Source organism: Mustela erminea, chromosome 17, assembly GCF_009829155.1.
Source record: "Mustela erminea isolate mMusErm1 chromosome 17, mMusErm1.Pri, whole genome shotgun sequence".
Classification (NCBI taxonomy): domain Eukaryota; kingdom Metazoa; phylum Chordata; class Mammalia; order Carnivora; family Mustelidae; genus Mustela; species Mustela erminea.
Genome location: NC_045630.1, coordinates 37,673,241 through 37,743,711, shown reverse-complemented (window position 1 = coordinate 37,743,711; position 70,471 = coordinate 37,673,241). Strand labels below are relative to the sequence as shown.

Here is a 70,471-nt window from a genome sequence, read left to right as displayed (position 1 = left end):
TGAAGGCAATTGCATGACTCAGGAAGAAGTTAATCACCTCCTCTCCACTGGGCTAAGAAGTGAAAACTTCAGAGGGAAGAACTTCCTCCCAGCCTGTGTTCTGCTGTGCACACCCCCAGACTCCTTGAACATGCACGCTACCTAGGAAAGACCTCAGCCTGGGCCCTAAGGAAGGCCCTGGACTCAAGCATTCCAGTCAGTTCCTCGTTTCATACCCCTGCATCTTCTATGAGATGCACAACTCTCACGGAGCCTCAGCATTCTACAGAGCATTCCCACTTCCTGCCCCAACTGAAACACGCTTCTCCACCTCCCCACTTATGTCAAGGGGCCTGGATTCTGCTTGGTGTTAGGGTTCACTAGATTCCAACCCTCCTCTCTCTCAAGAACCTCATTCTATAAGGATCACCTTTCCTACATAGTTAATTTGTCCCTCTGTTCACTTTTTCCTTCTAGCATATGATCTCGCTCAATTTATTCTATCTCAAAGCCAAAGCAAAACAAAACAAAAACAATCCTCCTTGACCCTAATGACCTATCAATTTCCTTAGCTTCCTTCCACCTTTATAGCTAAGCTTAAATCTATGCTCCCTGTCTCATTTGCATTTACTCAACTCTCAGGTTGGCTTTCCATACTCAACTCTCCACCAGAATTGCTTTTGCTGAGATTTTTGGTGACCTCCAGATTTCCAAATCCAATGGGAACATTTTAGTTATTGTCATATTTTATGTATCTCGGGCATCTGATACTGTTAACCATATCTCCTCCTAAAAACTTTTATTTTTTAGCTTCCAGAATCTCTCTCTCCCTCTCTTTCTCCTGTCCTTCAGAGAACACCTTCCATGTGTTAATTAAACAGACATTTGCCAAATGCTTATTATGGGCTAAGAATTCTTCTACAAGATAGGAAAAGCCCAAGTTTTTCATAGAGTTTAATTTTGGTTGAGGATGAGGGAATGAGAAAGCAAATAAGAAAATAGGAGATAGTGTTGAGTACTAGCAGAGCACTGAAGTGTGGTATGATGAAGGAAAAGATTGAGGGTCATTATTTTTTTTTAAGATTTTATTTATTTATTTATTTGACAGAGAGAGAGATCACATGTAGGCAGAGCAGCAGGCAGAGAGAGAGAGGGTGAAGCAGGCTCCCCGCTGAGCAGAGAGCCTGATCCGGGCTCCATCCCAGGACTCTCAGATCATGATCCCAGCCCGAGGCAGAGGCTTAACCCATTGAGCCCCCCTAGGTGCCCTAAGGGTCATTTTTAAATGGAACCTCAGCAAAATCCTGTCTGAAGATCTGAAATTTAATCAGAGACATAAAGGGTAAGAAGGAACCAGCCATGTAAGGATGAGGAGAAGAGGATTCTAGAAGAAGGAACAGCCAACCCAGAGTTCAGAGCTGGGTCAAACTTGATGTGTTTGAAGAACATGCAAACATGTTGTGCATAGAGCCCTGGGGCCCAAAAGCATGAGCCAACAGACTTAGAAGCAGGTAGTACCCAGAAAACAAGAGTTGTCAGCTGTGTGAAATACTGCTGAGAGACAGAATAAAATGAGGGCAAGAAAGACCATTAGATCTGCCAACACGGTCATCACTGGTGACGTTGACAAGTGCAGACATGGGGGCATGGAGGAGACAGATGCTTCTTTGAAGAGGGTGCAGGAGAGAAATGAGAATCCAGAACTATTTCATAGAGCATTTCCAGAGGAAAAGGAGAAAAAGATTGTAATCACATTTTATTGTCTTTTCCTCTGACTAGAATATTAACTCCTTTCTAATCTGGATTTGTTCTTCCAACATTGGATAGAGAAACTGTAAAATGAATGAAGGGAAGAATGAATGAGTGCACTGAAACCGGAGACCTTGATTCTATCCCCAGTTCTATTTCTTATAACCCCACGAGGTCTCCAAAACTCATTTTCTCCCTATGTAAAGCGAAAGTAATAATTCTACCTTTACATAGGTCATAGGATTGTCTGGGGTTCCGATGAAATCATTTGTTTGTGGCAGCTCTGTGATGGCAGAGACAGGACTAGTCTTGCCTAGAGGCAGATGCAAGTTCAAATCCATGATTGTACTAATTATTAACGCGAATTTGGGTAAGCAAACTCTCTGAGCCTCAGGCTTCTAACAGGAGGTTGTATCTAAATGTGTGGGGCTGTTGTGAGAATTAAACAGATATTGGAGGGGCTCAAGAAATATTAGTTGAAGTGGAGGGGAAGGAAGGAGGTCGTCAGCCTTTGTGGGACCCCACCAGGGACACCCCGTGCCTGGAGAAGAGCTGCAATCCAAATGCTGCTGGGTAGCCGAAGCCAGAGAACTCTGCTTTCTCTCACTGTGCAGGCTGCGGCTGCCAGGCCAGCAACTCCGTGCGGAAGTACTCTGGGTCTCCGTACCAGAGCAGAGGAGTGAGAGGAGTTGCGAACATATGCCCAGCACTGAAAAGACCTCCTGGTGTTTCCCTAAATATGTATCTCGTGTTACACAGCAACTCCGTGGATCGAGAAGAGAGTAGCCACGTGGCATGACTTGCTCAAGAGCACATTGCAGCCACGTGATGGAAGAATCAGGTCTTACAGCTCCATATGCTGGAGCTTTTCCTTACTTGCCCTCTTCCAAGACTGAAGGAGAAGAAATCAAAGGTTTGAGCTCCTGGGGAATGAGGAAGCCTTGCTCATGGTCAGCCCATGCTACCAGGACCACAAGAAGGGGACTGAAGTGGGGAGAGAGAGCTTGTCATCGGAGGCTCATGAAAAGGATCACTAGCATAGGTGAGCAGGAAGCCAGAACCAGCCCTGAGCCTCCTATAAGGTGACAGTCACTTCTTTGAGATGAACCTGAGGAAAGGTACTGGCTCCAGAGTTGGGGTGGACTGTCCGCCTCCCACGCAATTCAGGTGTCCACCCAGAAGGTTCTTTCTTGACCATGTGCCCAGTCTTCTTGGGCCCAAATTCCTGCCATGTAGTCACTTACCAGTTAAAGGTCAACAGTGGAGATGCTGCCTCCAGATGCTGTTAAAAGAGCATAGTCCTATCCTGATGTGACAGGCAATATAGCAGAGGTCACGGGAGAGGGAGCTCAAGAGACCTTTCCCACTGGAACATCTGAGGTTGGACAATTTTCACATGGTCTCTCTCTATATTTTAATATTTATTTATTTTGGAGAGGGAGAGTGAGCAGGGGTGGAGGGAAAGGGGGAGGGGCAGAGGGAGAGGGAGGAAATGTCTCAAGCAGACTCTGTGCTGAGTGGGAAGACCATCCTGGAGCTCTATCCTTGACCCCAAGAGCACGACCTGAGCCAAAACCAAGAGCTGGATGCTTAACCAACCATGCCACCGAGGCGTTCCTGTCTGTATCTATATTAAAAATTATGAGTTCATATTGATACCTCCAAATCTAATCCAAAATCACAGGGTTTATTCTAGGTTTCCTCAGGGTTTATTCTAGGTTTCCTCATTTTCTTATTTATAACTCTCTTCTTCAAACCTAGTGCTTTCATCCATAATAAAGTCACTTATTTGCCCAATCCTGTAATTCACCCAAAGTAAATTCAGAATGCTATCCCGTCAATGTGAAACATGCCTTCATCAACGAGAATCTGTCGTCAGCCTTGGACATCATGGCATGAACCCAACTCACAGCATCTTGGACAAACGTGTCCTGATGACTGTTTTGTGGCCTGAAGCCTTCTCCAGAAGAGCCCTTGCTTCCACATTCTTTCCTTTTTGTCTAACCACACCCTTAAAGTGCACCCTTGGGGCATAATAGCGTTAATACCTAAGAAGAGACAACATTTCCCTCCTGGTGGTCTCCCCAGCTGGTACTCCCCTGCCTCTAGAGCAATAAAAGCAAATCTTAGGGAGCCGAGGTTACGGAGACCTACGTGCCTTGGGTCTTGCAGCCACCCAAGACATGCTTCTGTCCCTACTAAACCATTTCTCATCACGCTGGACATGTCAGCTGGGCTTTAGACCTCCTTTGGCCTTTGGGGATGGTTTTGCATGTATTTCCCTTCCATGGAACAATCACATAGTCAAAGTTCATTTTTTTTTTCAAAGTTAGATTGGTTCGTTTCTTCCTCATTTCCTTGAATGTGGTGGGACATTCATCTTTAATAATTAGGCTTATTTGATGTTCATATTTCATTTGGGATCCTTCCACCCTCCTCTTCCAAACACACACACACATACACACACACACACACACACACACACACACACACACACACATTCTGCTTATTTATTTATCATTTATATATTTACTTCCCGGATATGTGAAACTTTATCACAGTTCTAAAATCCGGCTATGCAAATAAGTATAACTCAGAGAAGGACTGGTCTCCCCTCTCCCTCCTACCCTGTTCCCATTCCCCGGTTCCACAACTTTCCCACCCCCTCTCCGTAGGCAGCCAATCCCATTCGTTTTTGGTTTGCCCGTGCTGCATTTCTTTTTGCAAGAATGTGCAGATATAGGCGTATTTTCTTAGAACTTTATACTTTACACAAGAAGTAGTGCACGACTGATGAAAAGATAAGCCTGGCTCCTGGGTCGAGAGGGGGCTGGAGGGGGCTTGAGTGGAGGTAAAGGGTACAACCAGAAAGCCACCACCCAAGTCCAGGAGAGAGATGCTGGGGCCCCAGCGCGGCTGTGACGGTAGTGGGAAAAAAGAAAGGAGGCCAGGTTTGAGTGTTTGGAGGTGACATTGCCCTGATCTGGTGACTGATTATGAGGGTCAGGGAGAGGGTCCTGTCAGACGAGGTTTTGGTTTCTGGCTTTACGGATTGGATGGTTGCTAGTGTCCCTTGCTGAGATATAAGATGTTGTAAAAGGATCCTATTTGGGGGTAGGGTCCCCCACCGAGGTCGGTTTGGACCTGCTGAATCTGAAGTGGAAACAGAATAGACACTTGAGGCGTACAGCACAGAGGGAAGGTCTGAAGAGAAAAGTCTCAAGCTGCGCCAACTCTGCCCTGGTTTTCCGGACACTTAGGTCAGGAAATAAGAGTACAGAAGCCCAGCGAGTACAATCTGCACCCTGTTCCGGTAGGGGGGTGCTCCCCCACCACCAAGCAAATCTGTGACATCAGCCGGGTGTCCTGTAATTCAGCTCGGCTCTGACACTACTACCCAGAGACACCATCAGACTCCACAGGGGGTGGGGGACGGGAGGGGGTGGGGTCCAGTCCTACCGGTCGGCCCCCCACTGCAGACACCAGTGTCAAGTCCAGCTCGTCGGTCCTCTGTGTTCCTGACCAGCTGGCTATACAGTAGAGGCTTCCAGCATCCCTCATTGGATCTGACTGAAGTGTTAGAGTGGTTCACGGAACTCAGGAAGCCCTTTTCCTCCCGAGATAAGTGGTTTATTACAAAAGATATGAAAGGATACACATCAACAACCAGAAGAAGAGATACACAGGGCAAGGTCCCAAACAAAGAGGCTTTATCCTCGTGGTGGGTGTGCTCTGGTTCTCCAACCTGGATGCTTTCCAAATCCTGTCCTTTGGGGGTTTAAGGTAGTTTCATTACATAGGTATGGTTGATTAAATCACTGGCCAATGGCAATTCAACTTTGTCCTCCTCCAGCCCCTCTTTCCCTGCCCGGAGGTGGGAGGTAGGGTAGCGCTGGGACTGAAAGTTCCAACCTGTAATTTCTGGATTGGTTCCTCTGGGAACCAGCCCCCACTTTAGGTGATCTAGGGGTTTTCCTTTTTTTTTTTTTTTTTTTTAAGATTTTATTTATTTATTTGAGACAGGACAAGAATGAATGAGAGAGAGCACAGGCAGGGAGAGGGAGAAGGAGTCTCCCCAAGGAGCAGGGAACCTGATGAGGGCTCCATCCCAGGACCCTGGGATCATGACCTGAGCTGAAAGCTGATGCTTAACCCACTGAGCCACCCAGGTGCTCCTCTAGGGGCTTTCCCAAAGTCACCTCATTAATATAAAAAAAAGATACCTTTATCTCTTTCATCACAGGAAATCCTAAGGGGTTTTTGTTGTTGTTGTTGTTGTTAAAGATTTTATTTATTTATTTGACAGAGAGATCACAAGTAGGCAGAGAGGCAGGCGGGGTAGGGGGGTGGAGCAGGCTCCTCACTGAACAAAGAGCCCAATGCGGGGCTCGATCCCAGGACCCTGGGATCATGACCTGAGAGGAAGGCAGAGGGTTTAGCCCACTGAGCCACCCAGGTGCCCCATCCCAAGGGTTTTTAAGAGCTCAATGCCAGAAACAGGGACAGAAATAAAAACCAAATGTGTATTTCTTATTACAAATCAAAATATTGCAGGAAGATATTCCAGTCCCATGCAGAAGAACAAAACCCAAACCAAAACCTTAGTGGTTGCTCCAACCTCTCCTTACGGGAGGCTTGCTACTCAGGGCAGTGTGCCCTGGTGAAGAGCTGGTGAAGATTGTGCCTTCCCAGTGGGTGAGGTCAGAGGCAGAGGGCTATCCTCGCCTCTCTAGGTGCAGGTGGGATGACAGAAGATTGGGGCTGCAATCATGCTTGATTTCAAGTCACCCTAGAAAGCTAACGATGCTGTGTTCGAACTAATTTCAACTAAACCACATCCCCACTGCTCACAAGACCTACACAGGACCTTGGCTATTATAGGGTCCCTGCCAAGGGATTGGGGTTGGAGGAGTCACTGGGAGAGGGGACCAAACCTCTCTCCATATGCAAGCAGAAGGACATAGCGGGTTGCAATCAAAATTAGGCCCTTTGATTTCCTTAGGGAGAGTGTAGTGGGGGTCAATATCCATTGGAGGTGTAGATGCCAAAAGTCATCTTATGTTGTTTCCTCCTCCCTGTTTTCAGGCCTGAAGGTAAGGAGGTAAAGAACATTCCAGAGTTCATTTCAAGGAGATAGCCCTATTAGTGGGGTTACCTATTAGTGTCTATTAATGTTACCTATTAATGTCTTACCTATTAGTGGGTAAGACATTTTTTGAAAAGTCTCTTGGGGCAGATGCTCAGATTATGAGGGGGCTCTGACGGTGGGTGGGTGGCGGGGGGACCTTCCTGGTTGACCAAGAGCACAGCAGGAGGGGAAAAGAAGATGGAAAGGGTGGCATGGAAGGTGGTAACAGGTGTGTGCCTTGTGTTAGTTCCCTTGCTATCTCCAATATTTAGTTAAAAACTCAGAAAACAATAAACACCCTTAAAGTAACTTGATTTTCCATAAGAATCTATGAAAGGCCTAGGCTTTGAGGCTGGCCCAGTGCAGCCTCAAATGCACTGGGAGGAACTTGCTGGGAATGGGGACAGTGAGACTGAAATGGGGCAGCAGTGCATGGAGTGGAGGGGAAAACATTGTGGCAAGGCCCTAGCACAGCACACCAGACCCAGAAAACACAGTATCATGAATAGGTTGGCTGCAGGTTCTGGAAAGTGGAGGAAGGCTTTTGACTGTTTCAGGCTGAGCAATTCAGGGGTAGGATAATATTAATCCAATCTTCAAGGGCACCCATTGGTGTCTGAATTACATATGTGTATGATACTAATATTAATAGATTCCATTTATTTTATTTTTTAAAAATATTTTACTTATTTATTTGAGAGAGAGCAATCACAAGCATGGAAGGGGTAGAGGGAGAAGCAGATTCCCCACTGAGCAGAGAGTTCAATGTAGAACTTGATCCCAGGATCCTGGGATCGTGACCTGAGCAAAAGGTAGACACTGAACTGACTGAGCTACCCAGGCTCCCAATAGATTCTATTTATCGAGTAATGTGCTCTGTTTTTCATATGTATTATCTCATTTGGATTCTATTTTCATAACAACTGTAACAGGTAAGTAGTATTACTACTTCTACAGGGTTCATTCCTATTATAAGTTCTTATAAGTTCTTTATTTTTTTTAACTCCATGTTCAGACTAAATAACTGTGGAATAGCATATAATTCCCTAAACTTCCCAAGGAAGTTAAAGAAATCAAAATAAACTGAAAAGGAAACTGAGGTGCAGAGTACCTGACAGCTTAACTCCTAAGCTTGCACTCTTGGCCACTGTACGTTCTCAATCCTCTCTCCCATCTACGCATCCATCAAACCATCCACCCACCCATCTATCCATTCATCCACCCAACCATCCTTCCATCCACCCACCCACCCAACCATCCACCCACCCATCCATCCATCCACCCAACCATCCACCCATCCATCCACCCACCCAACCATCCAAACATCTACCCACCCACCCAACCATCCACCCATCCATCCATCCACCCATCCATCCTTCCATCCATCCACCCACCCACCCAACCATCCATCCATCCATCCATCCACCCACCCACCCACCCACCCATCCATCCATCCACCCAGCCATCCTTCCATCCATCCATTTGGACATACACCTTTCTGACTATATCCTTATCCACTTACAGATGTAATTCTTTTTTGAGTGTGGGGGGTTAGATTAGATAATCTAAAACTTTTCTTCCAGGTCTTAGGTTCTATGAAGTATATTCTACCTTAGACTAAATTGTGTTTATTTTGGGCAGGGCGTTTGACTTTCTAATTAAGTTGCTCGGATTCATTTTAACATATGTTTCAGAGCTGGCATGGGTCTAGTAGATAGCCCAGTCCAAGTTCGCCATTTTGTAAGACCAAGTGACTCACTAAAGCTCATCCAGTCCAGAGCTTTGCCAGGATACCCTTCTGTTTCAGATTATTTTTGAACCATGGCTACATGGCGAGTGCTGAATAAGGACAATGATCCAGATAGGCCAGGAGCAAGAGGGAATGGCAGCCTGGAATAGAACATCATCTGGTTTTTACCTCACTTATATGCCAAGGGCCAATGATAACAATGATGATGATGGTGGTGGCAATGGTGATGAGGCAATGTCTCCTGTGATTCACTGAGCCCTTATATCAAAAGGGATATGGATTCTTGCTTCCTGCCAACTAATGCCTGATTCATTCCTGAAAGATGTCTACCTCGTTTAAAATATCCCAGGAAGTTTGAAACCTAGTCTCTATCTCTTCCTGATTTGAGCCATCGTTCCCTCCTGTTCTGTGTGTTTATTCTTTTTCTCCTTTTTAAAAATGAATACCTATAGAATAGCACATAGTTCCCTGAACACACAGCAAAAGGAGTTGAGTGAAGCAAAAAAAAAAAAAAAAAAAAAAAAAGTGAAGTACATGTTCATGGGCAACAAGACATTGACGATAAATCGAAAGCTGGGTTTGGAAACAGAGACGCTGACTTCACTGAGACACAAACACCATATTCACACAGATCCCTTTCTTTCCTAATTCCAGGAATTCTGGCGTGGGTGAAATTGAGTCACCTGGAGGGGTGCCAGAGCCTAGTTGGTACTTTGGACTTTTACTTGCAGCAAAATCTCTCCCATTTCCTCTCAGAGCTGAATTGGTTGAGCTCTCAGCTTCCAACCCTGTCTCCCCTTTGAGAAGGAAGAAATAAGATGCAGAGGTTAATACTATCATTTATCGAGTATCTACAGTAAGTCAAGCACTGAGTTTTACATATTTTATGTCACTTATTCACTTTAATGATATTGAAAGAGTGGTATTATTATCCTCATTTTACAGATAAGAACTCCAAGGCCCGGAAAGTTAGAGCGCCAGCCCCAGGGATCCCAAATTGGCAAGTGATAGAGGTCAAATTGAGCCCAGATCTATATGCTTTATAGTCACTCACATGAGGAAAAGAGCATGGCTCCTCAGATTCCGAGTGGGACATGATTTCTCCTGCTCGTCCCACTGGTCTCCACCTTCTCTAGTCTGGGAGTTTCACCTTTGACAGTATGACTCTCCTCCTCCTACACATAATCACAGATCAGGGATGGAGTGGTCCGTCTTCCATGCTCATACAGATTGTAGATCTTAAATCTTCAGCTCAAGCTTTAACTCATAACATCAAGTAGGGTGTGCTCTCCCCTTCTTCACCTGCCCTTTCTTCCATAGAATTAAAACCTCCTTTTGCACACGTGTGCAAAGCCAAGTTTCAAGGCGGCCTCTGGCAGACCATTCTTCCCACGATGGAGAGAGGCAACTGCGCCGAAACCAGGCCCCTCCCCTGACTTCTGTGTAGGCTAGCGCTTGGCCCCGCCACACCAAAACAGGGTACGGCACTCCCAGGGTAATACAAGAGGGGTGATTCAGCTGTCAACACACTTAAGGACACAGATCCCACCAGGCCAGGCTGAGAAGCCAGCTCCTCTCTTGGTAGATAGTGTGTTCCCAGTAGCCTCAAGACTGCAGCAGGCTAGAGCAGAGTTACAAGGCCAAGTGGAAGTAGAGCTGTCACATAGGTTTTTGATATCAAAGGAATGGCCTTTACAAACTTCCATCCAAAATCTTTCAAGAAGGGACCACACGCAACAGTGAGCCCACTCTTGCCTCCACCCCACTGGTCCAAGCTGAAAGAAGAGCAATCCTCCATGGAGAAACGAGGCGGGATAAAACTCCTCCCGTGGGTCTAGCCTCACCTTCAGGACGGCAGACGTCCCTCTTCAAGATGAGGACAGCTGGGTTTGGGTTGATATCCTATTCTTGAATCGCAAAGACCATCCTAAGAGTCAGACACGCCCTCTAGAGGGTAAGGACCTGGGGAAGCAGGAAGGGGATCGCTCAGGGAGCGGGCCTGTCACCAGCTGAGGTATGTTTGTTGGAGACATTGCCTTTACCTGGGAGTAAGGATTTAAGAGGAGAAACTCACCCACCTGTGTTGATGCGAGGGCCCCCCCCCCACTTTCCTACCATGTCTTACTTTATAGGTAGCACCCAGTTTCCCTATTAATCAAGCAATAAAAAAATAATAATAATAAAGTGATCGTTCCTCGGTCCTCCTGAAAAACGCACATGAAGCAGTTGAACCCAACACAGCACGTGTCAAACAGTCCTCCAGAAGGGGACCTTCTCTCTCTGGGGGAGTCTGTAATAGAGAATGGCTTGGCCAGTTCTGCGAGTCCCTATCTGCTCTGACAGACCCGGTCCTGACCCAGGGCCAGGGAAGCCGCAGGATTTTGGGTGTGTGTGTGTGGGTGAGAGTGTATACAGAAACCGTCACACCCACACTCCACATACCATGACCGGGTGGAGCCATGTTGTCTGTATCTTAATCTTTTCATCATTTTCAGAAATACTATGCTTTGACAGTGCTGCGTCCCTAGGGATGCAGCCCAGAAATGCTCAGCTGACCTAATAGACACCTTTCCAATAACAGTTCCCCTTATCTGCCCCTCAGATCTGGGAATCCTGCCTTCTAACCACAGCCACGAATGATATTTATTTCCTTAGGGGAAGCAGGGGTCATGTCTAGCTCTGCCTGATTTCCAAGCGTGTATCCACAAGCCCATACCATCCACTCCTAGTACCTACCAAGTTGCACAATGTGGTCAGGGAATTAGGGTTCTAGTAAGTTATTAAAGTGCTACTTTCCAAAGACATCATAGAAAAAAACAACACTCAGTATGGTCTTGAACAATGTTTAATTTCTGACATTTGAGAAGACACTTCAGGATCTTGAAGGGCCTGAGGGTTGAGCCTTTGACAGCGACCGCAGATCCTGAGGGTGCCACGTTTGAGAGGCGGCACGCAGCGTGGAATGAGAAACCGGGGACCCTGCTCTGTTACTGCATGGCAGAGTGACCACAGATAAGTCCCTTGCCTTCCTCAATAGCGTGGGACAGGAGAGGCTCATCTCTAAGATTCCTCCTAGCTGTGATAGTCTGTGAATAACTCGCAGAGAATGTACTGGGTTGCCTTCCCATAGAAACGGAAAAAAAACTACGTGTGGTAGTCAGTAGCAGGGACAAAGGCCTCAGATAGCTCTTCGGTATTTCTAAAGAGTCAGGGCTTAGACTCCCGTCTCTGCACTGGCCCAGCCCTGGGGTCAGTCCTGCGTGGGCTGAGGTAGGGAGCAGGAGATCAGGAACGGCAAAGTCAGGGACCACTACTGGGTTTATGCTTCCAAATTCGTCAAGCCCACAGACCAGGATCGTCCCTGGTAAGAAGCGTGCTGGGTGGTCACTTGTCCTGCCTTCTCAGGCCAACCAGAGCCCTCCCACTCCCAGTCCTCAGAGAGGTTTAGTAACAGGGATGTGCCCTGTCCTTGGGACTGGGGACAGTAAGAAGGGGGCAGTGAGGGGGACAGTGTCACTGGGGACAGTCAGTGACAAACCTGCTCCTCCAGGCCACTGTCCAGAAGTTCAGAAGCGAGAGAGGGATCCTGCAAGGTGAACCAGTCCCCTTCCATACTGGGATTCCGGCAGACCCACATTTCATAAGACCCTGCATTTGCCTAATGTCGCCGGAACAGCCATTGTCTCATCTGCCTTTTTTTCTCAGGCTTAGCCACCCGGTCCCCTCAGTTCTGGCTTGGCTGAACTCTCCCTGGGGTAAGACGATCTCCAACACAAGCAGTACTCTGAGCAATGACTCCTTGTGTCATATAAATAGCTTCAGTGATATATATATAGTTTACAGCACACACACACACGCGCGTGTGCACACACACACTCTGTCTTGTGGAAATCATCTTCGGGATGATTTGGGCAAGGATTGGCACAAGCATTGCCAAATCACTCTGAATATAAACGTACGTGTGTGTCTGGAATCCCATCTCCCCCTGCCCTTTGCCTCAGAGAGAGGAGCACACTGAAGGGAAGCCTGCTCGTGCCCAAGCTCCGAGCTGTTGTGGGGGAAAGGCTCCGAGCCTCCTCCTGTTTGGCAGGGGTGAGGCGGGGGCTGTGGGGTGGCCGGCGGCTACTCCTTCAACAGACCCAGCTTCTTCAGAGCTTCCCTTCTGTGCTCATTGGGGACGCCTTTTGGGGAGATCTTGACACTGATGTAGGGGGGTCGAGGCAGCTTGTCAGGGCTCTGTCCTCGGTAGGGCAGGTGCCTGCTGCTCTGCTCCTGCTCCTGCTCGGCCAGCTTGCCCACCTGGATGCCTGCAAAGTCCTTCCCCGTGCCCAGGGAGGCAGGGCGGGGCCGTGAGTTACGCAAGACATTAGGAGACATCTTGTCCAAGAAGGAGCCTTTGCCCAGAGAGGTGCTGGTTTGGGGGCTGGGGTCTTTCTCAGCCGAGAGGTAGCTGCTCAGCCCCACGCCTGAGCGCTCCAGAGTGTTGGACTTGAAGTTCATCTGTCTCAGGCCCGGGATGTCGCTCTCCTGGAGAGTCAGCCCTGAGTCTGACTTTGGCTGAGTCAGGGGCTTACTTAACCCCGGGGCCTTAGGGATAGGAATTGGCATGGATTTGGCCGCTGGAACCTTCCCTGGAGTGGGTTCCTGGGCTCGAATCCAGCCTCTGCCTGGAGGAGACCCCTGAGCTGGAGTGGGACTCGGAGCCTTCCCTGGGGTGGCTCCCCGCGGCGGAGCTGGGGCTGGAGCCTTTCCTCCAGCAGGTGCTGCGGCTCTTCCCTGAGCTGGAACCGCAGGCCGAACTGGTGCTGGAGTTGGAAGGGGGGCCTGGAGCCAGGTGGAGCTGGTGCGTTTACTTAAGTGGGGGCTGGGCTCGTCCTGGTCTTGGGGTAGCCCCAGCTTCTCAAGTGCTTCTCGGCGTGCCTTCTTCTGCTCCTGCAGTGAGGACGGGGCCAGGCCAGGGTCTCCAGGGCCGGCCTCGGCGTGGCGGGCCAGCCAGTTCTGGGGCTCGCTGTGGAAACTGCTGCGACTGCTTTTCAGAACGATATTGGGGGGCAGTTTCCGGGTCTTAGAGGCTGTGAGGGGGGCCAGGTGGGCACCGGGGTCCCCCCCTGATGGGACAGGAGCATCTTCAGCTCTCATGTTCTGAGACGAGGTGGAGGTGGCTGAAGGCGGCCTAGACTGTCCTGGGCCACCTGTTGAGCCTTCCTCCTTGGCTTTTTGGGACATGGCCTCTGAGGAAGTCTCCTTGCTCTCCTGGGGGCTGACTGACGTGTGGGTCTGCTGCCGGGGCTCTGTGGGCAGGCGGCCTCGCTCCTGCGGCTCCGGCGGGGTGTCCCGGAAAGCCTCTGGTGGAGGGATGGGCACTGTGTCCAGGGCTGGGGCAGGTGGCTGGGGGCTGGCCAGAGCCTGGCTGGGCTCACTGCTTTGGCTGACCTGCTCTGTCTCAGGCTCCGGGACAAGGCCTTCCACTTCCCCCGGGCTGTGGCTATGAGTCTGAGTGGTGCTTTTCCTGAGGTTCTGGTTGATGCTGATGTGGATATTTCTGGGAAGGCTATAGGACCCAGACCTGAGGCCCAGGTCTTGGAGCTCAGGAAGATGGGTTGAGCTGGGCTGAGTCCCTCTCCTTGGCTCTGGTTCTTGCTGAACGATCTTCTCCCCTGGATACCCTGCAAGGGGGCAGGAGAAGAGGCAAAGAAGCGCAGACAGAGGTGAGAACCCTGTTGCCCCCTGAAACACAAATGCTTCCTGAACTCTGATCTCCACTTAGCAATGGGTTTTGTTTTTTGTTGGTTCTCTGCTCTTAAAGGGGCTGCACTGTTGCCTGGATATCATTTAGACCAACAGATGGACACCAGTGGATTCCCTACAACCACGGATTCGTTTCTCATGATGGTTGAAGAAAGAGCAGCCTCACGTAACTCCATGCCCTTGCCTCGAGCTCTTCCTAACTGTCTACAGAGAGAGCAGGGTTAGAAAGGGCGTCAGGACAGCCCCTCCAACTATCCTGGGGCTCCCGGCTCACTGAGTCCAGGGGAAGCACTTAACACCAATGGCAGTAGCAGCCGATGTGGTTTGTCCAGACCTCTGCCTTCCTCCACCTTCAGTTTCTTTCTTTTTTTTTTCTTCTTTTTTTTCAGATTTTATTTATTTATTTGAGATAGGGGAGGGGCTAGGGGAGAGGACATGTGCCGGGGGAGCGGCAGAGGGAGAGGGAGAAGTAGACTCCCCACTGCGCAGGGAGCCCTACGTAGGGCTCCATCCCAGGACCCTGGGATCACGACCTGAGCCGAAGGCAGATGCTTAACTCACTGAGCCACCCACGTGCCCCCACCTTCAATTTCTATAAGCACCTGAATGATTCTGTGACACCACAGCTGCCCCATACCAGAGAGTGACATGGGCTCTTTCCTTCCAGCAAGCTAGGCAAGTGTATCATGCGCCCTGGGCCAGGGAATCAGTCTCAGGAGGCAGAGAAGTCCTTGCCCCCATTTCCTGTTCTATCTCCCCAGAGGGTCTAACACGTTGTCAATCGGTATTTGCTAAATGAATGAACATGCGGTTGTGGTCCCAATACCAGTGGGGCTGTCCTCAGGAGTAAAGTGCCCCCCTCATTCCGAGACAGTCATGGCCACACTTGCGTGCCATCCTGTCCCCCCTTCTACGGAGCCTCAATACCACTGGCTTTCCACACTCTTGCACAAGAGCCTTGAGGTACCACCCACTGAAGTTAAGGGAGCGCTTCCCTCTTATCTCTTGCAACCTGATCCTCCTGGGTCATCCTGATTAGGTCTCCCGGCTAGCTCAGTGTCCCCAGAGCCACCACCCGCCCCTCCCGGAATCCCTCCCCCACCTCTGTGGTCCTGTCTCTTTAGAATTTCTCTGTGAGAGAATGGGAGCTGGCCAAACCCTTTTCCCTCCCAGGCCTCTGACACTTCATAGAAAGACAGGCAGCTGGCTTGTCCTCAGTCCCTCCTCCTCTCCAGGGCAAGACCTTAATTCCAGCCAGGAGAGTGGAAAGGAGCTGCTGTTGTCCTTCTGCCCGTGACCCTTAGAGCAGAGGGCAAATAAGGTGCAAAGCAGCCGTAAAGATGTACTGGTTTTCTGGATTTGTGAAAGGTGCCACCCCAGAAGGTCTCTCTTACCCTGGGGAGCAGGCTGGGTTATGGGCAGAGCTCGGGGGCCTTGGGGAGCTGTGTCTTGCTCAGACTCGTCAGTAGACAGTCCGCTGTCAGCCTCAGTGTCCAGTGAGCCGATGGTCTCCTCCAGGAAGAGCAGACACTCTTTCTCTTCAGCAGACAGGAAGTCGTAGCTGCTGTCACTCTGGAATGAGGCGTGGAGAACAGAGAGGGAGAGGGAACTGTGAGAGGCAGCTCCACAGAAACTGGTGGGGCTGAGAACACCCTGTGTCCTGAAGGAATGCTGAAGAGCTGGAAACCTTTCTGAGAGGCTTCTCCGCAAACCTGTGGGCATTGCTTCCTGAAACTGCAGGCACGGACCAGGCAGAGGCTGCCGAGCTGTTGGCCCGCGAGTTCCCAGTGCTAGGCAGCCAGATGGCAACTGACCTTTTTTGCCCAGTCCTGCGTGGAAGGCTTAGAGGAACAGATCCCAGGTTCTAATTCCAATTCCTCTGTGTGAACTATGTCAAGCATTTCACTTTCTATGTTTCCGATTTAGCTCTAAATTATATGGACAACATAATGATTTGACCTTAAACTTGATGGTATCGTTTTTAACTTTCCAAAGGACTTTTGCATACTCCATCTGGTATGTCAAGGACAGCAGGAGGACAAACAAGAAACTGCAGCCAACCACTGGCTGTCAGGCCAATGGGAACAGTGGTAGGACTAGCCACAGATACATTTACTAAATAATTTACTCTTGACTTTGAAATGCATTCCATACAGGATTTTTTTTTTCCTTTGTGTATTTACTTTCTTGATGGCATTTGGCTCTGGCTAACAGTCAAGTAAGTGTGCATTTCTTAAGCAAATATTAACTTGAAGCGGGGAGGGTAGAGAAACTGGATGGGTATGGGAGGAGGAGAAAGCAACTTAGTGTGAAATATCAAGAAGCTATTAAAGTAAATAATTGTCGTGATGAAAAAGCACATAGGGGTATTTGGAAATAAGTGTTATGGCCATTTTAAATGGTTATTGCTTATGTTCAAGGCTGGCAAGATCCAAAGAAGAGTCGCTCTATGAAGTTGAAGGTTGAAGGGAAAACCAGAAGGGAAATGGAAATGTGAGAAATTTGGCCTGAGTCCCTTCCTGGCATGTATCTCAAATCTCTTCCTAATATTTGAGATACTTCAGAGTTATATATTTCCAGACCCAGTCAGATGGCCAGGGAAGATTTCGAGACAGCCCTAAATACATCCTGGGAGATGGATGTCGGAACACTACCAGTTCCCAGGGCTCCTTAAAGAGCCATTGTCAGTTGGCAAAAGCGAGGCTTACATATCAAAGGAGGCCCCAGGTATAGCCTTTGGAAGCCCTGAAGTCAATTCCAAGGGTTCCCTGAACAAAATCTTCTTCATTGCCCTTTTCTTCCTAAAATAGCCTTGCCAAAGATTAGCCAACTCTGAATTTCTCCTTTGTGGATGACGCACTTTGAAAACCTATAATCCTTGCCACATTCTATGTCCGGTCGTATGGAACTGCCCATACTGGCCTCAGCCTTACAGAAACAGAAAGAGGTCTCTGGGGTCTTATCTTCTCAGGTCAAAAAGAAATGATATACAGACTGTCTGCACTTTGGATTGCGTGTGTGTGTGTGTGTGTGTGTGTGTGTGCTGCTTTCTCTATTCGATTTTTACATACTAAAACTCACAGACTATATTAAACATCCTTGACATTTGGGAGAGATCCTTATAATCCTTAAATTTCCAAGTACCTCTATAGGATATAAAGCAATAGGGCATAAATTCTCAAGGTTACTATGTATGTGATGAACACCAAGAACCAAAGAATGCCTACGTTCGGACATACGGCGGACTTGACTCTTTCACACCAGCCTTAGAGCAACTGAGATTTAAATTCATTCTCAGAAGAATTACAGTGTGATACATGCCGCTCTCTGTTAAACATGATGACTTTGGAAGACTCGGAATCTCTGCTCATGGAGATAGGCTATTTCTTCTCCACACAGAGGCACGTGCTAAGTGCTGTCTGTGCCTGTCCTGTACTCTTCCAGAGGACCCTATGAATTCGCTGTTTACATTATCCCCACCCTAAAACTGAGGAGACTCAGGTTTACAGAAATTAAGTAATTTGCCCAAGGCCATTTGGCTTATAGGTGGAGAATTCAGACCTGCTCGGCTCCAGAACCCAGGCTCCTAATTACTCTGTTCTCTTTGATCTTCACAGAAAGAATACGGCTTGCTTGCTGCAGAAGACTTCGGGAACACCAGTGCTCTGGGACCTACCATCCATCCTTTCCACCAGGACCTCTGATCACGGGCCCTTGCTCTCACCTCAACTTAGCCGCCAATGAATGAAACCTGGGAGCAAGTCTCATCCGCCCTCCTGCTCTCTGGGGGCGGTCCCACTCTATTCTCTAGAAAACCGGACTGACTCAGACGCACAAATGCTCACGGGGGTGATTCACGCCCTGATGATGAGGAAGATGAAAGCTGAGGAGCAGTGAGGCTGGCGGGCGGTGGGCAGGGCAGGGCAGGGCAGGGCAGGGTCAGGGTGGGGCGGGCGGGACAGGCGTGCAGAGAGCCAGCGGGCGGCAGGACTGAGGGTACTGGCAGGACTGAGGTACGTACAGATCCAGAGCGGGTGGACGTGGTGCTCATGATGCTGTCACGGCTGCCGACGCGGGTCACGGGTTCTGAGCCAGGCCCCGCCAGCCACAGCTCGCTCTGGGGCATCGCCTGAAGCAAGGTGCGGGGGGCGGTGAAAGGGGCTCCCAGAGGGGAAGCGAAGGGAAGTGAAGAATGTCCCAAGCTGGCCTGAAAAGACAAGAATCAAAGCCACGTGTGAGCCGAGCTGAGGCTCTCCGGCAAGGCTCTGCCCAGGCCCTGGAGCAGCGTGGCGGCGGGGACGCCCAGCAAGCAGAGCGCTGGAAGAGGCCGTGCACAGGGGTCCCCCAAACCTCCCAGCCTGCGTGGAAGGACACAGAACCCGGCTCGCACGCATGCAGAAGGGCGGCGTTAGCGGAGGTGGGGAGGGGAGGGCGGGGTGGCAGGGAGGAGTAGTCTGGTCGGAGAGGAAATTCCATCACTTCTCCTAGTGGCCTTCTTTCTCTAAATCTGGGGGCTTAGCCTACATTTCCATGACTACAAACAATACAGAGTAAGGGGCCCATAGCATGGGTTCTGGAGGTAGTCAGGTCTGGATTCAAATCCCACTTCCACCATGGCCAGTTATGGGACTTGAGGCCAAGTACTCTTCTACCGCGTTTTTCCCATTAAATCGGGCGAATGTAGGGTTAATGAGAACAGCACAACTTAGTTGGTAGTAAATGCTCATTTAATGAATAAGATAAGATCTGCTACTGTTCTTTTAATAAGAGAAAGACAAGATCCACCTAGGATCAAAATGAATTGAAGTCAGGCAAGAGTTTAGAGAAGAGGGGTTTGTGTTAAGTGGGAGAGAAGGAACAGGGTCCTCATTGTACCAACCACACAGGGTTGTCAGAAACATGTACAATAGGCTCCACATAAAACACATTGTGCAGTAGGAGTTAGCTGTCATCCAAGCCAACACCATCAACATCAGCCCCCACTCCCACCCCAACCACGGCCACCATCAATCACCTCCCTAGTCTGGGGGGCACACACATGATCCCAGAGGCTGATACAAAGCCAATTTCCCTCTTGCGTGCCACCCCTCCGATGCTGTGCTAATTTCCAGTGAGGTTCCCTAACCTTTGTCAAATGAACAAGAGAAATGGCCTACACAGCTTCCTCCTGACTCCAGCTCGCAGGGGCAAATAAGTTTCCAGTTCACTGTACCAATAGTAATAGCAAAGGAAGGCAGTGGCATCTTCCTTCTGAAAATCTCAAGGTCTGGAAAGGTCCCAGGTGACTCTCTTATGTTAAAATGAAATTCTGGAAGAACTAAGTTTAAAAGACGGTTGCGGGCACCTGGGTGGCTCAGTGGGTTGAGCCGCTGCCTTCGGCTCAGGTCATGATCTCAGGGTCCTGGGATCGAGTCCCGCATCGGGTTCTCTGCTCCGCAGGGAGCCTGCTTCCTCCTCTCTCTCTCTCTGCCTGCCTCTCTGCCTACTTGTGATCTCTCTGTGTCAAATGAATAAATAAAATCTTTAAAAAAATAAAATAAAATAAAAGACGGTTGCAAGGTCAAGTCGAGAATATGCGGAGAGCTAGAATTGAAATCCAGTTTGTCTGGTTCTGACTCCATATTTTTCCATGACACCATGCTGTATTTTCAACTACCTTTCCTACCCTCCCAATCGTAGGTAAAATGTCCTAGCAGTAATGTGTTCTGTTTGAGATCTTGGGACCTGGGGTTTGGGTCCTGGGGAGGCTGTCCCTTCAGCTTCTTCCAACAGTTGCTTCCAGTGCCAAGTCAGGTTTGGGCTGTGCTGGGTGAGTCCGCCTGCCAGCCCTGTAGAGCCCATAAGCACGTGGCCTCATGGTGCTCCTCTCCTGCTTTGGAGGAGGCCGGCATGTGGGGCAGGTAGGGAGGAGCAGGACAATGGGGAAAGAAGAGGAAAATATCCCAGTGAGCCAGATGCATGGAGTTCATAAATGTCCAGACCCTCTCAGGAGTTAGAGACAGGACCAGAGAAGACAGAGACACCAAAGAAGCACAGTGACAAATCAACATTGGGTAAGGCAGTCCCTCAGTTTATTCATGAGGTTACTTTCCCAACCTCAGAACTCCAAAGAAACAGAAACGTGAGGAATCATGTGGATGGAGGGCAGTCACCTCAGCTATCCACTCCATTCCTGACTGTCTAGATCCAGAAGGTACCCATTCTTAACATTCTGTAGGGCTGAGGTCCTTATAGCCAAAGAGGTCCATTGCTCATAAGCCTAGGCACACAGAAGGCACTCAAAAAATGCTGGACATGGGGCTCCTGGGTGGCTCAGTGGGTTAAAGCCTCTGTCTTTGGCTCAGGTCATGATCCCAGGGTCCTGGGATAGAGCCCCGCATCAGGCTCTATGCTCAGTGGGGAGCCTGCTTCCTCCTCTCTCTGCCTACTTGTGATCTCTGCCTGTCAAATAAATAAATAAAATCTTTAAAAAATAATACTGGACAAATGGCTATTGAGTTAAGCTGTTGGAAGGCCTCCTTTTTCTTTTTTTCTTTTCTTTTTTTTTTTTTTTTTTTACTTTTACCCTATTACTATAAAGTCTTTCCTATGTATTATATTTCCCTGAGGATATATGGCTCAATGGAACTGGGCCAATGCTTCAGTTAAACTAACATTTATGAGCACCTAAGAGGCATGGAACAAGCCAAAATAATAAGGCAAGGGCATTGTTTCCAAGCTGCCAGTGTAAATCCAAGGGTATAGTTTTTCGCTCTAGTTCTCTTAAAAAGTTTCTGTACAATTGTAACTGCTGATTATTAATACTGTACTTAATACAGTAATTATTGATGCTGTACTAATCACTGTAGTTAATATCATATTCTCTGTGAACGGGTGACCAGATGTTGCCTCTTCCTTTCAGAAACAGTTCCTACCCTTGTTCTTCTAAGTACTCTTCGGACTGTACGGTAGCTTGCTAGCTTCTCCTTCCTCCTGGGGCAACCTGTCACACTCACAATTTCGGGACTAAGTAGCGGGAAGTAACTCAAGCAGCTGGAAGAGAGAGAAACAGCATGAACAGCGCTGCTTCAGAAACACACAGCCCGGTACAGCTTACAAAGTGCTTTCAGACATGCGGCTGAGACCTTCAGAAGAGCCTGATAATCGAGGCAAGATGTGACACTTTCTTCTCTGACAGATGAGAAATCCGGAGCTCTTTCCACTTCCCCTTCCACAGGGAAGCAGGGGATGACCTCTCATGGCCTAGAGAGGATGCCTCTGGGTCCAGCCCTTCCTGGGACTCGAGAGAGCCATGTACCTAAAGAGGGGGGTCATCAGCCACCCCTGACTAAACACTAAAAGCCCGAAGATCACCCTTCTCTTTCTACTTCACACCTTAAACCCTTGAAATCATCTGATTCTGCTTTATGCTTCCAGGCCAGCTGTATGTCCCCACAGTAGATGTTTCCAGAGTAAACAAATGACAACAAATGTCACTGAAGATTGTGTCATTGGGCACTGGGGCCCCTGCAGAGCTGAATCTGAACCTCAACCCAGGCCAAATACGCCCTAAGGTGCTTGCGTCTTATCTCCAGGCCTCATTTTCTGACCCAAAGAGCCAGAACCCTAAGAGTCTCCTCTCTTCACCCCACCCACCCTTGCACTCTCCCTCGCCACTGTGGCCAGACCTGGATGCTGCATTTCCTTCCACCAACTTTACAACCTTGAAACCTGGGGACTGTCTCAGGGCAGCCATCGAAACCTGAGGTATTCCTACCTGATAAGAAGTCTGAGAAACAAGAAAAACACTCAAGGTGAGAGTTTGATATCTTTTAACCCTTGACCTCTTTGGGGGATTGGAGGGGAGGAGAAAATGGGTTATGAAATAGGCACAGCCTATAGCCAGGGCCATCCGTGCCAAAGTACATTAAACATTAACTACACTGCTGAAACCAGCCAAGTCTTGGAGGAGAGTAAATAGAGAGCATGTGGGGTTCTGGCATGGGTGAGGGGTGGCGGTGGGGGGCTCCGCCCCATTCCTCTTTGGCTTTACTGTATCTTCTAAACAGGCCCAAGGCCCCCTTGTCACCCTCCTTCTGTGAGCCCACCCCCCCAAATCTCTCAAGAGCTCAACTTCTCTCCCCACTAGTCAAAGAGTTGTCCTATTTCTCCCAGACCATGTGCTTGCTGATTATCCAGATATATACCTCCGGCTGGGGAACATCCGAAGAAAACTGCCAGGAGGACTAAAAGCTGCACTGCATGTATATGCTTCTCCATGAGCACATGGCCAACTTTCTGAGTGTGTTTAGTCAAAGTTATAATCTTCTATTGCACAGGTGGGTTTGAGGCAAAGGCTCAGTGGACCTATCTTCTGCACAGAAGAGCTTTGCTAACACTCCAGATTATCTTATCGCTGACAAGTTCACCGTCAATGGCAGCCTTCACTCAGTGAGTCTGGTGGGCTGGTTCTGTGGTTTGGGCTCAACTCAAACCAAAAGCTCCAGCTGCTAGGACTAGGAAACCCGGCACACTGGCTCAGGGCTGGCTGGTGCCAGGCCCCAGGGGTCTTCCCACTTCGCTCTTTCCTGCAGCAGGAGGAAAAGAGGCGCAGTTAGGGACCGGAATGTTAAACTCCTCCCTGCCCAAGGTGAATCGTGGGGAGCGGACTTGCTACTCTGAATTGACTTCGACATCCGGTTTCCTTGTGCCGATAACCTGCCACGCACGCTGTCGGTGGGGACCCCCGGAAGAAAACAAAGCCCAGCCACCACGGCAGTGTGGTTCTCCTCTCTGTGGACTCTGCCACCCTACTTTGGCCCGAGCCCCACTGAGAACGCCTACCAGTTTCAAGGACTACCGTGAAATATTAATGTTGGTGGGCTCCTGGCCCAGCCCAGCCAGTGGCTTCTGGTTTGCCAGTCTCTGTGTCTAACAGCAGGCAGAGTCAGAACATTAACTGAGTTGAATCTAAATAAACTCAGCTTTGCACCTAGATTATCCGTGGGTTTTCCAGAGATGAACTGGTAGTCCGAGGTGGGGTTTTCTGAGCCTCACATCGCCTTACAAACAGCCTTACACGCTTGTCCGAAGAGAGCTCCATTGTCACGGTACCATTACTGAACACACACATCCACTGCACCCTTTATTTAAATAAAAATTGACATTGAGTCGATAAAGCCAGGGGAAAATGTCCTGTTAGAAATGGAATGGAGAAACTAAGTCACTTTTCTCCCCGGGGAGAGCCCCCAGTTTGACTCCCTGCACTCTATTCTTTTCCAAGAATCACGACTCAATTTCAATTGCTCAGAGATGGAAATTTCCAAAACAAGCCTATTGTATTTTCGTGTTGACTGCGAAATGTGCTTATCCAACTGAAATAGCCAGATGAAAAAAATATGCATCCCAGCCCTGGTCTCCACAAAATCATTCCAGTCTTAAGAAGCTATCAGCCTGCTCTGATCCCAGACTCGACGTACAGAGTTGAGGAACAGAGAGGAAAGCCCCCTGGCTGGGGTGCACAGGGCTCCCCACAACCCTGTGGCTCTCATTTCCCACGAAGCACCCCTTCCTGCTGAAGCATGAGCAATAGTTGGTTAGTGATTAACTCACCTTCACTGGATGAGGGGCTGAAGAGAGGAAAGAAATACCCTTTTATTTCAAAGGGCAGAGACGGGAGACACAGACTGCTTCCCCTGCCTTCCTCTGTTTTCTTCTTTTGACCTCCTCCAGACTTACCTGGACAGGTAAATGCTTCATCTGGGCTGCCCCACCCCACCCTGCCACTGACTCACAGCCAATCCCGGCCTTCCCTCCCTACTTCTCATTCCAGCTGTTTCTGCGGGGAGGGCGGGGGAGGGGAATGGGCAGGGCGGGGCTGCCCTCGCGGAGCCAATCATCTCTTGCCCTCCCCTTCCTCCGTTAGAGCCAATTAAAAAAAAGAAAAAGAAAAAGAAAAAGGAAAGCTGGAAGGTGAAGAGACACTTTTGGGTTCAGACTGGAAGACGAGAGTTGGCAGGGAAGGAGTAGGAAAAAGATTTTTTTAAATTTTCAATATAAAGAAACACAGACAGGCAGTGTGCTTTTTCTTTGTGTCTGTTTGAAACTCGATTCTCTACCTAGAGCGGCTTTCCTTTACTTGGAGGTTAAGTGGTCTCCTGAATTCTCCGAGTTAAAATCCGCTGTGGCCGGTTTAGCTTTTCTGGCTGTTCAGAAGCACTTTCACCGTCAAGCCTTTTCCTATCAGCTCTTACGACTGGCACCTCCACTCAGGACTGCTAGAAAAGGTGTCTGAGCTCGCTGGAGCTGAGACACCCTTGCGCCACTGCTTGGCAATGGGGGGCATGAAACCATTTTCTCCCCCCAAGAGGCCCCTGTGATGAGAAAGTGACTGGACAGTCTCGGGGGAGGGAACATGGATGCTGTCATTTGGGTCTCTGGTCTCTTTTAGCTGTTCCTAGAAGGTAGCAATGAATATGAAGACATAAAAACAAAATAAGGTTCCAACTGTGTAGCAACCTTTCTCTTTCCATAGGCAGACTCTTTGCATCTGTTGTTAAAACAACCAGAAGAGAATAGGGAGAAGGGAGTAGGTGGAAGAAATCACTGCTTTCAGGAAAAAACCCTCCGTCCAGGTATGGAGGCCACTTTTACCACATAGGACTTTTGCCTGGAAGCTGGTTTTTCCTGGATAGAGGCTATCCTTGATACCAAAAGGGCAGGAAGAAAAGTAAAAATCAAAGCAGATAATAATCACCAACATTTATTGAGCTCTTGCTATGTACCAGGTATTATGCTGTGCTAAGCATTTTCATGCATCATTTCACTTAATCTTTATTTGAACTTCAGAAGGCGGGCACAGTAATACACAAATTTTATGGGAGGTGAAATAACTTGGACAAGAGCACTAGCTGGGAGGTAACAGGGCAGGGATTTCGATTCAGGCAGCATGACGTCAAGCTTGCCATGCATCGGTATGATGTCAGTCTGCCTCTGTTTTGGAGAAATTCCCAAGTAGGATATGTGAAACCCACAGCTAATTTGCAGGCTTAATTCTAACAATTAAATTAATCTTTTCCCATCTCATTTCCATCTTGAAGCGATTCATAACTCTATTAACAAGATGACACATGCCTTCCATCTTTTCTCTTCCTGTGATTGTGGTTGGGTAGGAAATAAGAAGTGCAATGATCCTGGGGCCAAGGCAGAGAAGAAATGCGGCAGGACTAGTGAGGAGGAAGGAGGAAGTCTGGCATAACCAAGTACCTCTCAGCAGCCTATGGGTAACGAGCTGACTGTGCACTAAAGGGTGGTGACCTCTCTTCGTGGTGTATCACTCAAACATGTATGATATGATAGTGGTGACAAAACAGGAAAGACACCTCTATCCACATCAACAGGAGTTCAGTGCAATTGGAGTTACACCCGTGGATGGAATCACCGAGTTGATCCAGCTTCGTAGACGTGCGATTTGAACATTTGCTAGAAAAATGAATTTGACTTAGAAGCATTAACCTCAAAGATGATAGCATTGTTTTATTTATGAACGAACACAGCCTTTCAGTTTATAATAAAATTAGTATGGGGCGCCTGGGTGGCTCAGTGGATTAAAGCCTCTGCTTTCGGCTCAGGTCATGATCTCAGGGTCCTGGGATCGAGCCCCATGTGGGCCTCTCTGCTCAGCGGGGGGCCTTCTTTCCTTCCTTTCTCTGTCTGCCTCTCTGCCTACTTGTGATCTCTGTCTGTCAAATAAATTAAAAAAAAAATTAGTATAATCAGGAAGGGTTCCTATCATTTCACAGGTAGAACTAGGGACATAGATAAAATGATTGTTCTGTTCCTCTCTTTCCTTTTAGACATACATCTCTTACTGAAAATTATGAAATATTTCCAATACCCTTGCATAACAAACACCACTGTACGAACACCCAGTTCAAGAAACAGAACATTGCAGTTGAAGTTACTTCCAAACGTTGCCCACCCCTTCTCTTCTACCTCCTCAAAACACACATATGCCCCTGCTGAAATGAACCACTATCCTGAATTTGATGCTCTTCCTTCTCCATATCTTTAAATGTTTTATCCTGGAATCTTTTCTGCTTTGCTCTTATTTTGTTTTTCCTTGGAAAAATACCAAGTCTCGAAAGGTTTCAAGAGAATTGGAAAGGAGACCTGGACTAAAGGAAAGACAGGCCTTCCAAAATCAGAAACACTTAAAGACTAAGGCTGCACAGTTGATGTAGGTCACCATTTGAGGAGAAAAGTGTCATTGCTTTTTGTATTTGAATTCCTGTCTGATGACCTGACTGTGTGAGGACTAATTAGAATCCAGTTGGCCTGACTCATCTATGTCCTTCCTCCTTCGTATGCTGTTGTGGCATGGTCATCTCCTTGACCACAAGTGGCCAGTGTATGATTTCCTTCCTCCGTACAACCTCCTACAGAGGCATCTCATTTCCCCTACCCAAGGGCATTTCTCCTACACACACACACTACTTCAAAACCAAAATGTACCACAATCATTTGTTAATCTTTCCCCTTTTGTCCCTTATAAAATTGAGCTCTCTGCAAAATAGCTGGAGAACTCTATTCTAACCATTCGTGATACCTAATTCATTTACATTCTAGTCACATCCTGTCAGTGTCTCTTTTCCTTTTCCTCTCCAAAGGAAAAATGAAGGGACTTTGAACATGTGTTACCATCATCCTTAAGAAACAAAGGGTGCCCACCAAGTTCATGGTATTGAGCATGATATTATATGCTGGGCCTGAGTGTTTTTCCAACGTATCAGGGGAAGAGGAGATTTTATTCCTCAAGTAGTAGCAAGAGCTGGCTTTAAAGAGAAGACAGCTAAGGGAAGGGTTCAGATGAGGGTGATTATAATTTGGCGATAAGCCATGGAATTGATAGTCCATATTAAGACATTGAATAGATCATCAAGTGCTCACCAAAGCGGTATTAATGTTAAGTCTAAAATAATTAGAGGGGAAATAAAGGGTCTAATTAAGTGGGCTGGATGAAGAAATTCTGAAGTTAATCATGAAGTAGTTCTTAAGAGTAGATTTTTTTCCTTTCTTTTTTGAGATCAGTGTCTCTTTGGCCCACCTACCATGGAAATTTGCAGGATTCAGCATTCCTTTGCTTTCCAGTGCTAATGAAAGTTTGAGACCTGAGATCATCTGTTAGGATCAGACAGTTTTGCAAGTAATGCCAAATCTTAACATGTTCGAAACTGAGCTCATCTTGTCACCCCACGCTCACCCCAAACATGTTCTCTCTCCCCATGCCAGCTAATCGCATCACCGTATTCTTACGCAGACTCCGTGCTTCGTAGCAGTCCTCTGCTATCTCCTGTGAGAACATTCCAGCTCTTCCTCCTCTCTATTCTGCTTCAGGACTGCATTAGTTGTGGGATCGTGGACCATTGAAGATGTGACAAGATTACAGGAATGTCTTGTTTCACATCCTCCATTTTATAGGAGGATTTATAGATTATCTGAGTTGTTAATCCTCTCAATACTTGGATACATTTTCATAGCATTCAGGATTAAATTCAAAGTCCCCATGTGACAGAGAAAGACCTTCATGAGCAGGCCCTACATGTTTCTCCTCTCACATATTCAGCCATCTTGTTTATTACAGTCATGTCTAATATTTCTGGAACTACCATGCTTTCATATTTCTGGGACTTTGCACATGCTGTACCCTCTGCTTGTACGCATTCCTTTGAATGAATTCCTGGCTTAGTCTTATCCTTCTTTCAAGTTTCAATTCAAGTACCACCTTCTTTTGGAATGGAATGTTAGGTGCTGCTTCACTATAATCTCCTAACACAGCATATACATCTCTGAATTTAACCCACTAGGATATAACTGTCCTCTTTTTCCTCCATGTAACATTTGAATTCATGAAGACCATCAGATATTTCTGGGTGTAACTCCTCAATTGTATTATAGTAGTTATATATTAATGCCCAAACTGATGACGAACATTTTGGAAACTGAGGTGCTTTACTTAAGAAAGTTGCCCTAAAAACTTCATTTTTGGAGATCGTGTTGGTAGACAAGTCATCTACAGCCACAATTTTGCTTATTATTTTTTCTGAATCTTGTCTTTTGACATACTACTACCCTGTACCTTCCCATTCCCATCACATTTACAAGCCCACTCTCCTTTGCACCTGTTTTCTTCTTCTATTTTGGTACAACAAAAAAAATGTTTTTCCAGTAAAATCCATGTGTGCTCTGGATCTCATCTCACAAACTCTATCCTTTTATTTTTCTCTCTTACATCATCTTTCTGACCTTTCTACTAAAGTAATGCCCACCAGGAGCTGCTCAGATGGCTTAGTCGGTTAAGTGTCTCCTTTGGGCTCAGGTCATGATCTCAGGGTTCCGGGACCATGGAGCCCTGTTCTGGCTCCTTGCTCAGTGGGGAGTATGTTTTTCCCTCTCCCTCTGCTCCTCCCTGCTGCTTGTGCTCTTTCTCTCTGTATCAAATAAATAAAATATTTTTAAAAAGAGTTAAAAAATAATAATGCCCATCAGCATTTGAATATACAACACTTAAGTGTAGTGTTTCTGAAGTCAAAGTGTCTGATTTGATTCTGTTTTTTCGCATAAAAAAATGCTACTGACAGATGGGCTTTGAGATATACTATGTTTACTTTTCCTTTTCTATTTATCTTTTTTGTCCTTCCATTCTTGCCCACTGTGTAGGTCTCCTCTCAATATGTTCAAATACAGTATACGATTAGTTTCATCATGAAGAAAGATTTTCCAGAGCATTCCGATTTACTTCCATCTGGATAGGTTTTTCTCTAGACCATTGCATGGCTGTCATTTTCATATCTGCTTTCATCATCCTACTGGGAAAAATCCTTTTACCTCTCTCTTTTGTTGGACTAACTGGATCTCATATCTTCCTCTTTCCTGAGTTAGCGCTCTCAGTTTTGTTAAAACACATTTTCCAGTAGTTTCCCAAGAAAGTGCATAAGATCATACATGTCTTTTTAAAAAAATTTTAAAAAGATTTTATTTATTTAATTTTATTATTTAATTTTATTTTTTATTTTATTTATTTTTTAAAGATTTTATTTATTTATTTGACACAGAGAGAGACAGTGAGAGAGGGAACAGAAGCAGGGGGAATGGGAGAAGGAGAAGCAGTCTCCCCGCTGAGCAGGGACCCGCCCCCCCCCCCCATGAGAGACTATCCCAGGACCCTGGGATCATGACCCAAGCCAAAGGCAGACGCTTAATGACTGAGCCATCCAGGGGTCCCTGAAATATCAATATTCTAGCTACACATTTGATTGATAGCTTGTCGGGGTATATAATTTTAAGTAACATCTGCTAGCTTTCAGTACTGCTATTGCAAAGCCCAAAGCATCTGTAATTCTAAGTTTAAGGCTTTCTGTTTTCAGTATCCTGAGTTTTCATAATGATATGCTTTGGAGTGGAGTCTATATTCTGGGTACTCAGTAAATCCAGTCTGGAAATTCATTGACATTCAGTATTTTCTTGAATTATTTCTTTGATGAATTCCTACTATGCATTTTCTCTCTTTCTCTTTTTCTTGTTCTTCCTTTAGGAACTTCTATTATTTGGATGTTATTGGACAACCTCCTGGACCTCAAACTCTGTTTTGGTACTGAGAGATTTCTCAAAATATCTACAATTTCTACTGTATTTTCAGTTTCTAAGAATTATTGTTTTTTTTCTCTGAATTTTTATTACATTTTCTCCAGTTTTACTGATGCAAAATCTTATTACTTTAAGAATCTATATGTAAACATAATGTTAGTGTTTTCCTGCCTCCGTAATTTCTAATTTCTCTGTCACTTTTTCCTTGTTTGTTTTGGCTTCTGTGTTTCTTAACCAACTGAGCCACCTAGGCATCCCAGATTCTGTGTTTCTTATTAAAGAATATATTCCGATGTCTGATAATTCTTGGCTACTCACCCCAATTTAAGAATTTGTCAACAAAAAGCTAAGTTTTGAGGCACAGCTGGGCCTGGTTGACTGTAGACTTTGTTAAGAGCGATCTCATAGGACCATTTGGTTGGAAAATCTTTGATGCCCACAATGGCCTGTTTGGATTCCTCAGAGAGTTTTCCAAAAGCCTTCCTGTAGGGCATCCTTCTGGCAGTTGGCATTCTTGGATCCTATTGGCAGAGGAATGTTATTTGGTCCCAGCATCTAGTGTATAAAAATGTCACTTCATCCCCTTAGCTTTAACACAGAGACCCTATTTACCCCGAAAGGGGATGTAGCAAGCAAGCTCTTAGCTGCTCTGAGAGGAAGACAAGATCTGAGAGGTCTTACTGCTTCTCAACCGTACTCTTCAATCATCTTCCTGATTTTTTTCCCACCTCTGTTTTCAGGGGTCGTAATGCCACCGATCCTTGAATTTTTGAGGGGGAACTTCATGGAAAAAATAGGGTTGCTGGCTTAGGATCAGCTTTTCCAAATGTGCTAGGTCACTTAATACTCATCCAACTGCCAGCTAGCTTCCAAAATTTTGTTGCTATTTTTCATCCCACCATCTCTTTGTCCTTCAGTTTTATGCCTTCCAATAACTCTTAGAGAGTTACTGTGAAGATTGCATGAGGTAATACATGAAACATGCTTATAACACTGTAAGCACTCAACAAATACTATTATAATTATTGCCATCCCATCACTTAAATAGGTTCCTGCAGCAGCCTCCTCCTAACTGGTGCTCCACTTCCATTCTTGACCCCTTCAATCCATTCTCCTGAGGGCAGTTCAAAGAACTTGGGAGAAACCTAAATCGGATGCTTTACTTAATGTGCTATGATGTCCTCCCAGTTTTCTTAGGATAACTTGATTTTTCATTTTTATTTAATTTTTTATTTTTTAGAGAGAGAGAGAGAGAATGTGTGAGCCTGGGGGTGTGGAAGGACAGAGGGAGAGAATCTTAAGCTGACTACATGTCCAGCATAGAGCCCGACACAGGGCTCGATCTCACAACCCAGAAATCATGACCTTGGATAAATATCCAATCAGGAGTTGGATACTTAAACAACTGAGCCACCCAGGCACCCCAGGATAACTTTATTCTTCAGTTATACATTGATTTAATTCATTCATAGGCTCGTTCATCCAAATATGTAATGAATATTCCCTACGTGTCCAGTAGTTTGTTAGGTCTGAGAATACAGTGGCAAGAAGGGAGAACTGATCCCTGCCCTTGTGGATAGACTATTTGGGGACACACCAATGGCTAGACCAGCCTGGAAAATGTTTCATTTCCTCCTGCAGTGTAGTGTTTGCAAATGCTGTACCACTCTTCAAATGACTAACTCCTATTCATGCTTCAGGTTTCAACTTAGTCACTTTCTCAAAAAGACTTTCCCAGATTCACCACTTTTTTTTTTTTTTAAGATTTTATTCATTTATTTGACAGACAGAGATCACAAGTAGGCAGAGAGGCAGGCAGAGAGAGAGGAAGAAGCAGGCTCCCTGCCAAGCAAAGAGCCCAATACGGGACTTGATCCCAGGACCCTGAGATCATGACCAGAGCTAAAGGCAGAGGCTTAAACCTCTGAGCCACCCAGGCGCCCCCCACATTATTAATCTCCTAATTAGAACCCCCCCACATTATTCTCCTCTTAACACCTGTATTTCTAATTCTTTATGGCATTATTTGTGTTCCCCCAACCCAGGTATACCCAGCACCTAGGGCTGTTCCTGAAACTTAGCATTCAAAAATGCTTAGTGAATGAGTGACTATCCTTGTCAAATCCCAAGGTATTTGACAGCATACAAGAAATAGCTCGATAAGGGCTTGTTAAAATTAAACTGCTTAACAATTTATCACAGATAAATTATGACATTAGCTGCTTCTAGCCAAATCCAAGATGGTTTTCCCATTCTTCATTGTTATGCATTAAGAGTAAAAAAATAAGGCTGGATCCTAAAGGATGGATCTAATGGCAAGTGTCACTTTGGCAGAAGGTCAATATAATTCAGAGTCTGCTCCATGGTTTTGCTGGTTTAAAACCTTGGTTTGATTAGTTTGCTACATATTAGTCAAGCTCCAAGAGAAGTAATTCAAGGCAATAAAATTCCCAAGAGAGGGGCGCTTGGGTGGCTCAGTGGGTTAAAGCCTCTGCCTTCGGCTCGGGTCATGATCCCAGGGTCCTGGGATCGAGTCCCACATCGGGCTCTCTGCTCCGCGGGGAGCCTGCTTCCTCCTCTCTCTCACTCTCTGCCTGCCTCTCTGCCTACTTGTGATCTCTGTCTGTCAAATAAATAAATAAAATCTTTAAAAAAAAAAAAAAAAAAAATTCCCAAGAGAAAGACTTATCAATTCCAATGGGGAAGACTTAAGTTATAGTAGAAGGAAGTTGGGAATTCTAATTTCTAATGTAATTCTAATTCTAATTCTAATTCTTCATTCTAATTCTAATGTAATGTCCCATGGACAATTAGGATGAGTAATTTTGTGAAATATCCTATATAAAGGACTCTAAAAAATTCTTACTCCCGATGAGATCAGGCACAGGTATGGTATGGTTATAGGTATGGTTACAGGTAGAGGTATGGCTATAGACAACTATTCTTATTCCACAAGGGACACACTTTCTACTTAATTCAGTATAAATATCCAACAGAACTGAAATGAATGTGCTAGAAATACTCACGGTTACTTGAAAAGGTGCTTCTTCCTTCTGGACTTTTAAAAATAAACAATGACAAATTCTTGCTACATCCCCCCACCATTGATGATAGAAAAATTTTATTATTACATCATTTGTTTCATACCTGATATTTTCAAAATTATTTCTTCTCCTCTTTCTCCTTTTTTTAAATATAGATTTTATGGCAGCTGTTTCTTGATTATCATGGGAAAGGTGTTGCTGAGGACTTCCAGATCCTGTAACATTGGACAAGGTAATTCAAACAAACTTCCCTTGCTGAAGCAGTGTGGATCTAAAATTATAGTGAATTTGAAGAATTGCCAGGCATGGAATAGGGTGACAAAAGAAGACAAATGTGGGGCCCCCAACATTTGGGACAACTTTTCCCCTGGAGATACTTCTCTCTGCCAGATGTGTGGCCGAGATCCTGAGGGGTGCTTCTGACAGTTTCACATAAGCAGGGGATCAGGGATGGGATTCCGGGATCCACCAACGGATGGGACCTAGTGGACCACCCTTACTGTAGGTTGGGAATTCAAAGAGCTGCCCTGGAGGAGTGAGCATGAACACTTTGAACACTAGCTGCGTCGGACTTAGAGTTGTGCTGATGTCTATATACTCTACTTTATGAGCCAATTAAGGGATTATCAGGAAAAATTTTTTCCATACTTCGTATTTAACTTCAGTGTTGACTTTGAACCGAGTAAGCTTCAAACTTGAAATTCATAGCTTTCAAGCCACTGCAATTATTCAATTTTTAGAACATGGCCGAGTCACTGTGATACCTGCTCTGTCTTAAGATTCACTAATGAAGCCCATCGATGTAATACAGAGAAATGCCATCAAGAAGATCAGAAAACTCTTCTTGGTGTGCAGAAGGAATTTTAGAGGACAGAAAGGCAGAGCAACAGTTAAGAAAGAGGCGGTCACAAAAGCAGAGAAAGGATTTGTTCATGGCTTGTTGCTCACGAATTCTTGACTTTTTTTTAAACTCACACATAGGAAAATCGTAACTTTAGTGAGCTTAGGGAAGTATGTTACTGTATGGCACTTGATTCCATCAGATTCAGTCAAAATTGTCTATAAACACAATAGAGACAAAGGCAATCCGCGTTAGAACAAATTTTTTTTTAAATAGAAAAAGTATTTGGGATGCTTATCTTTCTATTCTTGAACCTCTCACTTTAGGCTTAGCGATATCATAAGATAAGCATAGTATAGACTTCTGCCACACATCTAAGGCCTGCTCTGCAGCCTCTGCTGGGTTACTAAATCAGAACCCAAGTCATTCCATTTTCAATACTAATGGGATAATACAGAGGAAAACACAAAACAGAGAAAATTTGTTTTTCCCCTAGGGAAGAAGTTCCTTGTGTAAGTATCTATTTATTTCACAACTAGCCCTTGAAACAGAATTTTCAAGATGTCAGGGACTAAATGACCTCTAGCTCTGTTTCTCACAAGGCAGGAGGCTCTATCACAGCACTCGAGCTGCGGTGTTAAAGCGTCCCCTTCTGTTTGTATTAGGTTTCCATGGTAAGCTTTATTTTCCAATATTCCCCCCTTATTGGTCTGAGTTCTTTCTTCTAGAGCCTAAGAGCATAAATCTACTTCACTTTCACCCAGTGCTTCCCAGAATGTGAAGTTGTCCAATCAACCTGAGATCTCTATTCTCTTCTCCAGTTCCTTCAGCTCTCACGAGTTCTCAAACTTTAGCTTTTCATGATGTTTTACATGTGAAATCCTCCCCGTCCAAACCCCTAATGCAATGTGACTAAAGCAGTACACATTAACACTACTGCTTCCCTTTCCTCTAGATCTCTTAACTATTAAAAGGCAACTGTTTCTGCAGCCCAAGTCACGTCACCCTGTTGGGATAGACTTCAGGTTAAAATATCATTGCTATTTCTTCACCACATCAACGACAGAGTAGTTTTACCTGTGCTGGACTCATATAATAGACTGTTTTAGAACTTCAGGGCAGGGTTTCACATTTGTGATTATTCAATCCTGGGCTTTTTCAGCCTGTTGAGAGTTTTGAATTGTCATTCATTATACTATCAGTATCAGTCTCTTCTGGAGATAGACAGATATATATACACACACACATTTTATGATTTTACTTATTTATTTATGAGAGAGAGCAAGCGTGTGCGCGAGCACACAAGCACAGGGAGCGACAGGCAGAGGGAGAAGCAGACTTCCTGTTGAGCCGAGAGCCCATGTGTGACTCGATCCCAGGACCCTGAGATCATGACCTGAGCCAAAGGCAGATGGTTAACCGACTGAGCCACCCAGGCACTCCCCTTCTGGATTTACATTATCTGCAAATTTAATAAATGTCTTTAAGTAGTGGATGGAAAGGGATTGCGTGAGGATGTAGGACTGACCTAAGTCATCAAAGGTCTCTGGAAGTTGATATGGACTCATTTAAACAACTGTGGTTATAGTGGTGGTTCTCAAACTTTATCATGCATCAGAATCTGAACAGATTGTTGGCCTCATTTCTGATTTCGGAGGATTTGCTTTTCTAACAAGTTCCCAGGTAATACGATGAGCACACTTTAAGAAGCATTGCTTTATGGCCATCCCACAGTCCCTGAGATTCCTTACAGACCTTTTTAATGAGGTTTGGTTGACTTATTCTTAGGTTGGATTTATGCTGACCACCCCTTACCCCCAAATGGATTTTGTCCTGGTGCACAAAGATTAGACTACATCGTGGTTCCACTTCCAGATTTTTAAAGCTTCAGTTATAAGGAAAGGGTAAGTAGTTCAAGTTAGAGTCTTAAACTCCATTAAGTCAATTCCAGGAACTTGAGTGTTGTTTCCAGTAACTCCAGTGTTGTTTCAAATAAGATTAGAGAAGTTTTTCCACAGAGATGTTGCAGTATCCGAAGAGATCTAAGTTCACATAGATCTTAGTCTATTATAAATGAAAGGCACCATTTGGCCTTCCCACAATTACTCAGCAAGACACTGACTTTATGTCTTTTGGGAGCTGGATGCATACCAGAAAATGTGTGGTCAAGGAAGGAAAATTTCAAATGTCCTCCAGTGTCAAAAAGAAGAAACATTTTAGTTTGTTCTGTCAAAGCCATTAAGATTCCACCTACAGAGTGAGATTTGGCAGATGTTGGTACTCTAGTCAAATCAGTGGCCCATTAGCTTTTGGTAATAAAAATGTAACTTGAGTGTGGCGGCCGTCCACTGGTCCTTTGTCCTCACCCCAAAATATGCTCAGACAACAATATTTTCACTTCATTTATTCCTTCAAAACAAGTCACTTCATACAGCATCAGGTATTTAAAATCATAGACCTCATAAATAAAATCAATTCATCTTAATGACAATGGCAAAATCACATGAGTCGTACAAAATGAAGTAAGACATCTCCCAGGTAGCAGCAGTGCATGAACTTTGAAAAAATGCTGGCAAATAGACAAAAGAACAATTTTTAAACAAGACAACACTGTCTATCTCAATGAAGAAACATATGCCAAGAAACAGAACTTCTGTTTTGCCCTTACCTACTACTTTTTCAAGTCATGTGCTAAGCTCTGAATTTGACAATCCGTGGTTTCCTTTTTGCTTCAGGACTCTCCACCTCCTTCGCCTCCCCTCCATCAATATAGGAAATAGAGGACTACTGTTATTCTCTATCCCTTTTGACAAACTTATATGTATTTATTTTGCATTTTAAGCTGAATTCAATACTTCTTTAAAGGGAAAACATTACTCTTTGCTAAGGAAATTGTTTTTCCTGTAAACAGCTGGAGTCATGAATGGCACCACGATGAACTAGAAACCTGACAAGAATTAGGTGCCCTGGTCCTTTAAGTTACTTATAGGCTACAACTTATTGCATATCCTATACCAGGTCTAAGAGCAGGCTCATGTAATCTTAGTAGAAATTCTATACCTTCCTTAGGTTAACTTGTTACCTACAACTTAACCATATCATATCTTCATATCATATTATATCCCTAAGCAACTAGATGTGGCTATTTCTGAAAGTATAAAAAGATATCATAGCAAAATGCTTCTATTCATGGTTTTTATATATAAATGACAAGCTTCTCAGTTATGGCCCTGCTACATTCTATGCCAAGAAATGGGTGAGAAGGGTTAGGAAGACACAATGCACTGCTTGAAAGTTTTTCAAAGCATGTTCATGACTAAGGAATGTATCCATTTAAGGACCTCTTCTGTTTAAGTGGTACTTCATCCCCCTTTCTCTTTAATCTAAAATAGCAGTCTCCTTTAAATTCACACGGACCAAGACCTAAATCAGCACCCCACAACTCAGTATCAATACAACAATTTCTTCAAAGTCAAATATTCAAAGCATTGTAAACAAAATGCCAGCTAATTTTTGGAAAAGAAACAAATAAAACCCTTCCCCACAATCAGGCAAGGTTTATAGTCTAAATTGAGTTAAATGTGCCAAAATATTATAACTCTTAGTAAGAAAACATCTTTAATGAACTAGCTTATTCAAATCAAGTGTTTCACTTTAGACTTAAAAATGACACTTTTAAGGCTAAAAAATCAGCTCTCTTAAAGTAAGTTTGCTTAGAAACAAATGAAGAGTTTTAAGAATCTAATCTTTTCCAAGTTCGTATAGTCATCTTTTTGCTACAAGGACAAATTTGAATACTGCACTGTAAAATGAGAAAGAATAATCACATTATACAAACAGGTAACTCTTTGAATGCTAGGGCACAGAGCATGCTCCTAAGTTACTGAAACCAAGTTCCACGGTTATCAAAAACCAGAATGTTGTACCACTGGATACAATACACATTGATGGCAATTGTTGACTAAGAAGAGCTGATTGTTAGCAGCTCAAGAATTATATTTTAATGCCTTGAGCAAGATCCCTGGAGAGGGCGAACATGTAAACTTTTACTTTGTATTTTTTTAAAGTGCTGCAAATAATAACAAACGTGTCTCAACACATGACAGAACATAAATCTTAATATGAAAGTTTAAGAAGGCCACCTGATCCATAAAGAAATCAATTACTCTAATTTTACTTATTCCTCATTCTAACTTTCTCAAAAAAGACACAGAAAACCATGTTTAGCTAGGGCAACTTGCAACATCCATGTTTTAAAGCCTACACAGCATAGAAAGCATATGCTAGATAAGCAAGTTAGGTGTGGGCACTTAGGGGAATTTATAGAGAGATAACACAGAAATGCATTCCTGATGATGACTTTGCTGGGCTTCAACTTCATGGATTAATCAACTGACATGATTATATTAGTTTTTGCCAACAGGGTCAAGCTGACCAGCAGCCAAACTTTCAAGGGGTACCCCTTGACTACGCTCATTTTTCAAGGAAATATTATTAATCATATTTCATTGGAAATAATTAAGAAACCAACTAGGAATGATGAACAAAAGATGTACCACACTGATGTCCTTATATGGCTATCACATCACAAAATTCCCAGGGATAGTAATTTTAATCTCTGAAAATATTCTACCTAGAAGTGTGTCTTTACCGCCCTACACCAAATCTCTAAGTCCAGAGAAGAGTAAGGGAAAAAAGAAAAGAGGAGTAGGGGACAGGAAAGCGCAATTCTCATTCATTCAGCCACTAAGGCAAACTATCCTCATTTGAATTAAAAAATTCTTGCATGGCACTCAAAAATGGAATAAATAGAAGAAGGTTTTCATTCTGCTCAAGTGCAAATTTAAAGAAAAAGTTTCTTTTGATCCTGTTGCAAGTACTAAATCCATAGGTTTTCAAAATTCTGAAGATTAGAATTTATATACATTAATAAAATAATCTCAAGACTATACTAAGTGCAGTAAAAAAAAAAAAAAATCCTTAGATTCTGTGAGGTTTACAAGCTTGAGTTTAGAAAGAGCCCAAGTTTAGGTTTTGAATCCTCAATAACTAAACCAAATTGTCTGCAAATAATGCATCATCTTGGATTTTCCATGATCAGAACATTCAAGTCTAGTGCTGAATTTCAGCAACAGATTAATTTATAACTCATTATTGAGAGCCATTTGACTGAGTTTTCGGTGTCCAGTTGGTGAATGGACAACCCAGGTAACAGGTAAAATAGAGTAAGATCCCTGGAATAAATACTTGACACTTGATATGGAAGTATAAGCTTAAATATGGAAACAAAAACACTTAAAATGAAGGGGCTTAATTTGATAAAATATCAGGTTCTATTTCTTTTCTTTTCTTTTTTTTTTTTTTTAAAGATTTTATTTATTTATTTGAGAGAGAGAAAGAATGAGAATGAGAGGGAGAGGTCAGAGGGAGCAGCGGACTTCCCACCTAGCAGGAAGCCTGATGTGGGACTCAATCCTAGGACTCCAGGATCATGACCTGAGCCGAAGGCAGTCACCCAACCAACTGAGCCACCCAGGTGATCTCAGGTTCTATTTCTATTTGTTAAATTAATCCAATGTAGATAAAATATACTCAATTTTAAAGTGACAGAAATTTATGTTGGAAAACATATCAATACATGCTTGGTACATTATAAATTACTCAATAAATATTTGTTGCATGAATAAACTTTTCTAAAATTGCAGTAAGCAAATGTCAAGTTTGGCTCCTTAAGTACCTAAGACAGGAAGGCAAGCTTCATGAATAATGACATGTAAAGCTCAATTTGATGCATGTTACCCAGTGATATATTCTTAACTTCTAGTTTTAAAGGTAATTATTTTCTGGGGGAAATAAGAGATACAAAAATCTTTAGACCAAAATGACAGCCAGGTACAAAGAGATCTTCAAACATATTCATTTGTACATATTATGATTGCCAAATATTAAGTATCGCAAGCTTACAAGTGCTATTTTTTAAGGCTCAGTAAAAATAGAAAATTAAACCTTTAAGTTACACTGATCATAACTTATAATGCCTAAAGCAGCTATTCACAAAATAGGTACTTAAGAAATGTCACCCAATGATTTCAAGCATACTTCATGAATTCTTCCTTAAAAGAATTTTCCACTAAATTGTTTACAGGCTCCTTAATTTTATACGACCACCTCCGCCAAGGGAAAGTGCTAAAAGTAAATCTCAATTTTAAAACATTTGCAAGAAGATATGCTGAAAGAGAAAAGAAGTGCTTTAAAGTATACCATTGGTTTTGAAAGTGAGATACTTCATCAAAAAATGAGACCAAGATAACGAAACTTCACAACAACAAGCCTCTTCACATTTTGTGAGATAATACATAACAAATTATAATTTAGCATCCCTGATCTTCGGAAGAATTAAGAAAAGAGGTAGAAAACTTTTATCTGGAAGATCTCATAGTGAAGCTAATTTTAGAGGGTGTGCCTTGCAGTTTAGCCCACCAAGCAAACGACTACACATCTAATATTAGGAAGAAGCTGAATTCCAAAAAAGCTGAATAAGGCAAGGATTTAAAAACTGTCGTATTTTGGGAGGGAAATAAATTCAATGTTATTATCCAAACTACTTTAAAACTGTTCAAAAGCCAAAGTAAAAGACTGTAGATAAGCAAAGTGCTAATTGTCAGAAATGTGAAATTATTCAAAAGAGCATTAGTGGCCAGATAAGGCTAGCATGGAAAAAAATACTGTTTAGTTGAGCAAAAGATCTCACAAAAACCAAATCAAAGCACAGCATTATCACTCTAGACGAAGGCTGTTTTTTAGGAGTTGAGAAAAAAGCTGAGGAAAGTTAATCCCCCCAGACAAATCTTTATGTAAAAAAACAAAAATCAAGCACTCGATTTTAAGAAACTTGCATTAAAAAATAAATACCCTGCTTAATTTAAATGTTTTATCTAACAAGACAAACATCAATAAATGAGTTGCGTTAAAACATGAGGCCAACGGTCTTTTAAAGCTTTAGTAAGCTGCTCAGGCACCTTTTCCCTCATACATTCTAATTTTATACACTAGAAATCCTAAATTGGGCACTATCAGTTCCTTAGGTAACATTCTCAAGGAACACACTCATCCCTGTAAAAATTGCTTGTAATGTACTTATAAATGGTTAAGTACATACTTATAAAGTCTACCAAATTGTAATATAAAATCGGTTTTGACAATTCTGAGTATCTTCATTCGAGGAATCAATTCATAATTTAGAAACTATTAACTCAATCAGAGTTTTTAAAAGGACTCAATTATGGAGACATCATGGTTTATGTCCAGTGGCCTCTAGTGAGGCCTTCCGCGTTCCTCAAAATATGAAGTTATTTTCTTCTACAGGTTAATGCTGCTGGGTGCTAGTTTACAGTACTAAAATTACGATCTTCAGGTTAGTGTCAGTAGGTAGCAAGAACCACCTATTCTGTGACCCAAGTAGAGAAAGGGCATGTATCACCACTGTAGACACACATCTGTAAACTTGCACACTAATTTTAATCTTAACAAAGAATTTCAGTGTCTTAGTGGTTTTAAGTTAAAGACGGTTCAAGCATTGTGTCCTTTTGTTCTTTACGGTTACGAATAGCTTATTGGAAAACCCAGAGCCTTCTGGATCTGTGAGGTAGTTGGCGGCAATCCTCATCATGCATAGATCACACTTCTCCGAAGTTGGTATGGCCTGTTTCCTTGGCATGGTCCCTTGCTTCTGCTTGTCCAGTTAATCCCTTCTGACATACCATGCATCTCAGGGTGAAGCGGTTTACATCAGTAAATTGTCTCTTTCTTCTAGCTTCATCTGCTAATTCCAGTGCTTGTACAAGAACAATATCATCATTAGAGGAGAAAATGGTCAGAGGTGGGGTGTCTGGGTCAGGGAAGTTACGCTGAAGTGGATCATAGTGGATGCCATCATATATAAGCAGGACCCTTTTGGTATATCCTGCATCTTCCCCAAAACGATCAATTCTTACTGTCTGTGTATCCACTACACATATTTCACACTGATAAAATTTAGACAAAATTGATATCTCAATAGCTCCTCCCCAAGTATCATCTCTTTTGATCCAGTCACAGTACTCTTGATTTGTTTTTCCCAGGATTGCCTCACTATAGAAGTCTGGATCACTTGCTACAATTTGTGCTATGAGGCGTCTCATCTCAGGGGCACAAGCTGGATTCAAGACTCCACCTTCTACAACATAGTATACACTGGTAAAGAGGCAAGAGTTGTCTGCTGGGACCACAGTTCTGCTAAGCACAGGCAAAGTTTCCCTGACGTAACTAGGAGCACCATGTTTTGTAAATGCAGGTGATGTTTTGGGCCTGGTTTGGTCTTCTTCAACGATGAGCATATCGCCTGTTAAAAATAAAACAAATCCAGAACTGCAGAGAAATTACTGATGAAACTGGTTGTTCACTAGCCAAGTCTTTAAGTTACAAACAGAAGGAGCTGAAGTATAAACTGGGTTACTAAGGAGAATATGAACAGGCAAACAGGCAACCAGTAACACTTCTTGTTCACTCCTTCTCCATAAAGATGAAAACAGAACGAAGAAGAAAAACATCTTTGGCTGCATTCCAATTCAGTGAAGGAGCCCACCTTTATGCTTACTTAAAAAGATGCATTTCAAGAATTTCCTTAATGCTTCCTCTCTGCATTCTGAAAGCACAATCTTCCAAAAAGTGTTTACCCTAGACTAGACCACTAGGGGGTTCTCGTTCTTCTGAAACTTAACCATAGCCACCTTGTTTAGTGTTTACAGGATCTTTGACACAACAGCAGAAAGTGTTTAATGATCAATATTGCTATTCAAGTTTTAATACTGCACAGAAATAACTGCTACTGTTCAGAATCTGAAAGGGCCTCCAGTGGATCAGTAAAACCATACTCTAAAATGAGTATACCTGTTTATCGAAGTATACGTGAAGGTGATTGCAAAAAAACAACCGGGGAAGCAAAAAAAGAAAAGTGTCCTGAACACTTCAGCCTGCTATCTTCTTCCAGGCTATGGGGGAAAGAGCCACCAGGACACAGAAGATAGATCTCATTTTTCTTTTTCTTTTTTCTTTTTTTCTTTTTTTTTTCTTTTTTTTTTACTTTTGTGGATGCAGAATGAAAAGCAAAATGAATGGGACGTTTTCAAGATAGACTGAAGAAAGGGGGGCTCCGAGGCTTTGGGCTTCTCATATAGGTTGGGTCCTCGCTCTCTCTTCCCATCATATATAAAGTCGAGGACTTGCTAGCCACTTGCCCGGCCTCCGTCAGAGTTCTCCGTTATTTAACCTATCTTTAGCCCTGTTCTCAAACCCACCAAATGACCCACAGACCAGTTCTCTGTTCTCCCCCACGTTCCTCTTCGTCCTCCCAGGGCTTTCCCTGGCCCCGGGCTCAATTCCCTTACCTGACTGGATGGGCAAATCCCCAAGAATGGTATCCTCGTTGCTGAGGTCCAGGCATTCGGGCGGGTATCCGACGAGGATTCGCTGACAGCCGGGGGCGATCCCGGTGATGGCGGCAATTTGACTCTGGAGTTCCCGCACTCGGGTCCGGCTAGACAACCCCTGCAAAACATGGGTGCCATCCTTGGCCTTGCAGCGGAGCCGCCACATCGTGTCGGTCCAGCTGCCCAAAGGCCCCACAACCGTGGGGCCAGCTTTGGTCCCGGCAGCAGGTCGGCCAACGCCGCCGGGGCACCCTGCCGCCGGATGGACTCCAAAATGGCCACCCTTTGCCGGGCCAAACATCGCGAGAAATCGCTGGTGGCCACAGATCTCGCGATACTTTCCGGTAGCGTAAGCTTTAGGGCTTTAAGGAGCGCGAACTCTCTTAAAGTGACAACTAACTCACTGCGGCCAACCCTAGGGAGCCAAAGGATGAAGATTTATCCGTATTCCTAAAGTACCAGTGGCTTTGCTACCTGTAGAGTAAGTGCGGTGCCTTGTGCGTTGGCAGCATATATGCTCAAGGAAAGAGGGCGGAGGAAGGAGTCCTGAATCTGATACATCGGAATGTAACCTTGCGTTAGGTCGGAAGTTATTAAATTGGGGCTTCCAAATTACACGGCAAAAATAGAGTCATCGTTCAGAACGCAAACGAATCCCAGGAATGGCCAGTGAGTCAAAAGACCTGCCCAAACAACCAGACACTCGTGACCAGGCTCATGGCTGCAGCAAACATTGACTCATTGAGGTTAAGGAAACCGGACTGGCCTTGCCACCTTGACGCCGTAACTTGAAAAGGCCCATTTGCCACATCAGAAAGCGCAGTATGAGGTCAGCATCTGGGCCTAGGGCAATTGCTACATTTGGGTGGTAGCAGTATAAGGAGGAGGAGGGAAGAGGACTAACGTGTGTCATCAGGATTCCAGTTCAGGCCCTGGGTGTACTGATAGGAATACGACTCCATTCTTGACTTTAGTACTGCAAGTACTGTCATCGGGACAGAGGGTTGGGAGTAAAAGGTCCATAACCATTGAATTTCACAGCCACGTGATAATGCTAGACTATGTGACTTTTTCCAACCCTGTGTCCCTAGAACCAAGGACTCTGCCTCCCATATAAGTGCTCAATACAAACCTGCCGAATGGATAAAGGCAGTTGTTCTGGGGCAAATAAGGCAACCATAACGCAACACCTGGGAGTTGTAAAAAGCTCCAGAAGGAGACACCAGTGGAGCTGTTCTGAAGGATGAATTTAATCCCCAGCTGAAGGAGGCATAAAAACATTCCTCAATTTCCCTTTTCCAAGAAATCCACATTCCTTGTTCTTTTTCCATCCTGGATCCGAAGAAGCACGCCTGCATGGAGTGGGTTTATCAGGAGAATCAAGCATCATCAGAAGGGCCTGGGGGCCACGTGAGAAGTTCGCTGGAAATATGCAGTCTCACCTCTACTATAACAGCCTATGTCTACCTCTAAGTTATATGGAAGCTTTGCCTCTTTTGACCCCTTTTGTGATCCAATTTTTTGCTGAAGCTATGTTCCTTTTTTGGTTTTTCGAAACTACCCGAACAGATGGTATAGCATAGGAGGTAGGAGCGAGGATAACGGCGACGAGTAGAAGACCACTGGAGTATGCGGATGGGTCCGGGATGCAAGAGTAGTTGATTTTCTTAGACTACAGTGTCTGGCCGATGGGTAGGATGCAAACAGCTAAGGTGTCATCAGCTCAAGTACGGTGGTAGCTCACGTTAGCAACGCACCACCTTCTAAAGATCCCGTTCCAATTTATGGATGTAATAAGGTTCTCTGAGATTCAGGGAGGAAAGCGTTAACCTCCACAAGGTTTCCGCCACCGAAATGTCACATCCCCTCCAGATGTCCACTCTCGCGAGAGTATGAAAAAAAAGTCCTGCATTTTATTAACCCCGCCCCCAGCCCGAGGAGTTGCCTAGCAACGAGGCAACCAACCTCCACAGCTTGAGGAAACTTGGGAGCTTGCGATCTTCAGGCTTCGGTTTCTTCCACCTTCGCGAGCCAGCGTCAGCGATTCAGACTTGAGCCCCGCCCCAGGGAGCCTGCGGGCGCCGGATTGGCCGATGATTCTCTCCAGGTGAGGACCGACGCCAGGGTGGCGGAGCCTGACAGGGGCACGTGATTTGCCGGCTACTGGCGTGCCGGGCCCGGACCACAGTGTGTCAGCTCCTGTCCGCAGCCTAACGGGACGAGTGCCGGGGCCACTGTCGGGAGGGAGCTTAGGAGGGGTCGTAGGGTGAGCGGTGGCTGTACGGCGCCTGGAAGGGCCGGGGCGGGCGGGAGGAGGGGGCCTGCGTACACCCGGATGAGGTGCGGGCTGGTGATGCTTTGCAGTTTTCGGGCAAGTGCGGGCATTGCTGGGAGCGCGGACGTTCAGGCACCGGGAGCGGCGTCTGGTGGTTGGGTTGGAGGATTTGTGTGGTCAGTGGAGGAACAGTGCAAGGTCCTTGAAGCAGCAGGACCTTCGGTCCTCACGAGCCCCTTGTCTGGGTGTGCGGCGTGAGCACAAGACTATCCCACCCCGGTTCGAGTCAGGACTTCTTGTTCAGCAGGTGACCTTGGCGGAAGTTATTTACCACCTCTTTGCGTCCCAGTGTTCTTACAGACTGCGAACCGAGGGATAGATGGGAAGAGGGTGCAGGGCAAGGGCTTGGGAATGAGAACGCTCGAGGAGAAATGGTGACATGCTAGGGTCGTCACGGGGTCCAGTTACAGTTTTTCCTTCAGGGAACATGTTTGGGATTTCCTCACTGCTCCCATATCTGCCAGGACTGAATTCCTGCCATTGGACGGCGGTGACTTTATGATAATGAACTCGATCTGTTTGCAACCCACCTCATTCATCTCCCACTTCTGCCAATACTCTTCCCAGCTTTTTAAGCCAGAATCTGAGGTCAGGAAGGAACTTGGATAAGCCACCTGATTTGGTCAAACTTAGCTTTTCAACCTGTAAATTGGGTGAAAGTAACAGTGGTAGCAGAATAATACCTATGGAAGGATTATTAGAAGGATTGAAGGAGCTAATTTATGTGAATGTAACTCCTAAGTCAGCATTCAAAAGGGAAGGTTCTACTGCAACTCAGTCTATAGATGAGGAAACAGGGCTTGGGAGGACTATCAAAGGGCATGTAGCTATTAACTCTGAGCGAAAGGGCTGGACTTGACTCTTGGCCCAGGATTCTTTCATTTCTACTGCACCTGTCCTCTTCCTGAGTGTTTGGAGGGGTGTCTCCTTCCTTACATTCCTTTTGTCCCTTTCAGACGTCTACCGAGGAGCTGCCATGTCTGGGAATACTGCATCTTCATCAGAACAGAACAACAACAGCTATGAACCCAAGGCCTCCAATCTTCGAATGTCAGAGAAGAAATGTTGTGAGTCTGGGGAAAGAGGAGGGGCTGCTCCCCCCCCCCCCAGGATTTTATCTTAGGAATACAGTTGTAATCCTAGACTTTGATGCTTGGTGGGAGTGAGAGAGAATTCTTCGACATGGGAATTTAAAACCAAGTCTACAAGGGGAATTTCTTGTGTGAAACAAGTAGGCCCCGTGAAATGTCTGTCACTGGGGCAAGACTGCTGGTCTTTGTCTCGTGGGGAGACCTGCACACTCGACTGATGTTGAAAGTTACCCACTCAGTGATTAAGACAGAGTGGCAGGCGCAGGAATTACTTAGGGCTGATACTGTTAGCAGTTTCCCTTTACCTGGGGGGCTACGTTTTTGTGAAAGTGCGGCTCACTGCAGAAATTGCAGGTAAGAGCCAGTAGGAGTTCATTTCGGCAGGCCTCTGGGGGAGTTAGGTCTGCCATCTGACCTCTCACTCTGACTCGGGCACCCTGCTTTCCCTCAGGGTTAGCCTTCACATTTTGCAAGCTGCTTTTCCTGCAGGTTCATTTCTCTAGGGACAGGTTTCACCAGAGCCTTTCCATGCCAGTTCTTTAGACAGAGATGGCAGGTGGGTTTGCAGAGAAATGAAGCATCATTTCTTCTCCCCTGGCACCTGCATTCCTAACCCTCATTGTAGCTTGTATGGGCAAAAAGTTCTGGGCAACTGGCCCCTACAGTTTTGGGGGAGCCTCAAGGAATGCTAATCCTTGCCCTTGCTTCCAGATGCACTTTTCCTGTGGAACCCCGTCAGTCAGTTCTCACTTCATTGGTCATGTATATAGCAGGTGGAAACAGCCAGCCAGCACGAGACCTGGAATCGTGTCATGTTCAAAGCTTTCCCCAGAGTCTTGACCTTGATGTTATATCCTTGTCAGTCTCATGATTAATGATAATCTCTTTTCATCTAGCACTGATGAAGCTTGCTGGGCTTTGCGTGGCATCAGAGGCAGCTTTTTGGATGTGATACTGGGGTTGGCACACCTGTATGATTAGGGTCTCCTTTCTCTGCCAGGGCAGGAAGCCAGGTATGGAGGAAGAGTATCCTATGGGAGATAACTAGTGTAGCACGATGTTTGAGTGCAGCCTTGGAGTCAGACTGCCCGGGTTTGAATCTTGGTTTTACTCCTTCCTAGCTGTGTGCCTTGAATAAGATGCTTATCCTCTCTGTGCCTTAGTTTGCTTATTTATAAAATGGGATACTAATGTTATCTTCCCCTAGAGCAATGTGAGAATTAAATGAGTAAATATAGGAAAGCACTTAGAAGAATGTTTATAGAGCTAAAGTGTATTTTAACCCTCTGGTGACTTTTCATTGCATATAAATGGAATTATACTGTAAAAGCTATACTGTGAGCTCACTATTTATAAGAGACCTATGAAAAATTAGATTTTCAGTAAAGAATGTTTTCTTCTCTTGCTCGACAGTATCCTAACCCAGACTTGGGAGCACTAAAGCAAGGTGCATTCATGTTATTGGGACACTTGATCCAAAAGAGTACAGAGAACAGGTGGCAACATGGGCTGCACAGTGCCCAGCATCAGCTGTATTCTCCAGATAGACCTACTCCGTGCCATTCAAACTCTTCTGCAGTTTTTCTGCCTTGAGGGCTCTCGCTAGTCAAGGAGCCAGTAATCCCAGATCTCCTTTCTATCCTCTAGGCTCTGCACTCTGATTTCTCCTCTCCAAGCTCCACTCTCTTCTCCCCTACTGGGAGCATGGGGTGGGGGGTTTGTCCTGACTCCATCATCATTCATTTACCTGCCCCTTTGTCTTCTCCCCTCGTGGGTTGGACTGGGAGACTGCTGCAGCCATAGTCAACGGAGAAATACAGTCGTGAAGATTCGTGTTAGTTTATTTCCTTCTCCATTGCTGGCCCTTATGTTGGAGCAGGCGCCCCTGCCTGCTTCGTGCTCATATACAGTGGTTGCTTTATTAATAGCTCAGCCACTATCCCCTTGCTGCCAATTACACCTGTGTTGCCTGGCTCCACTCTGGGGTGTGCCCGAGCTGGAGGACTGGAAAAGGACTTCGGGGAGCCAGAACCCCCAAAGGAGCATTACTGGAACTTCAGCTGCTCCAGGGATGGGGGTGTTGGCGGTTGCTGGCCTAGGTGCCTGTAAGGTGCTCAGATGACCGGTTTCTGGGCATCTTAAAGGCACCTCAGGAAGTAGGCAGGTGGGGACAGGGACGAGTGTGTACATGCTTTCCTTTGTTTCTTTTATCCTTTGAGATGTTGAGTAGGGCTGAAACAGACAAGCTGTCATGTGCTTTTCCCAATTCCAAAAGCAGTAACATGTTCATGAAAAACTCAAACAAAACAGAGAGAAGTGAAAAGTAGAAAAAAAAACTCTCACAATTTCTCCTGTCGCTGTTAAGTTTATTATTCGCAATATCTCCTGGTGTGTGATGAAAATAGGTTCACATTGTACATATTCTGTTCCACTATTTTCCTCTTTTTTTTTTTTTTAAACTCATTGTATTGTGGGGGGCTTTCTTGGGGGTGTCTATAAATCCACATTTAGCTCTTTCTGCGCAGTATTGCATTCTGTGGATATTCCAACCTCCCCCCATGGATACTTGCCCTGTTTTAGGTTTTCCACCATCACAAGCAATGCTGCAGGCGCGTCCTTGCCTATATATCTTAGCGTGTTTGCACCAGCCGCTTTCCTGCAGAAGAAATCAGAGGAGCTCTGTGTTGATCAACATTACGAATTTATTCTCCTAAAAAGTTCTGTATTGGTAGCTGCTTTTAATATTTCAAAGTGCATAGATAGAAATTGGGCATCATCAGCTATAGGTGCACCGGTTCACAAAAACATGAATTTTCTCAGTGTTTAGCCACAGAACTTGGGTATTTCATGCCTATGAGATAAATAGCGGGAGATAATTAGCAGCTTTATGACCACTGCATATTTGAAAAGTATTGGGCCTGTTTAGAACAAATTGTAGAAGAAGGCCTTGTTCATGAAAAGGCCGGGAACTACTACTACTACTAGTACTACTTATGCTGGGAATCACTACTACTAGTACTACTACTAGACCACCTTTCAGGATTAGATTACAGAATTTAGTCATACTTATCACAGTGCTCCCTTGGCCAGGTGCTGACAAGAGCTGGTGGCTGGGACTGATGGGGCAGTCATGAAACCGGGAGTCAAGTCAGAGCCCTGACCTTGACTTTGTACTGTGTAATTGTGGGCCAAGCTCTTCACTTCCCTGGGTTTGCGTGTTTCTCTTTGTAGGAGGGAAGTTATCAAGCCCTCAATTCCTCTGAGTATGTTCCTGAGGGAGAATAAGTTTAATATTGAGAAAGTGAGTTAAATCTTATTTAAAGAAGGTAGGAGAGAATTTCAGGATTGAAATAGCTCTTCATTATATGCTTAGGGATGTGTTACATTGTCTCTGAAATTAACCAGCTTGGACTATCTACTCTTCAAATTAAGGTGGTAGTGGTTTTGTTTTGTAACAGGCAGGACAGAATGTTCCTAATTTTGTCAACCCTGCGGTTTGAGATAGGAAGTGTGTTTTAGTTTTGTACTCTGGAACATGAGAAGCCCAGGGGTGGGAGGTGTGGTGCCTTGGGGAGTCCTTAGAGACCCCTGTTTTCTTTTGCTCTTAGCATTCTCTGTCCAGTTGGGTAAACATGCAGCAGCTGGTCCCCTGTTTAGCTTCAGAGCAGCTTCCAAGCATCAGTTCATTTTTAGCTTTAGGAAGGGTCAGAGGACCTTTGGGGGAAGCGCCTAATGGGCTGGAAGTTGTGGACAAAGCCGCCCCAGAAGTGCAGGTAATGAGGCAGATCATGGGGGATTAAGCAGAGCATGGTGCTGAGCTGGAGAAAGTGAAGACTCAGGAGGATTTTACTACTGAAAGGCGAGCAGCCGTATCCAGGCAGACCTGTTGAGGGTCAGAGATCAGGGGTTCATATCAGCTAAGGCTGAAGCCCTGCCCTTGTGCTCCCTATTTGGACACAGATGAAAATCACTTATCTTGCTCCTTGCCTGCTTTGGAGGAGACCCTGCCCAGGCCCAGGAATTGTCCATGCGCTCAGCGGGTGAAGGACTAAAGGCCAAGTCCTCTGGCCCCAAGTCTGGGCATCCGCTCCTCCCTCACCACTTGGGTCTACTCTGGTTTCTGGGTACTTCTTGCCCAACACCCCTAGGAAACTGTCTTCCTTCTGAGATCTGTCCCCTACACAGGCCCTTCTGCTCACTTCTCCAGTGAGATCTGTTGAAAGGGACTTTTCCTATGCAACTACCTCAGTTTTCCTGAATTGTTTCTTAGCATTATGGGGCCACCTTGTCTCAGAGCCGAGAAGCATTGGCACCCAGCAGGGCCCCTTCCGGAAAACAGTGTGGGGAAGTGGAAAGCAAAGGTGGCTCTTTCCGTTTCTCATCCCCGGGCAGGCCCTCCCCTCACAGGAGCTTACAGAGCCTGGGTCCTCCTACCCAACGTCGGTTGGGTCCAGGCCCCAGGGAAGTAGCTGGCAGCAGCGGAGACCCCGTCCCACCGCTCCTCTGTGGCAGAATGGGCAGGGAGGAGCCCGCCCCTGTAAGCAAGCTGTGGAGGGAGCACGGGCTCTGGCTTCTAGTGCCAGCTCTGCCGTGACTCGTCCTGTGTCCTTAGGCAAGTCACCTGACCTTTGACTGTCAAGTTTTCCCCATCTGTCCACTGAGCCCTATCTCCGTTCATGAGCATTCCTGAAATAAGTTTCGTAAGGAAGGACGGACCAGTGACTGTTCCTGCTTCTCAATGTGTTCAGACGGCCTTTGAGGCCGGCTGGCCAGGATGCCTTGCAGGCTAGCTTTACCCTGAAGCTTCCTGAGGGGCTTGTCAGAACTTGTGTCAAGTAAATAGGCTTTGCCACAGTCTGAATCTCACTATGGTTTAGAAATTCGGACTTAAGCTTGTATCCTGAGCACAAAAGCCAAAACAGCTGGAGACCAGGCTCATTTTATACTGGGCAAGCTAGCTCTTGCCCATGGCTCTGAAGGGATGGATGGGATCCTTGGGATAGAATCTCTGTGGGACCTTTTGTAGCCGGCTCATCACTGGAGAAGCTCCAGGCCTAAGGTGTGCCTCCACAGCTATAACATTCTTGTGTTATTAGACAGGTGTTATTGTGTTATTAGAAGGTGCTGGTGGTTCTTATCTTTCTAATCTTTTCCACTTTTTCCTCCATGTACCTCTGTGGAAACTTTGCACATGTGGGGAAGTAGTGTCTTGGCTTGGGTACTTCTTGGAAATTTATATGACCTTTTAGTTCTCTTTTAGGAGACTGGACTGATAGCTCCTCTATATGCCATCCCAGTCTTTCCCTAGCTTTGTTGAGGTGTAGAAAGATTAAATGAGGTTATTAAATGATGTTACTAGCCCAGTGCACAAACCTTCCACAGCTTCTAGCCATTCAGTTCTGTTCTCTTTCCCCTCTAGCATGGGCATCTTACATGACCAACTCCCCAACTCTCATCGTTATGATTGGCTTGCCAGCCCGAGGCAAAACCTATGTATCCAAGAAACTCACACGGTATCTCAACTGGATTGGGGTGCCCACCAAAGGTAGGTGCAGGTTATTTATTCCTTTGGAAGGGAAATGATTAGTTCTTGGGTCTCCCAGGCCTCTGGAAGAGCTGTTCTCCTTGGCATCACGATTACAGTGTGCTCCTGGTGGAAATAGTGGTAGATTCCTGATTTGCTGGATTTATTCCCTGTTTACAGACTTGTTTCCTCTTGGACTGGGTAGACTGGCCTAGATTTAACAGCGTGCCTTTGATGGTATAGGGCTTTACCGCCATAGAGATCATCTTGTCTAATACTAGCAGTACTTGCGTGAAGTAGCCGGTGTGGCTGAGGAAATTGAAACTCAGACAGTTTAAGACTTGTTCAAGGACTAATATGTCTGAACTTGAGTCTAACTTGACTCTTAATCTGGTATCATTCCCAACATACCATGGTGCTTTTTTTTTTCATTTCCTTGGCCACCCTGACATTTAGACCAAGAAGTCTCCTTTGGTGGGGCCTTTGTATTTTTTCACTACTGAAGGCTGTTGATGTCATCTGCAGTGTTTAATCTTGGGGTATATCGGCGTGAAGCAGTCAAGTCCTATAAGTCCTACGACTTCTTCCGGCACGACAATGAGGAGGCCATGAAGATCCGCAAGTGAGTCTTCTTAGGCCTGACCTCCTGGCCTGCTCTTTCTCTGCCATCGCAAGACTAGATGTGGCAGGGCTCGGTTTTCCTCTTAGTAAATATCCTCTGGGGAATTTAATGAAGATCATTTGGTGGACAGGTCATGTTGGGCTTGGGTAGGTAGAAGAACAGGCTCAGGGAGAAGTAAGTATGTTTAGGGTAAACCTATAGAGCGATGCTTTATATGCGTGGGGAAGGGGAGAGATATAGGACAGTCTAAAAACCTCAGTGGGGAAGTTGGAAAGTCTAGTTAGGGGGAAATTTTGACCCTGGGAAAACTTCAGTGGGAAGGGATGTAACTCCTCCAGCAACCCAGCTGTTCATGTCTCTGGCTGTGTCTGCACTTGGTCTGGCACCATTCTTGCTGGTGTCCTCTGTTCTCATGGCAGACAGTGTGCTTTGGTGGCGCTTGAAGACGTGAAGGCGTATCTCACTGAGGAGAGCGGGCAGATCGCGGTGAGCCTTCCCTGCCTCTTCCCTATCCTGATCTCCGTCCAGGAGACTGCACAGCCTCCCGTTGGGTCTGCCTTGGCGGGATTCCAGTTCTCTCGGCCCCCTCATCTGCTTCGCGGCCTCTCTCCCCAGGTGTTTGATGCCACCAATACCACTAGGGAGAGAAGGGACATGATTTTGAGCTTTGCCAAGGAGAACTCCTTCAAGGTAGGGTTTGGCTCCCCACTGGAGGAAAGGGATGAGTGGAGGTGGGGAGTCAGGGGGCACATGAGGATCTCTTTGACTCTGGTGAGTGAGGACAGGCTTGGCTGTCCTTTCCTCTCGTGGGGAATACCCCCAGTCCTTGAGTGTTTTCTTTCAGGTCCTTTCTCAGCCCCTTAGCCTGTATGTCCAAAGCCCTGGGGATGTGGTAAGAGGTATTTTTCAATGAAGAGGCCTTGAAGGCCACTTTCATGAAAGAAAATCCTGGGGGATGTGGTGGCCGTCCGTGGTGGGGCAGGTGTGAGCACGGGCTGTTAAATGAGCAGCCTGGGCACTTCGGACTCATTTGTCACTACCTTCTCTCCCTGGCCAGGTGTTCTTTGTGGAATCTGTCTGCGATGATCCTGATGTCATTGCTGCCAACATCCTGGTGGGTGACACGCCTGCATACCATCACCTCCCTGTCCTTTCTGCCTTGTATTATGTGTGGGTGGGTGGGTGAGCGGGGAGAGTCAGCTGGGCAATGAAGAAAGAAATAGACACATTCAGCAGTGCAGGGTGATCTTTTTGATCTGCCAGAGCACCATTTCATACTTCTACAGTGTTCCCTTGGGAGAAGAAACTGAGGCTCTGAGGAATAAAATTAGAATGAGCTGTTGAATGGAACCCAAGACTTAGACTGTGGCTTTGGCCCTGTGTTCTGGGTACCAGCTGGATCCTGAGACCTAAAGCTGTCCTCAGAGTAGATCAGCCTCTTCACTCTCTGTCAGGACCACGTAGGAAGGTCATCTGTCCCACTACCTTTACACTCAGGTCAGTGCTGTGTGCACTGAGTACCTTGTGCCCTGTATGGTCACAGTATAAACCAATGCTCATTTGATAGGTTGTACTGTGCTGTGTAGACATGGTGTCATAGTAGTGTTCTCCTAGCAGTGTGGGACTCTGAAGCATCTAAGAAGGGGCATCTGGTCCAAGTCAGGCATGCATCAGATCAAGCACCCTATTCTGAATGGTCGTACGGAGAAATTGAAGCCCATTCTGTGTTCCCAGCAGGGCATATAAAGGGATTGAGGCCTAGGAGTAGTTGGAGCTATGTGAGTGCCTCAGTCCTTCAGCCAAGGGCAGGCACATGACTGCCGAGTTGTCTTTCCTTTCTTGGTTGCCAGGGTCACAGGACAGGGAGGGGGCACTCAGTGAACGGGGATTGCCAACAGCTCCAGTGAAAGGGCCCTTCTATGCACTTCCTTCTCTTTATTTAGCATTGGCTGTTTGCAGGAGGGCTGTTAAGGGCACACCTCTGACCAGGCCCTACTCTCCCTATGATTCTAGGAGGTAAAGGTGTCGAGCCCTGACTACCCTGAAAGGAACAGGGAGAATGTGATGGAGGACTTCCTAAAGAGAATTGAGTGCTACAAAGTCACCTATCAACCCCTTGACCCAGACAACTATGACAAGTAAGGTTTAAGGCCATGATTTGAAGGGCCTGAGGCAGGGGTCTTATTGGAGAAAAGGGCCTTTCTCCCTCTGACCTCAAACTTTCCTCTGCCCACCGGACCTGTCATGTTTGCGTCATGCCAGAGAAACAAGAGTGGATTTGTAGCAGCCATGTAGGCTGCATCTTACACTTGAACCGTGAAGTGTTTTTAGCATCAGTTCTTCCTTTCTGTTCTCTACAACAAGATTTCTCAGTCTCCACATGGCTGACATGCTGTGCTGGCTAATTCTTTATCACAGCCGTCGGGGGCTGCCTGTGTGCCGTACGATTTGAACAGCACTCCTGGTCTCCACTCACCAGATACAATAATACTCCCAACCTGCGATGGGCCAGAATGTTTTCAGACATTGCCAGGTGTCCCCGGGGAGCAAAATCAAGTAGTTCTAATTTAATCTAGGATATTGTAGGATATCCCTCAGAGATGTGTCTTCGGCTTTTGATCAGTTTTTAAAGTTTAGTGTGTGTGTGTGTGTGTGTGTGTCTGTGTATACACATACATATATGTATATATATATATTCTGTAACACATCTATTAGTATATAAGTGTATTTATATTACAGAGAAAAGAGTAACATAATATAGAATATGTTTACATAAACCGTAAGTTACGTGTATAGGTACATGTACATTATATATATATGATATATATATGATGTATGTATCTGATACACATAATACAAATAGATAAAGTAAAAATGTGTAACAAACATGAAAATATATATGAAATATGTATATGATGTACATATATGTGTATGTGTGTATGTATACATATATATACATAAAGCATGTAAAGTCCTTAAGAACATGCCTGGCTCATCAGAAATGTCTGTTCGGTGCTAGCCATTATTACTGGGGTAGTGTCTGTTGGCAGTGTGATATGCAGTATAGGTTAACTTGATGTGCCTGAGGTATAAGAGCCATAGTAAAATGTCAAGTCCATGTTGAAGAAAGGTGTGTACACACAGAAACCTGGAGAATGTGGCTACGCAGTTAACAGCTGTGTTTGAGTGAGATACAGCCCCGCTGCCAAAGAGATGGCAAGATAAGTGTGCATAGCTCACTGTTCCATTGTTAGAGGTCTGCTTCATGTTTGAGTCTTTTTTCTTTTTTTTAATTTTATTTATTTATTTGTCAGAGAGAGAGAGAGAGCACAGGCAGACAGAATGGCAGGCAGAGGCAAAAGGAGAAGCAGGCTCCCTGCTGAGCAAGGAGCCCGTTGTGGGACTCGATCCCAGGATGCTGGGATCATGACCTGAGCCAAAGGTAGCTGCCTAACCAACTGAGCCACCCAGGTGTCCCATGTTTGAGTCTTTAAATTCCTTCAAGTAGATTACCCAGAATGTTAGTGTTTGGAGGTATTCCTTAATATGGAGATTGAAAACTGCTGTTCTAGAAATGGTGTAATTGTATATTCTTCTACATAGAAGTTCTATATAGAAAAACATTCTAGAACAATGTGTGTGTGTGTGTGTGTGTGTGTGTGTGTTTATAGATAATATTTCTGATTGTAGGGTTTGGGTGATTTTTATTTGCATCATTCTACCTTTATTTGAAAATTTTTTAGAATAAGCATTCATCATTTTTTAAAAATTTAAATTCAATTAGCATTGATCATTTTTACAGTAAGAAAAATTGATGAGGCAACCACTGCAGACATACCTCTGAGAGAGGCGTGATTAGGCTGGTGCAGGAGACCTGTAGAGATCTCTAAGGTTCTGCTGCCTACTGCCCTCCCCACCGGCAATGCCATTCTCCGGCCAGCTCTTGACCACCTTGGATGAGGGTTGTGCTTCTCACCAGACTCCAGGGTTAGCAAAATTGTCAGGTCACCTCGTCAAACCCTGGACGGAAAGCCTCGATTCTTCATACCTACTTCTCTACACTACTTGGCACAGTATGGGCACTGAAGAAATGGTAGGCTGGCTGGAAGTTTGGGACATCTTACTTCATCTTGGGTCTGAGATTTGATGTGTCTCTAACCAGTTGGTTCCTTAAATGTGGGTTGGCTCTGACAGGAGAGGAGGAAGAGCTACCTCAAGCCCACAAGTGATTATGGGAATCCTTCCCTTCCCACTCTTATCCTCAGATTTTCATTCCCAGGGATTCTCTTTTCTCCTTCTCTGTCCCAGGGATCTCTCTTTCATCAAGGTGATAAATGTGGGCCAGCGCTTTTTAGTCAACAGAGTCCAGGACTACATCCAGAGCAAGATAGTCTACTATCTCATGAATATCCACGTGCAGCCTCGCACCATTTACCTTTGCCGGCATGGAGAGAGCGAGTTCAACCTCTTGGGGAAGATTGGGGGAGACTCTGGCCTTTCGGTGCGGGGAAAACAGGTGAGGCGCCTGGCAGCAGGCTGGATTTCCCAGGCTTAGAGTTGGAGAAGGAGCATGGTAGAGGGCATCTCTCTCTCTCTCTCTCTCTCTCTCTCTCTTTTTTTGAGGTCATCTCTCTTATCACCTTACTTCTTCCTCATTCCCGCTGGGGCTGAGGCTGTGGTTTCAGCCTCAAGCAAATGCTGAAGACCTCCTCTTGTCCACCAATTCTGGCTGTGTTGTAGTGTGGTAACTTGGAGCCTCTCCTGCTGTTCACTCAGCCGTCAGATATTTATTGGGCACAACTTGTGTGCCGAGCACAGCACAGGATGCTCCAGGGGAAGTTCATTTCCTCTTGGGTTTATCAGAACTGTGTAGCACCTCTTGGATTTTGACCGTGGTCCTACACATTGTTCCTTGTAGGCCAAGTTAGCAATTGTGTGTATGTGTCTATATGTGCACGTGTGCACGTGTTTCTCTCCTTTAAAAATTTTTAATCTCTGACCCCAGTTTGCCCAGGCTCTAAGGAAGTTTCTGGAGGAACAGGAGATAGCAGACCTCAAAGTGTGGACAAGCCAGCTAAAGAGGACTATCCAAACTGCTGAATCCCTGGGTGTGACCTATGAGCAGTGGAAGATTCTAAATGAGATCGATGCTGTGAGTAGGAGTTCTGATGGCTACAAAGCCAGTAAGTCTTATTCAGGCAGGAACTCTCAGAGATCACAATGTGGGCAGTTTTATCTAGAATACTAGAAAACTAGTAGTTCTAGTGGGGGAGGTGGGAACAATTGCATCCTAGTCAGGGTTTCCTGGCTGTTTGAGCTCCTGTGCCAGGGACGGGCCCAGACCAATCTGGGACCTAGCACTTCTGGCATCTGGGGACAGTGCAGCTCCATTGTGTTCCTTTGGATATTTTTGTCCCGGGAAAAAGAAATAGCTAACAACTCACTTCTTTAATTTCTGCTTAGATCATTTGCCAGCTCTTCTGGAAAATTCCTTCCCAAATTTTTTCTTGGCTTTCTCTGTCCTTGAGCACAAAAGTAGGCTTTTCTTTTTCTTTTCTTCCTCTGTACCTTTTTATGCCTTCTGCAAGAATTCTCTAGTCCTTTCAGTTTCTCCTCCTTCTCTGCTTCCTGTTCCCTTTATCCTGCTGACTTTGCTTGGACCTTTTAACTTCTCTGAAGTAGTTGGAGCAAGTGGCAGCTTAAGCTCGAGAACCCACGTCCTCTGAGCAGTAGCCCTCCCCCTGCCCGTCCCAGTCACCGAGGCCCATTGGTGGCACTACAGGCCAGGACCTAGCACAATGCTGGGCATGTAGTAAGAAGCCAGGATTCCTTAGTGTCGCCTCCGTTGTGTGTGTTGGGGTGGGGGCGTGTGTGTCCCCCTCCCTCCTGCAGCCGGTGTGGCTCCCTGCAGGGCGTGTGTGAGGAGATGACCTATGCGCAGATTGAGAAGCAGTACCCAGACGAGTTTGCACTTCGAGATCAAGAGAAATACCTGTACCGGTACCCTGGTGGGGAGGTGAGATTTCTCCTCAGGTGGGGCGACTGGCCCAGCAGAGGCTGGGGGTTTAGCTTTCGTTTGGGGAAAGGATTAAATGGGACGTGTTGGGTCTAGAAAGTGTAGTCAAACCATCGTGTCATTTTGTCCTCCGACTTTGGGTCACAGTGTGTTTAATTCGGCTTAGTTGAATATCTCATTAAGATCTCCGGGGATAAGGGTGACAGGATGTCTTGTATGTTGATTAATTGTAGAATCAGCATCTTCTTTTTTACTTCTTTTTTTCGTTCCACTCTCTCAGTCCCACCCTGACCCAAGCAGGTGTAGGCCCCCGAGTCAGTCTGTGGGGTGTGAATGACCTCCCTGTCATCTTGCGTGTTTGAGGCTGTTCGCTGGCCTGAGGGCCTTTGTAGTCTAGAGCCATGGGAGGCCCAGGTAACTAAAATCAATGGCAGAGGTCCAGGAAACCCCTAGGAGCCTCTTGTTGCCTCAAGGGCTGCCTGTTCGTCTGTGGGAAGGAAAAAAGACACAGGCTGAGTTCACATTTCCTCTTTTTGACCTGTAGCTTTCTCGATCTGAATGTTGCTCTTGAAAGGTCTGAGGATTCTCCAGAGATCATGGGGCTGGGGGGTGGTTAGCAGGCGACACGAAGTCGCTGACCCTCCAGGAGGAAAGCCAGCTGGGGAAGAAGGAGAAGTAGCCTCCTGACTCCGGAGCCAGCCCCCGACTTGGCTGCCCGCCTGTGCCTGGCCCCCTACCGGTCGGCCTCACTTCCCCCACAGTCGTACCAGGACCTGGTGCAGCGGCTGGAGCCTGTCATCATGGAGCTGGAGCGTCAGGGCAACGTCCTCGTCATCTCCCACCAGGCTGTCATGCGCTGCCTGCTGGCCTACTTCTTGGATAAGGGTGCAGGTGACATTTGAGGGAAGGGCCAGGGGACGCATTCATGGGGAGAGGGCTGGACTAGGGGTGGCAGAAGGATCCCGGGCAACAGAGCCTCCCCCTCTCCACTCAGAGTGGGGTGCATTCTTCGGACAGCAATATGGGGCTCCTAGCAGCCACTGGGCCAGCTACTTGCTGAATTGACCCCTCTGGTACAAAAGCCCCCAGTGGAGAGTGGCCGCTGCTGGAGCTCCTTAATCCTGCTTGGCTAAAGGGCCAGTGTTCAGCCATTCCCTCCTGGCAGGATCAGAAAAGTGGTTGAACATTCGCAGCTTGTTATGTGACTCCAAGGAGGGTGGTGTCTTAGAAGCATCTTCATCCTTTGGATTCATCATAGGACAGTTTCTGGGTAAAGCCATAAGGAAGTTGCTGGCTTTTCTGACCCTTCCCTTCCCTTCCTGATCTATCTGAGCTGCTGGGCAGCCTGCACATGGGCCTTGGGTACACCCAGGTGGGCCACGTTCTTCCCTTCCACTGGGTGCTGGCTACTCACTCCTGTTTTGTCTGCATGGAAGGATCTAAAATGGCTTGCTTTCCTTCCTTAGACTCTTAGTAGCGTGGGCAGCTTCTTTGGTGGCTGTCCTATTAATTGTCTGGGGTTTAGGGGAGGAACTGTACAATTCTAGGTCAGGGTGGAAAAAACTCATGAGCTCCTTAGATTCTCCTGCTAACTTGACCTTAATCCATAGTACTAAGAGCCGTCTCTCACCTGGTCTTTCTCTTTTCAGATGAGCTACCATATTTGAGGTGTCCCCTTCATACCATCTTCAAACTTACTCCTGTGGCCTACGGTAACTATGATCTTAGCTGCTGGGCAGGAGGTGGGGACTGAAGAAAGTCAGGCTATTTGATTTTTTGCTGAAGTTTGTCTGGAAGTTCAACTTTATCATCCCTGTATAGCAGGGAAATTCCATCAGTGCTTTCCATTTTTAAAAGGATGTATGGGGGCACCTGCGTGGCTCAGTCAGTTAAGTGTCTGCTTCAGCTCCGGTCATGATCTCCGGGTCCTGGGATCGAGTCCCACATCAGGCTCCCTGATCAGTGGGGAGCCTGCTTCTCCCTCTGCCCCTCCCCTTGCTCATGCTCTGCATCTCTCTCTAATAAATGAATAAAATCTTAAAAATAAAAGGATATATGTATAGATTTAGGAATATATACGTTCTTTTATGGTATGTTTTCCATACTGAATCTAAGGACTTTTCCTTGGAGATTGTTTTCCTGAAAGGTTTCTCTTTCCTCTGCTTCCTCAGGATGTAAAGTGGAAACCATTAAACTCAATGTGGAGGCTGTGAACACGCACCGTGACAAGCCAACCGTAAGTACTTTCCCCAGATGAACACGCAGGCTCCCTGCCACCTTGAGTCTTTGAACCTTTGACATCACAAGACTGGGGTTTTGTTTATATACAAAAGGGGAACACATCCAGAACTCATGTCCTATGTAGTCTGCTTATTTCCAAAAGGAAGAGATGTTGGAATTATTGCTTTTTAAAATTAGTCCCTCTTTCATGAGTCTTAACCTTGAAAGTTGGCTCCTGGAAATCCAGTTAAATTTGGGAAATGTTTGGCCGAAGTCAAATACAGATCCTCCCCCCCGCCCCCCGGGAGTGCTCCCTTTAGAAGTAGGACCCAGAAGAGCCTATAAGGTGTTTATTTCTAGGTCTGTCCTGATGACCTGTGTGATCTTAAGTAAGCCCCTTCCTTTTGTGGGTCCTCCTTCCTCCTTTGGAATATGATGCTCAAGGAGCCGCTCCTTCTACAACCCTTTAGCTTCCTGGGACTAGGGCTAAGGCCATGGCCCATGTCTTAGGAGAGACTCTGTCTGCAGAGGAACAGGAGTGGAGGAAACTGTTGTGGTTACAAGCATTATTTAACCTTTATGAGTGAGCTTTTGGCTTGGCTTTCATTTGTGTGGTGTCCCTCCATTTCCAATCAGAACAACTTCCCCAAGAACCAAACCCCTGTAAGGATGAGAAGGAACAGCTTTACGCCTCTGTCCAGTTCGAATACAATAAGGCGTCCAAGAAATTACAGTGTTGGGAGCCGGCCCCTCAAGCCCCTCAGCCCTCTCCGTGCCCTGGACACGCAAGAAGGGGCCGACCAGCCGAAGACCCAAGTCAGCATTCCGGTGGTGTAACCGTGTGTCCCCTCCAGGCTTGGCCTCCTGCCCTTGTCACTAAGCACCAAGGAGTCATTTAACTTTCAGCCCCCACCCCCAGCACCCCACCATGGATCTTAACACAGAACGTGAGCTCATGTGTTTCCAGACCAATCTTAGCGGTTCTCCAGAGTGAAACATGTCCCCACCCAGGGGCAATTTGACCAGCGGGTGTTTTAGGACACGTCCTCAGTTGGGGTGGTCTGGAGGAGGAGGAAAAAGGATACACTCCCCTGGGTGCTTAGCATAGCTGGGTCTGAGGTTAAGCCTGCCGCATAGACTTGGTTCTTGTCCCTGGTGTCTAAACTCCTCACATCCTTGTGTTGGTAAAGTGGGGGGCGGGGTGGAGGGGGAGACAGAGCCCATTTTCCCTTCACCTTTGTCTCTCTGAGGTGTGCTTTACTCACAGTCCTTACTTGCCTGCTTTGTCCCCCCCTTGCTCACCTGCCCTTTGGATCGTCAAGTGTGATGCATGGCATTGTCATCGTGCTGTCTGTCGAGGAGGGAAGGGGTGGTTGGCGAGAGAGCAGTCTAGGCTCTGTTGGTGCTCTCTGCAGGGGGCCTCAATGGATCCAGACTGGGGGAGCTTTTTTTCTTTGCCCTCTCCTTTCCTCTCAAGCCAGGTCCTGAAAGGGTCAGCCCAGGCTGCAGATCATCCACAGATGCTCTGGGGCCTGCAAGTGGACATAGGGTGAGAGCTCGTGCCTCCTTTCACAAGAGCCAGTGCTAAGTCTGCGAGGCTCTGGGGGACTTGGGCCTGAGGATGTGCGAAATATCTCGGTTGGTATTACTCACTTCAAGAGCGAGACATGGGTCTTTCTGGCAGAAATGACGTTTCTGCCAGACGTTCTGGACGTTCTGACGTTCTGGAATGACGTTCAGGAGAATAGGATGTTCTCGAGCTCTTGCGGGGCTCTCGTAGGGCAGTCATGTCTTTTGTCAGTGGCTCCCAGCTTTGCCAGCCACAGCACCTTTCCTGCCGAGGCCAGTGACCTCTGGGACTGTTTAGAAGGACAGAGATGAAAGAGTCACCACTGATACTGGAATTGCTTAGGGCAAGTGGCAGAGAAGATTTCACTAGAGCTTTTTATTTTCCTGTAATGTTCAACACTCTCCTCTCTACCTTAAAAAAATTTTGCATGAGCAAAGTTTTGTGTGTGCGTGTGTGTGTGTGTGTGTGTGTGTGTTTTTCCCCTAAGTGTAGAAAGACCTGGCTATGAATTTACTCTCCCTCACTGGTGTATTTTATTTCATGTTGGTGTCCAGGAGTCTTTGGGACCCTGAGGGGTCTAACTCTTAATGATCTGGAATTGCCTATTCACTTTTGTCATTTTGTTTTCTCTGTAGGGTTAACCAGGAAACATTTAGAGCAGGGGATTCTTAGCTTCTTGGTACCCCCCCCCCCCGCCAGTTCTGTACATAAAACATGAATATATTTGCAGTTTTCTGAGAGAGAAGTCAGTTTGCTCATGAGGTTTTTAAAAGTGATGGAATGAGTCTCTACCTTAAAGTTACCAATTGTCTTTCGGAAGAAACCAGCGAGAGCAAGTGACCTATTTGCCAAGGGTCTTTTTGTTTGGTAATAGAAGACCTTTTCTCATGGTTCTCATCCGGGAGCACTCATTAGAATCCTCTTTAGAATTTTCTTTTTTCTTTTTTTTTTTTTTAAGGATTTATTTATTTATTTATTTATTTGACAGAGAGAGATCACAAGTAGGCAGAGAGTCAGGCAGAGAGAGAGAGGAGGAAGCAGGCTCCCTGCTGAGCAGAGAGTCCGATGCGGGACTCGATCCCAGGATCCTGAGATCATGACCTGAGCCGAAGGCAGCGGCTTAACCCACTGAGCCACCCAGGCGCCCCGTCTCTTTAGAATTTTCGAAGCCCATACATGCTCCAGTCCACTCCAGGCTTAATACGAACTCAGAACCTCTGGGGTTGGGGTCTGGACATGTATGTGTTGAAATAACTTCCCTGAAGATTCTGATTCATATTCAAGGTTAGCTGTGGGGAGAAATACTTGGACTAGTTCCTTGGACAGATCATCAACCCAAGAATTCTGAATTCCTTTTGGCTTTGAAAGGACAATTCTCTAGAGTTCGACATCTGAGTAGATGACAGTGTTACACCACGTGACCCCCTTGAAGGCAGGCTGCTGTGTTTTAGAGGCTTACTCTGGGTTCTCCTTCCATCTTTAACTTTCTACACTGCAGGGTGAGGCGGAACAAATCGCTGGGTGAGGAAGTGTCCTTGGGTAATAGCTGGGAGTGTTCAGCAGTCTGGAGAAAGGCACAGAGATAAAGCCAGTAGGATATAAAGGTTATCATCACAGGCAGCTGATTTGTGACCTTGAGTCCGTCATTCTTTTTTTTTTTTTTTTAAGATTATTTATTTATTTATTTATTTGACCCAGAGAGAATGAGATCACAAGTAGGCAGAGAGGCAGGCAGAGAGAGAGAGGGAGAGAGAGAGGGAAGCAGGCTCCCCGCTGAGCAGAGAGCCCGATGTGGGGCTCAATCCCAGGACCCTGAGATCATGACCTGAGTCAAAGGCAGAGGCTTAACCCACTGAGCCACCCAGGTACCCCCCTTCATTCTTAAGTCCCGAGTAGGACATCACAGTGTTTCCAGTGGCTGCTTGCCAGCTTCTGGTCCTCAGTGCGTCTAACCTGCTGTTCCTGTTTGGCCACTATATTCTGGGTGCATGTTGTCTTTGTGGGGCTTCAGGCTGGGTGGGGGCGCTGATGGTGATTGGGTACATAGAATTGGAAGAAAAGGTCGTTGCCCCGAAGAAGGTTATTTTTAGAGACAGGGTATATAATTTATAATAAATGAATTTTTGTGAACGAGCAACACATTGAGTCTGTAACTGTGGGCATTGAAGTGGAGTTCAGATTCCTTCAGACTAAAGGGGGTGGCCGGTGAGAGTCCTTCCCCTCCCGGTGAGAATGAGATGTGGTCTAGGCGGCATGTGGGGCGCTTTTACAAGGTGGCTTCATCTAACCTTCCTTGGCTGGCAGCACCCTTAGCCCAAATGATTATTCACTCATCCCCCACCCCCGTGCACCATAAGAATCATTCAGAGCTAAGGAATGACAAGCAGGGGCATTTTGATCCAAAGACTCTGGGTCTGGGCTGTGCATATTCTTAGTGAGAGGAGGATTTTCTAACTCATGAGCATTGTGTTATCCTGTTGTAAACCGCGGCCAGAGCCACAGGTCACGGGGATGTTCACTGTGGCCCTCAGCCTGCTCCTTACTTTCCCACTCTCCCCCTGTGCTAGTTTGCTTCTCCCAAAAGAGGAGCCTAAGGTAATCCTTCTAGTCTCAGGGGCACACAAGAAATTAGAACTTGACTGTAGCATTCTTCAGTTCTAGAGCAGGAGCCCTCCAGAGAAGTTTCTGCAGGAACAAGCCAGAAGGATACAGAATGGCATAGAGCTCCTCCTCCAAATTTTAGAGAATTTCTTTTCTTTTTTTTTTTTTTTAAAGATTTTATTTATTTATTTGACAGAGAGAAATCACAAGTAGATGGAAAGGCAGGCAGAGAGAGAGAGAGGGAAGCAGGCTCTCTGCTGAGCAGAGAGCCTGATGCGGGACTAGATCCCAGGACCTTGAGATCATGACCTGAGCCGAAGGCAGCGGCTTAACCCACTGAGCCACCCAGGTGCCCATCTACTTTCTATCTTTTCTATCCTCCTCTTCCTGCTTACTGAATGTGTATTGGTAGCATCTGCACACTGCTATAGTTAGGTCTATGTCACAGATTCTACAAAGAAAGGATGGATTCCAGAGCACCTTTTGCTAAGGCTTTTGGTTTCATTGTGGGAGAAATAGGCCTTAGTATTTCATCTATTAAATTATTTAATCTAGTAAATGGAGAGAGGAAAATCCCTGTATATTTTATTGTGTTGCTTGGAAACTGAGTGATGAATTTTGTGACAAACGTGAAAGAGGAATTGGAGGCAGATTTAGAGAACTAGCTTCGCTTGTCTCTTAATCCTCAAATTAGAATTTTGTTCTTATTAATCTGTATTGTCTTTGGTTTTGTTTTGATAATGGGATTGTTTTACATTCAGCTGCAAAGTAGAACTAGAAAATCTTAAAAACATGCATTGTGTAGGGGTCTGCCCTATCTTACTGCCTCTGGGTTGGTTGGTTGGTTGGTTTGTTTGTTTCTCCCTCAAGGAGTTAGAATTAGGAATACCTGTCTGCGTTCCCAGGCTGAAGGACGAGTGTTTCCTTTAGTTCTGGTGTTCCTCTTTGCAACCCACAAATGGATCTGCAGAGGCACCTGTATTCTCAAGAAATGTGACATAACTTTGAAAATAAATCCATCTTACAGTTTTTCTCTGAGTAGGAGGTCTACGTTTTGGAGAAATTCATTGGTGCTTGGGGTAGCGAAAAGAGAGAGGGAAGAATGTCTAATGATGCAGAAAACTATACTATATCTGTGTTACACAGCCTTACAGACATTCCATTGTTTCTCTTGAGTTCAGAAGCCATGTTGTTTTTGTTTTCAAGAAATTTGCTCAATTTACCCAGTTTTCCTAGCACGTATTTTGACATGGTCATGTTTTAAAATATTTTAGTTTAAAAAATATCTGACTTGAGCCAGGTTGTGACATTGGCAGGGTGGATCTCTGACTTCCCAGAGACGTGATTCAGTCATCAGAAGTATGTCCGGGAATTTAATATGGATGCATAATGTCCAGAAGACTGTATCTAGTAGCATCCACATGCTTACCGACTGGCAGGCCCTGGGCGAGTCTGTACGCTGACTGACTGACTGACAGACTCCAGTAGGGTCTTGCAATCTGACTGTCTTTTTTCTAATTGTACCAGTTAGTAATATAGGCGTATTATTGTAATTTTGTGTCTGTTGCATGTGTCCTACAAAGAAAGGAAGTAAACACTTTACTTTTTTTCAGGGGGAAGTTCTGTACTTACCGATTTTTAGTAGACGTTTCTTTTAAGAGTAGCAGCCAAATTCTCATCATTTTGTAGAAAATGAAGGTTGAACTTCACTTCTGTGTGATATTTTGTAAACTTGGTGAAGTAAATACCTCCTCAAAGCCAGAAATTCTTACCTCTACCTGCGTTCATTCCTCCCACTCCCCCACCTCTAGGCAAGATTTCCCTTTCACTGTCTGCTGATGAACCTTCTGTGTCCTCAGCTTCCCTGTCACAGGATAGAGCAGTGGCTAATGCTGCTTTTTTCAGTCTGCCATGGGTTTGGCTTTTATTCATAAAATCTAATAAATAAAAATGCAAAGGAAATTTTGCATTTAAAAATTGATCTTAAGAGTTGGCAAAGGTATTCTTTCCAGTCAGCCTTTCCCTGGGGATCTAGGACCAATATTTATCAACTCAGTGTTTTTGTACTTGAAATGCTTGTATACATTTTTTTTTTATTGTGTTGAAATAACAAAATCCACTCGTTCTGATATGGTAATGGTTTTACTGTGGGCAAGAGCGAAAGACTGATCACCAGCTGTGCCCCTTGGAGGGGGTTGGAAATGGTTGAAGGGAATGGACTGAATTGGGAAGTCACGTACTAGAGTTATGCTGCAAATCGATTTCCTAGGCACAGCTCTGGTGAAAAAGGAATGTGAGTCCTTACCAGCATTCTGATTTAATCTGGTGACATTGATATCAAAATATGCCACTCAGAGCCACATAAGGTGTGTATAACTGTATTTGAAATGTGCTTTTCTGTGTGTGTGTGTGTGTTTGTGTGTGTGTGTGTATAGAATGGGTAAATAAAAATGTTGAGTAACTTGAACCTATCAGAAGGCTTCTGGGTTTCTTGTTTTGTATTTTGGGTTGTATTCTCCACCCACTCCCCCTACCTCCGAAACTGTTTCCTGCTGCTCCATGATAGGGCCTCAGAGGAGCCAAAGCCAGTTGGCCGCGCAACGGGAGTCCTTGGTGTGGGCATGGCTCTCTTCCACCACCTTCTGGGAAAGATGGGAAGGACATTATGGAAGACATGTGAACTTCAGTAGAAGTTGTGTGTACTTTCTGGCGCCTCTACAAGAATTAAGAAAAAATTACCTTTGCCCGAACCATACTATGAATCCCGTTAACCACATGTAACTCATTATCATAAAGGAAAAAGTATGGAGATCTCTTAGAATTTAGTGAGCTGTTCCTTCTAAAACATGACCCGCCTGTTTCTAAAGAGCTTATAGTCAACAGAATGAAATGACATTTAACTTCTGGGACAGGAAATACGGGTGGAACTGTGTCACCGCCTTATGCCCCTCATTTACATCAGCCTGGCAAAGAGCAGGAGCTCCTTAGATATGCAGCCTCTGGGGCCTCGTTACAGGGTCCCTGAATTAGAATTGCCACCCTAACAGGATGACCAAGTGATTCCCATGCGCATTGAACTGATGCTTGAGAAACACTCCTCTAGGGGGAGGAATTCCTCACGAAACACTCGGTGTCAGTTTACGGGAAATCAGTTTATGATTTGTGCTCTGACGAATTTCAGAAGGTCTGGGATAGCTACAACCGTAGAGACCCTCCTCAGAAGCCAAGGAGCCCCCGACTGCAAAGCCATTTGGTCAGCATGGTCTTTTGGCTGATAGTAGCCTACGTGCTCTCCTTTTACCACAGGATTTCCTGCAGCTTCTACCTCCTATCTTGGGTGTATAGCTTAGTGCCCGGTCCAACATGGTTACAAAGGTCGGTTTCTCAGGGAAAGGAGCCTGTTGGAGTTTGGTAAAGGGTAAAAGGGTGTGTGTGCCCGCACAACTGAGGGTCCGTGCATGTGTGCGGAGGTGGGGCTGTGGGCAGTGGGGGAGCAGCGGGCGGGTGGGGGAAGGGTTCTGCTTCATTTGATTTGATTTTGGCAGTGGCATAATTACTTTCTCTCTCTGGCTCGCAGGCAGAGACGGGGTTGGCTGTGCACAGGCACTCTTCGGCGTCCCTCACACCGCTTTGCTGATGATGTAAAGGTTGAAGCCAGACCCCTCCAGGATCTACTACAAGGCTGTTGATGGCAGCCCTACGGGAGCTCTGTCAGGAAGTTAAGCTGGGATTGGACATTTGAGGCCACCAAAATGAGGCCTGGAAAAAACATTACATTTCTTCCGCTCATGCCTAATGGGAATATGTGTTGCACGGGAAAACTTAAGTGCCCTGTGCCTCAAAAGATCTAACAGACCGACCCGATCGGTTTGTATGATCTCTTTGCTGGGTGTGACCCCAGTTGGCCAGTCTTGTTCCTTTTCGGCCTTTAACTTCCTACCTGCGGTTGTATCCCTGGCTGCCCGTTCTTTTCTGGAACGCAAATGGCACCTCTTCAGACTTGTTTGCGAGTGAGAGGGCTGCACCACCACGAGCCTGTTCTGTGCTGTAAGAGCTGGTCTCTGCGTCTGTTCCAGCGAGGAGGCTAGAGGACCTTATATATATCTGTGTTAACTGTCCCTTTTCTGTCATGTTGGAAATGAGACAAATTCATCAGGTGAGTGGAGGGTATCTGAGAAATTCAGTCCCTGTAATGTCTCTTCTGTGGTGGTGGAAGGGCAGTATCAGCTGCCTTTTCACAGAAAGAAGTTTTTCCTTGTTCCAGGTCCTGTGAGGGCAGGATCTGACTGCAAGACTCCCCAGAATGGGTCCCTGTCTTCAAAGGACCCTTTTCCGAAGTAGCTACTGTATTTCCTACCTGATGCTGCGTCCCCTCACAGCAGCAGAGGGAGGCGTCATTCTCCAGTGGTTGGGAATGACGGTTGGAGAGAAAAGTAGGGCGCTATTGACAGGACCTGAAGAAGTGAAGAGGGTTCCTTGGGAATCAACTGTACCAGGGAGTTCTTGCTTCAAACCAGGTTCAGGGGGGCATGGCTTTCTGTGGGGTCTGTCACTATGATGCGGTCTCTATGAAAGCTGTGGATGTGGCTTCGAGAGCAGCTGGTCTTCTGATGCCTGCCTCTTAGCTAATTGTCTCTAGAGGGTCTCCTGGTCTTTATGTAGAACCCTGGGGGGGGGGCAGGGGAGACCCCAGTCTTTGAGGTATCTGTCATTTGGCTTCCTGTAAAGATAAGCCAGGTAATTCTCTAGATCAGTGTGATTCTCTGTCAATGTGATTTTGATGTCAATACTCCAATTGAGGGTATAGAAGCTCCAAAAGATAAATATCTTACAAGCAAAATTCTTTTTTTTTTTTTTTTAAAGAATAGAAAGTTTTTTAGCTTTTTAAATAATTTTTCCCTTTCATGCAGATACCCTCTTGCTGGGCAAGAGGGTAAGTAACAAGAAAAGAAAGAAACGCATTTTTTTCCCAAATGGTTCTTTTATACTGTGGATGATATGGGGCTCCCTTACCTAGGATGTGATGAGCTGGGCTGCGGGCAGTTCAGCATCCCGGAACCAGGAGCTTATTTTATATGCACAAAGCTGCCTTCAGAAAGGCTCCTGACTGCTCTGTAGCAGGGGATTTTCATCTGGCCTCTCTGAGCATGCGGAACTGTCAC

At 45.8% G+C, this 70,471-nt stretch overlaps 2 protein-coding genes across 12 annotated transcripts; one reads left to right on the top strand and one right to left on the bottom strand.

Moving 5' to 3' along the window:
• Positions 1-11,433: 11,433 nt before the first annotated feature.
• On the bottom strand, positions 11,434-43,945 carry C17H1orf116 (chromosome 17 C1orf116 homolog). Of its 2 annotated transcripts, XM_032316982.1 has the most exons (5): positions 43,805-43,945; positions 43,289-43,448; positions 18,376-18,561; positions 15,749-15,926; positions 11,434-14,272 (listed from the first exon to the last, which is right to left on the bottom strand). In XM_032316982.1, the coding sequence occupies exons 1-5, from the start codon at positions 43,840-43,842 to the stop codon at positions 12,729-12,731; spliced, it is 2,106 nt and encodes a 701-aa protein (XP_032172873.1). In that variant the 5' UTR covers positions 43,843-43,945; the 3' UTR covers positions 11,434-12,728. The 2 variants fall into 2 exon arrangements, with proteins under 2 accessions (XP_032172873.1, XP_032172874.1); XM_032316983.1 differs by lacking the exons at positions 43,289-43,448; positions 43,805-43,945 and adding an exon at positions 23,946-24,107.
• A 179-nt stretch (positions 43,946-44,124) lies between these two features.
• PFKFB2 (6-phosphofructo-2-kinase/fructose-2,6-biphosphatase 2) lies at positions 44,125-70,165 on the top strand. 10 transcript variants are annotated; one of them, XM_032316989.1, is made up of 17 exons: positions 45,455-45,596; positions 46,622-46,732; positions 52,176-52,301; positions 52,806-52,902; positions 53,322-53,388; positions 53,518-53,592; positions 53,960-54,016; positions 54,916-55,040; positions 57,211-57,418; positions 57,908-58,054; positions 58,814-58,918; positions 59,680-59,809; positions 60,568-60,630; positions 61,090-61,154; positions 61,775-61,954; positions 68,616-68,684; positions 68,887-70,165. In XM_032316989.1, the coding sequence occupies exons 2-16, from the start codon at positions 46,642-46,644 to the stop codon at positions 68,652-68,654; spliced, it is 1,575 nt and encodes a 524-aa protein (XP_032172880.1). In that variant the 5' UTR covers positions 45,455-45,596; positions 46,622-46,641; the 3' UTR covers positions 68,655-68,684; positions 68,887-70,165. The 10 variants fall into 10 exon arrangements, 9 of the variants coding, with proteins under 9 accessions (XP_032172876.1, XP_032172880.1, XP_032172879.1 ...); XM_032316988.1 differs by having other exon boundaries at positions 61,775-61,966; XM_032316985.1 differs by lacking the exons at positions 45,455-45,596; positions 68,616-68,684 and adding an exon at positions 44,125-45,437 and having other exon boundaries at positions 61,775-61,966.
• Positions 70,166-70,471: the final 306 nt, after the last annotated feature.

Coding starts and splice junctions, on each gene's coding strand:
- C17H1orf116 (XM_032316982.1), bottom strand. CDS start 43,842: ATGCTGCCAACGCACAAGGCACCGCACTTACTCTACAG. Junction 15,927..18,375: donor CGTCCACCCGCTCTGGATCT/GTACGTACCTCA, acceptor GCCTCATTCCAG/AGTGACAGCAGCTACGACTT. Junction 14,273..15,748: donor AACCCAGCCTGCTCCCCAGG/GTAAGAGAGACC, acceptor GCCCCCTTGCAG/GGTATCCAGGGGAGAAGATC.
- PFKFB2 (XM_032316985.1), top strand. CDS start 46,642: ATGTCTGGGAATACTGCATCTTCATCAGAACAGAACAACAACAGCTAT. Junction 57,419..57,907: donor TTTCGGTGCGGGGAAAACAG/GTGAGGCGCCTG, acceptor CTCTGACCCCAG/TTTGCCCAGGCTCTAAGGAA. Junction 58,055..58,813: donor TTCTAAATGAGATCGATGCT/GTGAGTAGGAGT, acceptor GGCTCCCTGCAG/GGCGTGTGTGAGGAGATGAC.